The 69,353-nt window shown below is 52.6% G+C and overlaps 3 protein-coding genes and 1 non-coding gene across 5 annotated transcripts in view; 1 reads left to right on the forward strand and 3 right to left on the reverse strand.

Annotated features, from left to right (window-relative positions):
• Positions 1–3,342, reverse strand: part of Rrp7a (ribosomal RNA processing 7 homolog A) — a 7,470-nt gene extending 4,128 nt beyond the window's left edge. For both annotated transcript variants that reach the window (XM_042697951.1, XM_042697952.1), the window contains exons 1-2: positions 3,256–3,342; positions 562–704 (exon numbers count right to left, since the gene is read on the reverse strand). In XM_042697951.1, coding sequence (XP_042553885.1) covers positions 562–704; positions 3,256–3,325 — 213 coding nt within the window. In that variant the 5' untranslated portion in view covers positions 3,326–3,342. The remainder of the gene's footprint in view (positions 1–561; positions 705–3,255) is intronic.
• A 5,415-nt stretch (positions 3,343–8,757) lies between these two features.
• Positions 8,758–37,298, reverse strand: Poldip3 (DNA polymerase delta interacting protein 3). The gene is made up of 9 exons (XM_042697982.1): positions 37,151–37,298; positions 28,276–28,669; positions 27,299–27,385; positions 21,325–21,420; positions 18,537–18,713; positions 18,022–18,099; positions 15,674–15,803; positions 11,590–11,656; positions 8,758–10,481 (listed from the first exon to the last, which is right to left on the reverse strand). Exons 1-9 carry the CDS (start codon positions 37,207–37,209, stop codon positions 10,304–10,306), a joined length of 1,266 nt encoding a protein of 421 aa, XP_042553916.1. The 5' UTR covers positions 37,210–37,298; the 3' UTR covers positions 8,758–10,303.
• Positions 37,299–37,592: 294 nt separating this feature from the next.
• LOC122123671 lies at positions 37,593–37,742 on the forward strand. Its single transcript, XR_006150426.1, has one exon. It is a non-coding gene; the product is annotated as a U12 minor spliceosomal RNA (small nuclear RNA).
• A 5,598-nt stretch (positions 37,743–43,340) lies between these two features.
• Positions 43,341–61,892, reverse strand: LOC122123623 (NADH-cytochrome b5 reductase 3). The gene is made up of 9 exons (XM_042698013.1): positions 61,747–61,892; positions 54,607–54,738; positions 51,458–51,530; positions 51,116–51,222; positions 48,971–49,100; positions 48,543–48,626; positions 48,337–48,422; positions 47,016–47,115; positions 43,341–44,111 (listed from the first exon to the last, which is right to left on the reverse strand). The coding sequence occupies exons 1-9, from the start codon at positions 61,765–61,767 to the stop codon at positions 43,939–43,941; spliced, it is 906 nt and encodes a 301-aa protein (XP_042553947.1). The 5' UTR covers positions 61,768–61,892; the 3' UTR covers positions 43,341–43,938.
• Between the last annotated feature and the right edge of the window lie 7,461 nt (positions 61,893–69,353).

Genomic DNA, 69,353 nt, shown 5'->3' on the forward strand with positions numbered 1-69,353 from the left:
AACTCAGGGCCTGGGCGCTGTCTCTGAGCTTCTTATTTATTTATAATTTTTTTTTTTGGGGGGGGGGGGGTGGTCCGGTCGTGGGGCCTGAACTCTGGGCCTGGGCAATGTCCCTCAGCTCTTCAGCTCAAGGCTAGCACTCTACCACTTGGGCCACAGTGCCACTTCTGGCTTTTTTCTTTCTTATGTGGTGCTGAGGAATCAAACCCAGGGCCTCATGCATGCAAGGCAAGCGCTCTACCACTGAGCCACCTTCCCAGCCCTCTGAGCTTCTTTGGCTCAAAGTTAGCACTCTACCATTTGAGCCACAGAGCCACTTCCAGCCTTTTCTGTTTATATGTGGAATCGAACCCAGGGCTTCATGCATGCTAGGCAAGCACTCTACCACTAAGCCACATCCTCAGCCCCTTAAAAACTCGTAAATATCAATTTTCTGACAACAGAGGCGACCTGAGATACCATCCAGTGGGGCATTTCCATCTCACCACCCAAGGTGTGACAGGGCCATAAGAGCTCCCCTTCCAGAAAGTGTAGGTCTCACACCAGATGCTAGCAGCTTACCTCTGTGCAGTATGGAGGCACATTGAGGACAAAAAGGGTACACTTCTCAGGCCAGGCTGACTGCGTGCCTTCTCGAACTCTGTGTTCTTTCACATAGAGGTAATGAGAAGCCTGCTGCTTTTCTGAGAATTTGATGGGAATGGCTAGAAGAGAAATGATGACAGGGGAAATCAAGTTCGGGCTACCCAGGCTGAGGCCTGCAGAGCACTCACGCCACTTCCCTGCAGTATGTCCCTTTCTGCCCATCCATCCATCCATCATCCTTCACCAGGACCTCTGCTAGGCCATGTCCTGTGCAGACTCTGAGAGTAAACTTGCTTGAACCTTCACATTAGGTCCGTACCAAGTGGAATTCTTTAATCACTGGCATCCCACAAAGGCCAGTCTCCATAAATCCAGAGACTTGGATCATCTCACAGTGGGGATGCCACGGCCGCTCCTTATGTGGGAAGCTCAGGTCTCAATGAAGGGTGAGGGACGGACTCCCGCCTTGTTCCCCCAGGTACATCAAACAAAGCACCAGCTTGTGACCTTGGCTTAGCTGAAAACCCCCCCACCCAGGCAGAGCATTCTCTGGGTCTGGTCAAAGACTGCCCTTGGCCCCAGGAGATCACAGCCCCATTTTTTAATTTTCTGCTTCCTTGTTAAGACCTATATAAACCCGGCCCCAAAATCCAGTCCTTCGAACAACCTCCACACCAGCGTGAAGGTCTGTATGCCTCGCCAGCAACACAGTCCTTAGCCTGTTGACAATCCAGTCCCGTCTATTCCCTTTCTGGTTTCCTCCATTTTCCTAACAAACAGCAAGTAAACGGGTAAAAAGCCTGCATAACCAAGAGAAGCTGGGGGCAGTGGCTCCTGCCTGTAATACTAGCTGCTTGGGAGGTAGAAACAAGAGTCCTAGGAATTTCGGTTATAGGCCAGCCCAGGCAAAAAGGAGTTTGTGACCCTAGCCATAAAAGAAATGCAAATCAAAGCCAGGCACCAGTGGCTCACGCCTGTAATCCTAGCTACTGAGGAGGCTGAGATCTGAGGATCACGTTTCAAAGCCAGCCCGGGCGGAAAAGTCCGTGAGACACTTATCTCCAATAAACCACTAGAAAACCGGAAGTGACACTGTGGCTCAAGCGGTAGAGCACTCGCTTTGAGCTGAAGAGCACAGGGACAGGCACCCAAGCTCAGAGTTCAAACCCCATGACTAACAAAAACAAAACAAAAGAAATGCAAACCAAAACAACATTGAGATACCACCTCACCCCAGTTAGAATGGCTGTAATCAAGAACTCTAATGCAGGAGGGGATGTGGACAGAAGGGAACCTTACTGCACTGTTGGTGGGAGTGTAAACTTGTTTAGCCACTTTGGAAAGTGGTATGGAGGTTCCTCAAAAGACTCCACATAGAGCTCCCCTATGACCCAGCAATCCCACTTTTGGGCATTTACCCAAATGATCATAAACAAGCCCATACTAAAGCTACCAGCATAACTATGGTTATTGCAGCATTATTTACCATAGCTAAGATATGGAACCAACTCAGATGCCCCTCAGTAGATGAATGGATCAAGAAAATGTGGTATATATACACAATGGAACTCTATGCCTCCACCAGAAAGAATGACATTGTCCCATTTGTTAGGAAATGGAAAGACTTGGAAAAAATATTAAGTGAAGTAAGCCAGGCCCAAAGAAACATAGGTCCCAAGGTTTCCCTTATTTGCAATAACTAGTATATGTCTGAGACAAGCAGAAAAGGTCAGATAAGTTGATGTTAGGTGAAATGAACCCCAAGATAAATATTCAAATGGTTTCTTTCTTGCGATTGTTTCTAACATATTTATAAGATGATTTTTTTTTGTTGCTTTGTATGTCCCTCCCCCACCATATAACCCCTGCTTTCACTGTATTTGATGTTGGTATAATTTATGGAGGGGAAGGGAAAAAAACAAATCGCTTAAACAGGGATACCGGTGGACCCATTGCAACAATGAGATGCACAAGTCGTTATGTCGAAAAACGAACTTTACAACTTTGGGGGTTGGGGGAGGGGGGAGATGGGAAGGGATGGGAAGGGGAAACAAAGGAGACAACAATGCTTGATAAGAAATGTACTCATTATCTTGCCCATGTAATTGTAACCCCTCTGTACGGTATTTTCACAATAGAAATAAAGTAATTTTTTTAAAAATATAAGGGGAAAAAAAAAAGGAGCTTGTGAGACTCCATCTCAAGCAGGCGCTAGGTGTGTGGTGCATGCCTGCTGTGCCAGCTTCTGAGGGAGCAACACGGCTGCACAAGTGGCCTGGGCCTGTCATCCCTTGCACAAATAAGACGATGGCAGCCCAGGCCACCAGGGCATCCGTCGAGACCCTGCCTCGAAAATCAGAGGCTGGGGGAGTGCATCGAGTGGGGGGGCGGCTGCCCGGCCGGCAGAGGCTCCGAGTCCAAACCCCAAGAAGCACACGCACGGCAACGGGCTGGCGCGGTCTGGTTCCAGAGGCCGGCGGGGAGAACGCCGTCGCCGAGATGGGCTCGCCCGGGACCTGTGCGGACAGCGGGGTCCGGGGCGCCGCGTGGGCCTCGCGACCGGCCAGGCCCGCGGCTGGCGCCGACCACACGGCCTGGCCACCTCGACTCCCAACCCCGCTCCCCACGGAGTCTGTCTGTCCCCTGGCCTCACGTCCCGGAGCCGCTCACCTGTGTACCCTGGCGGACTGGGGGTATCCACCGCGTCCCGCGCCGCGCCTTTCTTGCTGCGCGCCACCATCTTGCCGCCGACCGGAAGCGCGGGGGCCGCTGGGAGTTGTAGTTCCGCGTTGGGAGCGTCCGCGTTTCCATCTCCACAGCATCGCGTGTGACCCCGCCCTCTGGGCACAGGCCCCGCCCCTCGCCGAAGGCGTCCCAAGGAGGGAAAGAGCTCGCCCTGCCTTCCTCCCTTCCGGTTCCCTCCTCTCCCTCCCACAAGCATGGATTGTGCCACAAGGTCCATCTCCAGCCTACCTGGAGTTTAACAAGACCAGAAACACACAAAGAAGCGAAATAGAAGGAGAAAAGGAAGAGAGAAAGGAGTGTAGCAGCTTTAAATATTGTCAATAAATGGAACTATCCTGCCAAGACCAATGCCCCCCCCCCCTTTAGTGGGGCCACCATTTTTTCCCCACATAAAGGAAATGAGGAAGGGCAGTATTGTGGTGTTTGGGAAGAAGAGTCTTGTGGGCTGAGGGAATAGCAAGTTCCAAGGCCCTGAGGTAGAAGCTAGCCAAGTGCAAGAGAAATAGGAACTATGGTAACTGTAGCTGAAAAAAGGATGAGCGGAAATGAAAAAAGGATGAGCTATGGGAAGCTCCTAAACTTACTCTGGGATGGGGCCGCTATGAGATTCCGAGTAGAGGGAAGAGTGAAGTGTACATAGTATCATTTTGGCAACTACACTTTGAGAAGGCAAGGGAAACCAAACTAGACTCACCCCAAAACTAAACTGTGAGCTATAATAAACCTTTTTGCTTTTTTTTTTTTTTTTCTTGGTCATGGGGCTTGAACTCTAGGTCTGGGTGCTGTCCCTCAGCTCATCAGTTTAAGGCAAGTGCTCTACCTCTTGAGCCACAGCACCACTTCTAGCTTTTTCTACTTATGTGGTGCTGAGGAATTGAACCCAGAGTCTCATGCAATGTAGGCAAGCACTCTACCACTGAGCCACCTTTGGGCTGGCTCTGAACTGTGATCCTCAGATCTCAGCCTCCTGAGTAGCTACGATTCCAAGCGTGAGCCACTGGCACCCGACCCCTTTTTGCTTCTTTTTTTTTTTTTTTTTGTTGGTCGTGGGGCTTGAACTCTGGGCCTGGGCGCTGTCCCTCAGCTCTTCAGCTCAAGGCGAGCGCTCTACCACTTGAGCTACAGCGCCACTTCCGATTTTCTGGTGGTTTATTGGAGATAGGAGTCTCAGTCTCTCCTGCCCGGGCTGGCTTTGAACAGCGATCCTCAGATCTCAGCCTCCTGAGTAGCTAGGATTACAGGCGTGAGCCACCAGCGCCCGGCTCCTTTTTGCTTCTTAAATGGATTATCTCATGGTTTTGTTAGAGCAATGGCAAGTTTTAGCCTCCAAATTTGTTTTTTTTTTTTTTTTTGCCTCCAAATTTGTATGTTAAGGGTATTTGGAAGTAGGCCTTTGGGACATTTTTAGGATTAAATGGGATTAGTAGGGTGGAGATACCACGTGGTTTTATACAAAGAGACCTTCCTGCGGGTGCTGGTGGCTCACACCTGGATTCCTAGCTACTCAGGAGGCTGAGATCTGAGGATCACGGATCAGCCAGCCTGGGCAGAAAAGTCCCTGACTCTTATCTCTAATTAACCACTCAAAAACCACAAGTAATGCTGTGGCTCAAGTGGTAGAGTTCTAGCCTTGGGCAGAAAGAGGCTCAGGGACAGCGCCCAGGCCCTGAGTTGAAGCCCCACGCCAACCAAAAGAAAGATGATAAAAAAGAGACCTTCCTCATCCTCCCAATCTGCATGTTGCTCTTTGTGAACACTGGGTAAGTGCCGCCGCATGGCAACAACAGGAAGGCAGGTCCTCACCAGGCCACACACTGGTACCTGGACATTTGCCTTCCCAGCTTTTAGGACTGAAATCCCTGTTGTCTGTAGACTGTCAGGTCTGTTGCTATTCAGTCCCAACCTCACCTCCAACATGATCTAAGAAAACCATGGTCCTAGCCATCGCCGCACAGCTCTGCCGACCCTTGGAGCCTGGCTGCCTCTTTGGCAGTCACCGCCACCAAATCTCTGTGGCTCAGCATCCCTCCCACCATGTCCGCCGCTCCTGATCATTTCAATCCTGGCGTCTGAGCACAGCCTGGCTGAGCTTCCTCACCGGGCACTGGATGATACATTCATCATGCTAGAGTAAAGGCGGCCTCCGGTGGGAACATACTCGCTGGCTTCTCTGCCTTCCATAATCCCACTGTGCAGCACATCCACCTGCCTGAGTTCTGGCACCTTCTCAGTATCTGACCAAGATCACTTTATTACAGCTTCTCATGCAGTAAGTAGGGCCATTGTCTCCCACGCTTCAAAGGAGCTATCCCGTGGGATATCAGGGCTGGCTCCCAGTGTCCTTGCCAAAAATGTCACATTGATACAGAATTGTCCTCTGATGTTCCTCCCAGTGGGCAGAGGCTGTTCATTCAGCCCTTTTGGCTCTACAGCCAGCAGAGATGGCTAGACTTGCAGCCTTCTAGCAGGAAACATCCATTCGGTGGTGTAGCTCCGCTGCCAGAGCCCCCGTGTCTGCCTACAGATTTTTTTAACCCTGGGCTGTACTCTGGCCACTCCTATAAAAATGAGGTGCAGGGAAACCAGAGACCTGCTCAGCCACTGTACCCCACCCCCACTAAAATTATGAAGAACTCTGAAGGATGGAGGCGGGACTTCCTAATCTCTACATAGTTCTGGGATTTGTGAGACAGTTCACATTTCTCAGTCTGGTCTCCTGCGCCAGCAATGCTTCCTTCCACCGCAGGACGCTCTCGGGGGCCAAGCCCTAACTAATCTACCAGTTTTAGCCTTTTTTTTTGGCTAGTCCTAGGGCTTGAACTCAGGACTGGGCACTGTCCCTGAGCTTCTTTTGCTCAAGGCTAGCACTCTACCACTTCAGCCACAGTGCCACTTCTGGCTTTTTTGTTTATGTGATACTGAGGAATCGAACCCAGGGCTTCATGCATGTGAGGCAAGCACTCTCCCACTAAGCCACATTCCCAGCCTTAACCTTTTAATTAAATCTACCCTTTCAAGCCAGGCGCTGGTGGCTCACGCCTGTAATCCTAGCTACTCAGAAGGCTGAGATCTTAGGATCGCGGTTCAAAGCCAGCCCCGGCAGGAGAGACCGTGAGACTCCTATCTCCAATAAACCACCAGAAAACCGGAAGTGGCGCTGTAGCTCAAGTGGTAGAGCGCTCGCCTTGAGCTTCTGAAGAGCTGAGGGACAGCGCCCAGGCCCAGAGTTCAAGCCCCACGACTGACAAAAAAAAAAAAAAAAATCTACCCTTTCAACACCCCAAGTCAGGGGGAGCTGTTTGGGTCTACATCTCCTGGATATGTCACTTTTTCCACAAAGGAGTGGCTGGCTCTGCAGGGTCTAGCTGTCAGCTGGCTTGCTTTGAGCCACAGAAGTGATTCACTGGGATTTTCAGGCCCAAGACTTAAGAAGCTTACAGCTTCTGTTCTCTTGGATTGCACATAAAGCTTGTTGACCCAGACTTCCAAGTGACAAGGGAGGCTGCAGGTGGCAGCTGCATGACTTAAGCTGTGATTGCTGTTCTAGCCCCAGGTGAACTGACAGAATGTAGTTGACCCTGACTGCCACCGTGGACGGGGAGAAACCTCCTGTGGGGGCTTAATCTCCAAGAAGCCCCAGCGAAATCACACTACAGGAAGAAAACAAACTTTAGGTCTTTCTAGCAAAATGTATGGGTACAAAATAAAAGTGACATTCTGTTGAGGGTTCTCTTGACTTTCGTCCTTATCACTAAGCTTGGAAGATCATAAAAGCATACTTGTAGGTTTAAATTGGAGGTTTGTGGGTCCATGAATGACAGGAAAGTGTTAGTCGGAAGACTACTTCATCTTTCAAAGCCGTTGCTAGAGCTAGGGGTGTGGCTCAAATAGTAGAATGCCAGTTTAGCAAGCAGGAGGCCAAGCTCAAACTCCAGTACCGGCAAAACAAAAACACATCTGTTTCTTTCTCAATGTAGATTAGGATACAAGAGGCACTTCCTGAGATCACTGAGAGACCAGCCAGTGCTATGGCTAACATGAAAAATTAAACAAAGATTTAAACCAAGGAAAGTGTATATTTACTACTAGATAAAACGAAATGTACAATACTCAAAATAACTTTGAACTGGTTTAACCCATGCGCTGTTATTAGAGGAAAGTTAAAAAGAGTGAATACCTAGGCACTCGTGGCTCACGCCTGTAATCTAGCTATATGGCAGCTGCAGGTAGGAAGACTGTATTAAAAGATATAGGGACTGGGCGCCGGTGGCTCACGCCTGTAATCCTAGCTGCTCAAAGCCAGCCCAGGTAGGAAACTCTGTGAGGCTCTTATCTCTAATAAATCACTCGAAAACCCGAAGTAGCACTGTGGCTCAAGCAATAGAGCGCTGGCCGTGAGCTGGAGAGCGCAGGGACAGCACCCAGGTCCTGAGTTCAAACCCCACGACCCACCAAAAAATAAAAAGGTATAGGGACAAGCACTTTCAATCCCTGCTTTATTTTTTGAGGTAAGCTCAGACTTGAGATACTCTGCCTCCAGATTGTTTTTTTGGGGGGTGGAGGGAGGTGAGAGGAGGGATGGGGAAACTCAGGGCCTGCGCTCTGTTGGCCTGAACTTCTCTGTGCTCGACTAGTATTTGAGTTACAGCATCACTTCTGACTTTTTCTGAGTAGTTTATTGCTGTTCTACCACTTGAGTCACAGCATCACTTGCAGCTTTTTCTGCTTATGTGGTGCTGAGGAATGGAACCCAGGGCCTCATGATTGTGGGGCGCTGTCCCTGAGCTCTTCAGCTCAAGGCGAGTGCTTTACCACTTGAGCTACAGTGCCACTTCGTTTTCTGGTGGTTTATTGGAGATAAAGAGCCTCACAGACTTTCCTGCCTGGACTGGCTTTGAACCAGTCTTCAGATCTCAGCCTCCTGAGTAGCTAGATTATAGGTGTGAGCCACCAGCACCCAGCTTCTACTTTATTTTTTGGGTCTGATCGTGGGGCCTGAACTCTGGGCCTGGGCGCTGTCCCTCAGCTCTTCAGCTCAAGGCTAGCGCTCTACCACTTGAGCCACAGCGCCACTTCCGGCTTTTTAAATTTTTGCTTATGTGGTGCTGAGGAATCGAACCCAGGGCCTCATGCATGCAAGGCAAGCACTCTACCACTGAGCCACCTTCCCAGCCTCAATAACTGATTTTTCTAATGTCATATTTCATGTAAGGGATACATTACACTCATGAGTACAGTTTCTTCAGACCAAGGCCCTAAGCTGTGTTGGAGAAGAGTGCTTTGCACTGTGAGGCACAAGAGCCTGGGCAGGTGCTGGAGGCCAGGCCAGCACTTCCCGCCCAGATGTGCTCACAGCCTCTCAGGATCAAATGGCTGCTTTCTGGTGCCAGGTCCCACTAAAGCCATGAGCACAATCTTCAAAGGAAGTAGGAATAACAAACGTTTATTCAGAAATGGAAAGTGATACAGACAAGTCCGTATCTTAATGCCTTTTCCTCTCCTCAACATGAGACACAGTGGGGGAGTGGGGGAGGAGGGCACAGCGCTGCCCACTACCCTCTGCTGTTCCCCAAGAAGACAGTTTATGGAGCAGGGGAAACCAAGTCCCTACAGGGCCAGGGGCTGCAGAGCGCACACCTGGCTTGGGAAAGGAGGGGAGGGAGGGAAGAGCCATGTGGGCAGGTCCCCTGACGCCTCTACTCTCAACTGGGTCCAACAAGTGAGGTCCTAGTGCTTTCTGGGGGGGCCTCCTGGCCCAGAAGGGGCCAGTATAGAAAGAAGGAATGTCTTTCAGCTGCTAGAAAGGAACGTTTGAACCAGAGGGGGAGAGAAGCGCAGCACCTCAGAGCTGTGAAACTATAGCTGGGCTCAAGCTCCTGATCTTTCCTGCTTGGTCTATCAACTAACTCGCCTCAGGGAAGTGGAGGCACCTCAGCCCACTTTGCTTCCTGGGCTGCAGAAGTGATGGTAGTGTCCCTCCAGCCCTGCCCCCAGCCTGCGTGGCTCTGGCCGTGCACTGTGCACACCCCACAATGCAGCAGGGCTCTGCGAAAGGGCACCAGGAACAATTCCTCCTGCCATTTGGAGAGCATGCCTGTGTCCTATAGCTCTGCCCCAGCTGCCTGGGAGGAAGCCGTAGGGAAACACTCATTTGCCTGTCAGAGCTATGCTCTGCAAGACACTCCTTTATCCATCCCCTTGGCCAAGGCAGAAAAACACATGCTTCTGGCATCCCTGGCGGGTGTTTGTAGATGACCAAGACCAGAAAGAGCCTGCACCAAAGCTAGCCTGTGATGACCTCCATGCTGGGCCAAGAGGGCCCAGCAGTGATCCTCACAAGGCGCAGGAGACCAGACTGGGCATTCGGCACAGCTCGAGGAACACGGAAAATATGGCTCTGGGATTTCACGCTGGGATGCCTGAGCTGGTGGTGCACAGCTGTGTGCAGAGCCACAGCCCATCCTGCCCTTGCCAAAGGCCCTCTGCAGACCAATGAGAGGCCTGGAAACTGATCCCTGCCCAGGCTGCTCCTCCACTGGCTAGGTGGATGGGCTTTCAAGGTGAGACCGTGCCCACCAGCACTGCAGGACCCCTCTGCAGTGTTTGAAGAACTTAGAAGGGAAGGCAACCTCCCCAAACAGTGTCGCCCTGCACGGAAGGAAGCTTCCCATCAGGCCACAGGAATGCCACCCAGAGAATTCAGCGCACCATTTCTAGAGGAAAAATCAGCTTGGGCAGAGGGGAGGGGAGGCTCCCACTGACACACACAGGCCTACGTTGGTGAAGAGGTGGAGGGGAGAAGAAATGAACTACAAGAAACGTTAATGTACAGAAGCGCACAGGGTAGAAGAACACAGAAAGGCAGGCCCCGTCCAGTGAGGAAGCCCTCTCCATGTTCAGGGCTTCAGTCCAAGGGCCCATTGGTCACGAGCTTTGCCTTGGCAGACAGAGCCACCCTTGTGTTTCTGCCCTCTCAAAGTTTGATTTTGAATTCTGTGGGCTGCGTGGTCACCGAGGCCCCCGAGGACTTGAAGAGCGCCTTCAGGATAGTGTCAGGGTCCACCTCAGCAGCGGGGGCGGAGGAGGAGGCCGGAGCCATCCTCCGGGGCAGCTCGCTCTCCTTTTTCACTGCGGGGCTGTCGCTCAGCCGCCTGTGGGGAACAAAGACAAGTTCCAGTTGGCTGGTGTCAGGGAGTCGCCCTGACATGCGGAGAGGACCCTATTTTCCCTGGGTATAGCACTGTGCATGCTTCCCACAGCTCTCACATCAACTACTGAGAAGACAGGAAAGGCCTGCTGCAGGCAAACCCTGCATGCCTTTCTGGTTATTAGCTCACATCAGGACACTAGCATGGCCTAAAGTAATGGTTGATTTAAGTCTCTGTAGCCCAGTGACTCCCTAAACTTAACCAGGTTACAAAGCAGAATGCGAAAGCCAGGTGCCAGTGACTCATGCCTGTAATCCTAGCTATTTGAGGATCACAGTTCAAAGCCAGCCCGGGCAGGAAAGTCCATGAAACTTTTTTTTTTTTTCTGGTCGGTCATGGGGCTTGAACTTTGGGCCTGGGCACTGTCCCTCAGCTCTTTAGCTCAAGGCTAGCACTCTACCATTTGAGCCACAGCACCACTTCCAGCTTTTTCTGCAAATGTGGTGCTGAGGAATCAAACCCAGGGCCTCATGAGTGCAAGGCAAGCACTCTACCACTGAGCCACCTTCCCAGCCCTAGGCCATGAAACCCCCTTTTTTTTTTTTTTTTTTTGTCGGTCGTGGGGCTTGAACTCTGGGACTGGGCGCTGTCCCTCAGCTCTTCAGCTCAAGGCGAGTGCTCTACCACTTGAGCTACAGCACCACTTCTGGTTTTCTGGTGGTTTATTGGAGATAGGAGTCTCACGGTCTCTCCTGCCCAGGCTGGCTTTGAACTGCGATCCTCAGATCTCAGCCTTCTGAGTAGCTAGGATTACAGGTGTGAGCCACCAGCGCCCCGCTTGGCCATGAAACCACCAGAAAACCGGAAGTGGTGCTGTGGCGCAAGTGGTAGAGAGCTAGCCTTGAGTTGAAGAACCGAGGGACAGCACCCAGGCCCAGAGTTCAAGCCATGGCCATGACCACCCCCCCAAAAAACAAACAAACCCCAAAACATTTACAACATATCTTACATAGTGGTGCAGATAATTCATCCCTAAGAATAAAGAGACCAGGAAAAGCGAACTCCCCCCCCCCCTCCGACCCCTGCCGCAGGACCCCTGTGTTGGACTTACAGCAGGATGGGCTGCTCAGAGGTGATGACATTGCCGTTCATGTGAAGGTTGCACTTCATTGGTTGCCCTGAAAACAGAGGGGAGAAAAGGCTCTATGGGAACTCCATTCCTCACACAAGGACAGAGCCACCACCTTCACAACCGAGGGTCAAAGCCTGCCACTTCAGCTGAGCCTGGTGGTACCTGTCTGTGAACCAAGGACTTCGGTGGCTGAGGCAGGGGACTGAGTGCAAGGCCAGCTTGCCTGCCGTGGGCAGGTCTGCTCCTCCCAGTTTCAGGAGCTACCTGCTCTGCTATAGACAATGCTCTGGGTCTGGGCCACCATGGAAACAAGTGTGCCTCAATTGTTTTTCAGGAACTTGGAGGAATCTCAAGCCAGGTGAAACACAAGCCTTCTCCTGAGCCTGAAAGTGTCTGAAGGATGACTCTGTGACGTCACCAGGCCCAAGCTTCCCCTCAGAGCATGTGTCCTATGGAGAGGCCTGATGCTTTATCGCCCAGACCAGACACCAGCTATTTCACTTTGCCCCAGGTCTCAGCCATGAGAGGCCAATGCTCTACCACTGAGTTACACTCCCCCCCTCCCCCCCATTCCTTTGTGCATTAATGCTCCTAAACCCTATCTCTCAGGAGGGCAGCTCTTAGACTAGCTCTCCCATCTCCATGAGTGGCTCATCCCCTTTGCAAAAGGTGTCACCTTAGTGAGTAGTGTATTATGAGATGAGCAGAGCTGGTTCAATAACTAGTCCTCACCTAGCCAAAGTGATGCCAGTGCCACAGCCCTGAACCCCCATAAACCTCTTTTCTTTACAAAATACCCAGCTCCTAGGATTTCATTATAGCAGCAGAAAATGAATAATGCAAGTAACTAAGCAAACAGAATCCCAGGGTGGTAGGATGTGCAGGAACCGCAGTAGCAAACACCTGGAAGAAAGGCAAGGAGCTTTGCTTCATAGAAAGACTTGATGAGGAAATGAGAAAGGAACAATTCAGTGAGAAACCATCCCAAATTATTTGTGAAGCAGGTAGGAAAAGAAAATGTTTACACTATGAAACTATGTGAAATAAGGATTCAAAAGCATATGGTCACATTTCTCCTTGTCCATGAAGGAATAAATACCAATGCATATAAAATATGAGGTACTGGTGGCAAACGCTTATTAATTCTGGCTGCTTAGGAGGCGGAGACATGAGGTCCATAGTTTGAGGCCAGTTTTGGCAAAAAAAAGCTAGCTGCAGTCCACTTCAAAAATAATCATCAAAAGGTGAAGCTAGAGACATGCTCAAGTGGTAGCCAGCTAGCAGAGCAAGAAATCAGAGTGAATGCAAAGCTTGGAGTTCAAACCACAGCACTGCCAAGAAGAGAGGAGGGGGGGAGGGGAGGAGAAGGAAGAAGGAAGGCAGGAGGAGGAAGGAGAGAGGGAGGAGGGAGGAAGAGGAGTCTTTATCCTGCCTGTGCTCTAAGTGAAATAACAATGCTGGATGACAGCATATGGTTCTATCATGGTTTTGAATATTTTAGACTCTCTATTGGGACCTAAGTACCAGAGAAAAGAAAATTCTTGGTGGGGGGGGGGGTGGGGGGAGGATGGGAAGGGGAAACAAAGGAGGAGGCTACAATGCTTGATAAGAAATGTACTCATTATCTTGTCCATGTAATAATTGTAACCCCTCTGTACAGTATTTTCACACACACACAAAAAAAAATCTCAAAAAAAAGAAAAGAAAATTCTTACAAAATATTACTGCTCATTAACAATGCTACTTGGCTGGAGATATACAATGAGACCCTCTTATGCCTTCTAATTCAACAGGCCTTCTGCAGAATCAAGAGGTCATTCTGACTTCCAATTCTTTTTTGTAAGACTATTGCTACACCTTAACAGTGACTCTTCTGATGGAACTGGCCAACTGAAATGGGAAAGCTGGCAAGAGCTCATCGTTCTAGATGCCATTAAGAACATTCGTTTTTTGGCTGGGGGTGTGTGCAGTTCAGCAACAGAGTACCCAGCATGCTCATAGCCTTGGGGCTCCACCCACCCCCTGTGCCCCTAGTTGTACTCATGTCAGCAAAAGTTTGGAGGACATAACTGCACATGAGAACTAGAATTAGGAGATGGCTGATTGCTGCAATCACATACCAGGATTTCGATGGCTCCTCGTGGAGCCTGCTCCTGGAGATGGTGTGATGAATACTGTGGAGGTGCCCTCTGGAGACTGCAAGCACTTCCTTGGTAACACAGAGGACTGGCTCAAGTGACTGAGACCTGGGTCTTGTTCATTGCTCAGCAAGCACATTTCCTATCCCTCAGCCTGTCAATTTTTGTTTATTGTTTGAGACACTGTCTTGCTATATAGCCTGGGTTGGCCTGCAATTGGCACTCTTCCTTCAACTTCCTGAGGGCTGGGATTATAGGTAAGAACCACTATGCCTGGCCTCTGATGCCAATTTTGAAACATTTGCTGTGGTACATGTTATCATTCAGCACAGCACATTCCAGGGCAATTATTCATGAAAGGTAGAGGCCATCAGTGTGGGGGACTGGCCATAGCTGACCTCAACCACCAGCTCCCCATCAGTCAGCAGCCAAGCCTGAGGCAAGCCCTTCGCCAGCAAAAGAGGATGACTTGCTTCAGACTCAGAAATCAGATGGCTGGTATTTTTCAGTAACAAAAGTGTTTCTAAGTGAACATATATTTGTCGACCTTCTCAGCCCAAAATACACTTATTTTCAAAGATACAAGAAAAAGGGTTGGAAATAAAAGAACAGACAGAGGCTGGGAAGGTGGCTCAGTGGTAGAACGTTTGCCTTAAGCTGAAGAGCTGAGGGACAGCGCCCAGGCCCAGAGTTCAGGCCCCACGACTGGACCCTCCCCCCCCCCCCCAAAAAAAAAAAAAAAAAAAAACCAGACAGAGACATAGCAGTAAACAGCAACACTGAGAACAAACGGCAAGCCGGAAAGGGAGTGTAGCAGGTAAGAGCTCCTTACTACAGGCCATCTGGATGAACAAAGGGAGGCAGCATCAGAGCAGAGCTCAACATTTAACAAGGCTGCAGGCCTCTGAAGAACCTGTGCCCTGGAGGTGAGCTGGACATCTGGAGCTGCTAGCCATGGCTCTTGGCTTCCCAGGCAAAATTCTTTAGTGAATCGTCTATAAAGAAATGGTGTCCCACTTTTCCTTTCCTGCTGGCCCTAGGACTTATCAGAACCTAGGCATTGTTCCTTAGCTTTTTATTTTTTTTCAGTAAGGGTCTTGAACTCAGGGCATGGGCACTGTCCCTGAGATTTTCTGCTCAAGGCTAGTGCTCTATTGCAGTTTTCTAGTGGCTAACTGGAGATAAGATTCTAATAGACTTGTGGCTAGAAAGGTGGCTCAGTGGTAGAGCGCTTGCCTTGTATGCATGAGGCCCTGGGTTCGATTCCTCAGCACCACATAAGCAAAAAGAAAAAAGCCAGATGTGGTGCTTTGGCTCAAGTGGTAGAGTGTTAGCCTTGAGCTGAAGAGCTGAGGGACAGCGCCCAGGCCCGGAGCTCAGGCCCCACAACTGGACACCCCCCCCCCCCCCAAAAAAAAAAAAAAAAAAAAGATTCTCATAGACTTTCATGCCCAGCTTGACTTTGTTTTTTGTTTTGCTGGTCATGGGGCCTGAACTCTGGGCCTTAGCTCTTCAGCACTCTAACACATGAACCACAACATCACTTCTGGCTTTTTCTGCTTATGTGGTGCTGAGGAATCGAACCCATGGCTTCATGCATGCTAGGCAAGCACTCTACCACTGAGCCACCTTCCCAGCCCCGCAGTTTGACTTTGAACCGTGATCCTCACATCTCAGACTACTGAGTAGTGGCATGACAGTATCTCATTTCTTTATAGACTTGCAGCTCTGTTTAGCAAGAAGCTACAGCTGCATACTGTAAGAATGCACATCTCTGACTGACCCTGGTGTCCAGGAGCCCCCAAAGGGACTGTTCAGGATGCCTTTCCATTTATCTCACAGGAAAGCCTGCTCCAGAAGCCCTGCTTGCCTCAACAAGCAGAAGGTGAGCCAGGAGTACAGTGATTGCTTTCTTCCCAACTTACCATCCAGACACCGGTTGTTGTATTTTTTATATGCTGTAATGGCATCATCCTTCTTCACAAAAACCACCTCTGCCACCCCAGGATGGACCAGTCTAGCTCGCTTAAGTGCTCCGCACACACAGAAAAGCTCCTGTGAAGAACAAGAGGGGGTTGGAGTTGGAGAGAATTCTGGACTTTCTATATGTACATACACTCAGAATATCACAGTAGCTGTACCACAGGTATGCTGTGATCAAGGTTTCTTTTTGGTGTGTGCACGCACACACACGTGCGTGCGCATACATACCAATGCATCCTTGAACTCAGGGTCTGGGAGCTGTCCTTGAGCTTTTTTTCTCAAGGCTAGGGCTCTATCACCATTTGAGCTCCACTTCTGGCCTTTTACTAATTAGAGATTAGGAGTCTCATGGACTTTCCTGCCTAGGTTGGAAATCAAGATCTTCAGATTTCAGCCTCCTGAGCAGCTAGGATACAGGTGTGAGCTACCAGTGCCTGGAAAGGCTCGTCTGGGATCAGAGAAGACAAGCTAACAGTAACGAGGAGGACTGGGCTTACACACCTTCCTGTATCTGTGACCTTCCACAAATTTACTAGAAAGTTCTCAGTGACCACCTTGACAAGCCATTTTAGACTTCCTCTGAGAGCTGTTGTGAGGAGGAGTGTAGGCTCACCAAAGAGTTGCTCAACTGTCACTTGGAAATCTGTTGCCAATAGTTCTGGGTGGGCGGCTAGAGGAGCTCCCCAGGACCGTGCTAACCTAGTGCCCAGCTCAGCAGAGGCAGGTAGCCAGTCGCCAAGTCAAAGACAAGCCCAGGCTAGGTCACTGGGACTTGGCATTTATCAGCCAGGAAGATATGCTTTGTACACGTGTCATCAACTCCATCCTCCTCCTCGTTCCACTGGCAAGAGGCCTGAGGCCAGAGAAGAAACAGCAGGTAGGGACCAGACAGAGGCCATCAGCACTGCCATTTCTCCATCTGTACCTGCCTTAAACTCATTGTGAGGGCAAAGAGAAGGCTTATGAAAAGGTCTGTAGGGTTAGTTTATGTTCTTTTAATTTTTGCTTGGTGCTGATGGCTCACATCCACAATCCTAGCTACTCAGGGGGCTGAAATCTAAAGACTGTGGTTCAAAGCCTGTTGGGGAAGAAAAGCTGTGAGACATTTAGTAATGATTACTAATGCCAGAAGTGGAGCTATGGCCCAAGTGGCAGAGTGCCAGCCTTGAGCAAAAAAGCTCAGGGGACAGCTCCCAGGTTCTGAGTTTAAGCTCCAGTACCAGGATCATAAATAAATAAATGAATAAATACATAAAGTTATACAGGGCTAGGAACTAAACCCAGGGCTGTGATTTACTAGATAAACATCATTCCACTTCAGCCACGCTTAATATCCTAGTGATGTTTTTGTGGTTAATTTTTTATTTTATTGTGAAGATGCTATACAGAGGGGTTACAGTTACATGAATAAGGTAATGAGTACATTTCTTGTCGAGTATTGTTACTCCCTCCTTTGTTGTTCTCCCACTATCCCTTTCTACCCCCACCCCCATATTGATGGTTAATGCTGACTATGAACTTGACTGGGTGAGAGACAGCTAGAACAGTGCGGCACAGTTGTGCCTGTCTCTCATGTACCGCGGGAGGCTCTGCCTCACCGTAGGCCCACAGCCATGGACCAAAAGACCATGGACTGAAATCTCTGAACCATAAGCTAAAGTAAGACTTTCCTCCCTTCAGTTGTTTATGGCAGGCACTGTGTGTCACCATGATGAAAGGGTGACACAATGATAAAACACAGAATCAACATGGAAATTCCAGAGGACTCGCAGAAAAATCCCCAACAGTGGATGTGACACTGTGGTACAGGACGGACTTAGGCGTCACTAGGACACAGCCCAGGCCCCAGAGGCAGGCCAGGCAAGTGGCTTGAGGGCAGAGCTTGGGCAGATGGCAGCCTTCATAGACCACCTCCCCCTGACCCGCATGAACCAGCCAAGCCTGCCCAGGATTTCTGGAGGACTCTGCTGCCCTAATGGACACAGTAGCCAAACAAAATGGCTTCTGCTAAATTCTTGCTGAAGGTTGGACCATGCCAGGCAGACAATGCCTAAGTGACTAATTCCTAGGCCTCCCTGGTCCTCCATCACAAGCTGTGTGACGCAGATAGGAGGGCTGTACAAGTTTGCACTTGGTTTCCCCTAGACTGTACCCCAAGCACTCGTTTCCCTTGGCAATTAGCTGAACCGTGATGATACAGTCCTATGAGTTCCAGCAAAGAAGTGAGCTGGGGAGTCTGGGCCACAGAAGTAGTTTGAGAAGGAAAACTCTGGTAAGTCCTAGTACTTACAACAATGTCCTCTTCAGTGACTCGGGGGTGCAGATTATTCACAGTCATCTTGGTACCTTCCAAAGGGCTGAGAACAGTCTACCACACAGACAAGAGTGTTACCAGGAGTCCAAGACAGGTGTGCAATCACCACACAGCAGCACTCACTCACTCTACATATGCAACCAGGACAGCCCCAAGGAAACCCATACAGAGGCAACACAACGGGGCCCTTAGGGTCCTAGAGCCCATTCGTACCTCATGACCATGTGTTTAAAGGAGCAGGCTCTCATTTCCCAAATATGCCTGGAATGCTCCTACATCTAGACTCCACCAGCTCAGAGTGCTCCCAGATTCCCACAGGCTTGAGCTGCTCTTTCCTCCTGGCTCCCAGAAGCTCTCCTCTGGGAAGCCTCTGCTCATTACACATGGTCATTTCTCTGCAGGGCTGGCTCCGCCTACCTATATTACCCACGGGGGTGGGGTGGGGTGGTAATATAACATTCTGCTTACCCAACACATGCTGATCACCTTACCTCAGCAGATGGCAGCTCTTTGGGGGCCTCCTCCTTGTTTACCAGTGTCCGGGACATGTTGGTCAAGGCCTTTGTTCGAATAGAGGGGAGAGCAGGAGCAGTGTACGCATCATTCTGAACCACTTTGGTGAGAGGGAGGGCCTTGGACATGGAGAGCTTGGAACTGCTCAGCCCAGCCTACAGAAAAGGACAAAAGAAAAGGCTGAGAGCTGGTGACCATTAAGCTCAAGCACACAGATACCACTGTGCACAGTATTGAAAGCTCATCAGGAAGCTTCTATGCAGCCTTCTGCAACTCAACAAGGCCACACCATTCCAACATTTGCACCTGGTCAGAAGGTCAAAAGCGGGAGGTCAGCCAGGCACTGGTGGCTCACACCTGTAATACTAGCTATTCAGGAGGCTGAGATGTGAGGATCATGGTTTAAAGCCAGCCTGGATAAGAAAGTCTGTGAGACTCTTATCTCCAATTAACTATCAGAAAACTAGAAGTGGCGCTGTGGCTCAAAGCAGTAGGTAGAGCACTAATCTTCAGCAAAAGAGTTCAGGGACAGTGTCCAGGCCTGGAGTTCAGGCTCTACAACTGACAATAAGTAAAAAATAAAGAACAGGAGGTCAAGCTTAGTCCTAACCAAGCTTCTCTGACAGTGCAGTGGTCACCAGCTTCCTGCGGCCCAGCAGAGGCACATGTGTAACCCCAGCCTCCTCAGCTGCCCGACTGTTAGGTGGTAGGTACTCTTGCTGCTTTGGGACAGTTTGTAACTAAGCACTGATCCTGCAAGGAAGAAGGAATGAGGCAGCCAGAGAAGCCGGGCCGGGGGCCGGGGGTTGGGGGCCGGGGCAGGTCACCAGGGTGGGGGAAGCATTCTCCATGTTGGAGATCAAGCCACTCCATGTCTCCAGAGCCAGTACAATATAGTAGTTACACATGTGGCCCTGGAAGCGCAACAACGAGATCTACTAGTTAGAAGCAGAGTTATTTTACTTCTCTACCTGTTTCCTTATCCATGGAACAGCGTTTTTTTCAATGAAACTTAACTACATAACTGACAGTTCCCTTGGTGGCAGATTCAATAGGTCTACTTACGAGACCAATTCAGTCCTATTGTGAAGAAACAAAGTGGGCCAGGCACCAGTGGCTGTCACCCGTAATCCTAGCTACTCAGGAGGCTGAGATCTGAGGATCATGGTTCAAAGGCAGCCCCAGGAAGCAAAGTCCGTGAGATTCTTATCTCCAATTAACCACCAGAAGTGCTGCTGTGGCTCAAGTGGTAGAGGGTTAGCCTTGAGCTGAAGAGCTCAGGGACAGCGCCCAGGCCCAGAGTTCAAGACCCACAACTGACAAAAAAAAAAAAAAAAGAAACAAAGTGGTCTGCTTCATCTATCACTTAAAAGAGTTGCGAGAGTGGCCTGCATACTCAGGTGGTGACCCGAGCGGAGTCTCTGGGCTCTTAAGGAGGTGCTCACCAGCGGGAGCTGGCAAGCAGTCCACAGCCTCCCTGTGTCACATGCCTGTGCCCACTCCTCCTGCAGCACATCTGACAACACCTGGCCCCAAGCTCTCCTGGACACAGCCCCCATGTGTTGGGGCCCGTGGGTTTTGCTAGCAACCCAGGGAATCCAGCAGCCCAGAGACCAGAGCAAATTGTTTTGTCATAGGAAAAAAAACAGGGACTGGAGGTGTGGCTCAAATGCTAGAATATCAACTGAGTAAGCAGGTTTGGGATAGCAACAAAGGAAAAATACCTGGAATTCCTCCTGAGGGATAATTCACTGCTAGGTTTTTAACTTCAAAACTCATGTTAAAACTTAATTTCCGTAATAATATATTAAGATGGAGGACCGTTATAAACATTTGCTTGGCAGGTCGCTCCCTCCATAAATGGACTAAGATCACTCTCACAGGATTGGGTTGCCGCAGTAGTGGTCCCCTGAAGGACCGATGCCTCCCATCCTGTGCACGCTCATGCTGGCTTGTCCTTTTACCATGAAGGCTCATGGACAAAGCCCTTGTGCCAGAAGCAGCCCTCTGACTTCCCAGCCTCCAGTACCATGAGCTGAGGAACTTCCATTGCTTAAAACTTACTCAGTCTTCACCGCTCTGCTACAACAAAAAATGTGCTAGGACACTCACACATTTCCCCCAAGTGCCTCAAGCACAGCACTGGGAACTTTGGCTCTGAACTTCACTTCTTATGGGATCTTTGCTAATCCCTGGACACCCAAGTCTCAACATTTACAAAACCAAGGGGCTGGCTATTGCCTTGGTGTTTCCTCAATCAGCAAAGGTGGCGAAGACAAGCCTATTTAGACACACATGTGAAGGAAGAAGAGCCAGAGGGGTTAAGACAGCTGGTGCCCCCTGTGAGGAACACAAAGACCTTATGTTTTGGTCAGTTGTAGGGCTCGAACTCTGGGCCACAGCGCTGCCCTGAGCTCTTCAATTCAAGGCTAGTGCTCTAACACTTGGAGCCACAGCACCACTTCTGGTTTTCTGGTGGTTAACTGGAGATGAGAGTCTCAAGGACTTTCCTGCCTGGGCTGGCTTGAAATGTGATCCTGAGATCTCAGCCTTCTGAGTAGCTAGGATTACAGGCATGCACCACCAGTGCCTGGCTTCTCTAGCTGCTATTTTGTTCACATTTTAGTCTAAATAGGCAACAGTTGGCTGATTCCAGCTCTGAAGATCTCAGAGCCTGAATCACTAACACAGGTCTTATTCTGCACAACCCTTCCATCCAGCTCTTGAGACACACCCAGTGAGGTAAGAGAAGGGAAAACACCATACCGTCTGGTGAAGAAAGCCTCCTGAGGCTGAAAACTTCATCTGTTTAGCAGGAATAGGTGCTAAAACATCATCCTCTTCATCTAGGTCATATAAATTCTGCAATAAACAAACAGAAGCTGGGATGGCGTTGACTTAGTGGTACAGTGTTCATGTAGCACTGTGAGATGCTGGTTTGATCTCCAGTGACACACACAAGCTAGCCAGCTTGCAGGCCCTTGGCCCTCAAAATTGAGACCCAGCCCAATAGGAAAATGGCTGCAGGTGTGAGCTAGGTTCTGGGGTAGAGGTGCCTCCGGGGACTGGCCTTAGAGAATGGGGCGTTAGTCCTGACAGGGACTCCCCATTTCCTGCTCCTCCCCTGGATTAGGCTCTCACTCTGTAGTTCTGGCTAATGTAAAACTCTTTTATATATATATATATATATATAAAACGTATTTTTCATTGTAAAGATACTATATAGAGGAGTCACAGTTACATGAGTAGGGTAATGAGTACATTTCCGATCGAGTATTGTTACCCCTCCTTTATTTTTCCTAATATAAAGCTCTTTATCTACCTCCCTCAGCCTCCTGAATACATAGGCAGAGCCAGAAGCACCCTTCTGTGAGTAGGTGGGATCTATGAAATCTCTAAAATGTTTATTATTATATTCATATGTGACTCAATGACAATGGTGTGAACCTAGGTGGTACAGCCCACTACACACCCAGACTGTGTGGTGTACACTGTTGTACAAAGTACATGACTAAGCCGGGAGCCAATGGCTCACGCCTGTAATCCTAGCTACTCAGGAGGCTGAGATCTGAGGATCGCGGTTCAAAGCCAGCCCGGGCAGGAAATTCCGAGAAACTCTTATCCCCAATAAACCACGAGAAAACAGGAAGTGGCGCTGTAGCTCCAGTGGTAGAGCGCTTGCCTTGAGCTGAAGAGCTGAGGGACAGTGCTCAGGCCCAGAGTTCAAGTCCCACAACCAAAAAAAAAAAAGTACACGACTATATTCTTTGGTTTGGAAAGGCTAGGCCAACCAAGTATGTGGCCTACAGAAATTAAGTCCAAACCTTAGTTTTAGCCTTAGCTATGTTCACAGCAGGATTTCTTTTTCTTTCTTTTTTGTCAGTCGCAGGGCTTGAACTCTGGGCCTGGGCGCTGTCCCTAAGCTCTTCAGCTCAAGGCTAGCACTCTACCACTTGAGCCACAGTGCCACTTCTAGTTTTCTGAGTGGTTTGTTGGAGATAAAGAGTTTCACAAACTTTTCCTGCCTGGGCTGGCTTTGAACCGTGATCCTCTGATCTCAGCCTCCTGAGTAGCTAGGATTACAGGCGTGGGCCACCGGTGCCTAGCAGTAGGAGGATTTCTAACAGTTAAAAATGATAGACAAGAGGTTTAATAGATTATAAAGGCAGCAACTTATCTACTTGTCAACTGTTTACAACAGTGCTTTGCTTCAGCAGCACATAAACTAAAATTGGAATGACATGGAGAAGAATTAGTACAAGGATGACCTACAAATTTGTGTATGTGTACATATATATGTGTGTGTGTGTGTGTGTGTATACATACATACATACATACATATATATATATATATATATATATATATATATGTATACATATTTTGTTGTTGTTTTGGCCAGTCGTGGGGCCCGAACCCTGGGCCTGGGCACTCTCCCTCAGCTCTTCAGCTCAAGGCTCACTCTACCACTTGAGCCACAGGGCCACTTCTGGCTTTTTCTGCTTATGTGGTGCTGAAGAATTGAACCCAGGGCCTCATGCGTGCAAGGCAAGCACTCTACCACTCAGCCACCTTCCTAGCCAGCATTCTATATTTTTATAAAATAGACTTCACATTAAAATCAGTAAGAAGAGACAAAGAAGATCACTACATATTAATAAAGAGAATGATCCACAAAGAAGAAATTACAATGGTCAAAGAAATTACAGTGGTCAAATAGCACCAAATAATGAAGCACTAAATACATTAAGTAAATTATCTTATACTTACAACAAAAACTGATAGACTCCCCCCCAACACAATAGTGGGAAACTTTAACACCCCACTCCCACAAAAGGACAGGTCACCCAAACAAAAGGTCAGCACACAAGCCTCTGAATTAAATGCCATGATAACCCAAATGGACTTAATAGACATCTACAGAGTATTTCACCCAACACCACACAATACATATTCTTCTCAGCAGGCCAGGAACATTCTGCAGAACAGATCATATCCTAGGACACACAACAGAGCAAATACAAAAGAACTGAGATAACCTTGTATCCTATCTGATCACAATGGAATTAAACTAGAACTCAATGGCAAAGAAAATACTCAAAACACATGGAGACTGAATAATAGGTGGGTCACTGAAGAAATAAAGGAAGAAGCCAGGAAATTTCTATAATCAAATGAAAATGAAAACAAGTCATATCAGAACCTCTGGGATACAGCAAAAGCAGTGCCGAGAGGAAAGTTCAGGGAAGTTCATAGCTCTAGAGTAAAAAAACCAAATTGCTCAAGTAAATAATGCAACTAGGTTGGGAATGTGGCTTAGTGGTAGAGCGCTTGTCTAACATGCATGAAGCCCCGAGTTCAAGTGCCACACAATAAACAGAAAAAGCCAGAAATGGCACTGTGGCTCAAGTGGTAGAGTGCTAGCCTTGAGCTAGTGCCCAGGCTCTGAGTTCAAGCCCCAGGACTGGCAAGGGGGGTGGAAAGGGGGAGCTCAAATCAAAAAAATTAGAAATAAAGGAAAAATTGGGCACTGGTGACTCACACCTGTAATCCTAGCTACTCAGGAGGCTGCGATCTGAGAACTGTGGTTCCAAACCAACCCAAGCAGGAAAGTTGATGAGACGAAAAGCCAGAAATGAAGTTGTGGCCCTAAGTGGTAGAGTGCTAGCCTTGAGTACGAAAACAAAACAAAACAAAACAAAACAAAACACATCAGGGCTAGCACGCAAGCCCTGAAATCAAGCCCCTCAACTGACACCTTCCCCCCAAAAAAAGTATCGTAACGATCTAGCGGAGCACCGGTGGCTCATGCCTGTAATCCTAGCTACTCAGGAGGCTGAGATCTGAGGATCATGGTTCAAAGCCAGCCTGGGCAGGAAAATCCCTGAAACTCTTATCTCCAATAAAAATCACCAGAAAAACTGGAAGTGGCGCTGTAGCTCAAGTGGTAGAGTGCTTGTCTTGACCTTAAGAGCTGAGGGACAGCATTCAAGCCCAGAGTTCAAGCCCCATGACCGACAAAAAAAAAAAAAAGAGAGAGAGAGAGATCTTCCCTTCCAAGGAGGAAAAGTCCAGGTCCTAATGTATTCATGGTGAATTCTATAAGCCCTTTAAAGGCAAACTAACACCAATAATTCTGTGAATCCAGCATTATACACATCCTGAACTAGGTAGGGACCCAATAAAAAAAGAGAACTACAGACTAGTCTCTTTGATGAACATAGATACAAGACTCCTTAATAAAATACTTGCCAAAAAAATTCAACAATAAAAAAAATTATATGCTAGGGCTGGGAAGTTGGCTCAGTGGTAGAGCGCTTGCCTTGCATGCCTGAGGCCCTAGGTTCAATTCCTCAGCCCCACATAAGCAAAAAAGAAAAAACCTGGAAGTGGCGCTGTGACTCAAGTGGTAGAGTGCTAGCCTTGAGCTAAAGAGGCGAGGGACAGCGTCCAAGCCCAGAGTTCAGGCCCCACGACCGGACCCAAAAAAAAAAAAAAATTATATGCTATGTGTTGTCTTGTCCATTTATTTGTCTGGGGGTGGGGGTGGAGGCATAGAAATGGAAGTGCAAATGGTGGACAAATGCAGCCGTGGTACTTAGTAGACACTGCTGAAAATGAACTACAAAACTTTTGGGCAGGGATGGGGGGAAAAACTAGGAGATGGCTAGGGAAAGGATAACTTTGTCCAAAAAGAAATGGACTCTTTACCTGGCTTGTAAAGCAGTAAGCCCTGTGTATATCACCTTTATAATCACAACAAAAATATACATACATATAAGAAAAAATAAAATTATACACTATAATCAAGCGGGCTTTATAAACATAAATCAATGAACATAACAGACCACACTAACAGAGCCAAAGACAAAAATCACATTATCTCAATAGATGCAGAAAAAGCCTTTGACAAAATCTAACTTTTGCACATGTTAAAAGCTCTGAAAAAGCTAGGAATAGAAAGAACATACCTCAACATATTAAAGGCTATATATGACAAACCAACAGCTAACATCATACTAGATGGTGAAAAACTAAAACCATTTCCTCTACAATCAGGAACAAGGCAAAGGATGTCCACTCTTTCTTCACTCCTTTTCAATATGATACTGGAATTCCTAGCCAGAGCTATAAAGTAAGAGAAAGATATAAAAGGGATTTACATAGGGAAAGAAGTCGATCTATCCCTATTTGCAGATGTTATGATCCTGTGTCTAAAAGGACTCTTGAGACTTTACCCTCAAGCTCCTAGAGCTGATCAATAACTGGCAAAATACAAAATCAACCCACAAAAACCAGGAGCTCAGAGGCTGGGAAGGTGGCTCAGTGGTAGAGTGCTTGCCTCCCATTATGAGGACCTGGGTTCAATTCTTCAGCACCACATAAACAGAAAAACCTGGAAGTGGCACTGTGGATTAAGAGGTAGAGTGCTAGCCTTGAGCTGAAGAGCTCAGGGACAGCACCCAATCCCAGAGTTCAAGACCCAGGACTGACCAAAAAAAAAAAGACTTGCCCATCCACGTTCGTTGTTGCACTATTAATAACAGCTAAGTTATGTAAAGAGCCCAGGTGTCCTACAATAGATGAGTGGATTAAAAAAATGGGGCATATACACAATTGAATTTTACTCATCCATTAGGAAAAAAATTATGTCATTTGCAGGGAAACAGATTGGACCTACAACAAATCATGTTAAGTGAGGTAAGCCAAGCTCAGAGACACACAGTGAATGTTTTCTCTCATAGGTGGAAATTAGAATACAACTGGACACGATTACTTATATAAAGCTCTATGCACTTACACACAAACAAACTGACTATAAAGGAGGATACACTTAGGGGAGGACACTCTGAATGTCTAAAATACTAATTATCAAAACCAGCTTCAGAAAATGGAAATATGTTTTTGTCAGTGGTGGTGCGTTGTTAGTTGTTTTTTTTTTTTTTTTTGGGGGGGGGGGAGCAAAAAGGGACCACAGGAATGGAGGAAGGGTGAACTAATAATGCAGTTATTGTATTCAATATACACTATCTAAAAAATAACCTATGCAATTTGTGGGCAGGACTGAAGAGAGAAAACTGGGAAAACGAAGGAAGAGATGACATTGTCCAAGAAATATTGTACTCATTACCTGACTTATGAAATTCTAACCCCTTTGTATAACTGCTTAATAAAAAAAAAAATTTTATAGTAAATGTGGAATATCAGAAAAATACTTGACTTACAAGAAAAAAAAAGAATGGGACAAAACCAGGTAACATAACCTTATAATCCACAACTGCAACTCCACACAAATAAAAAGTAACAACAGCTGGGCACTGGTGCGCACACCTGTAATCCTAGCTACTCAGGAGGCTGAGATCTGAGGACCACGGTTCAAAGCCAGCCTGGGCAGAAATGTCCATGCCTCTTATCTCCAATCAACCACCAGAAAACCGGAGTGGCGCTGTGGCTCAAGTGGTAGAGCATTCACCTTGAGCTGAAGAGCTGAGGGACAGTGCCCAGACCCAGAGTTCAAGCCCCAGGAAAAAACACACACACACCACATCCCTGACACACACACGCACACACCCCTGAAGGCCGGCTAGGGGTGTGCAGCTAAATGGTAGAGGGCTTGGCTAAGTCCTAGTAAATCAGCAGCAAGTGAGACACCTTGTCTTAACATTCCTCTCAGCAAAAAAACAAAAATAAAACCCACAAAACACCCACATGCATGCATACATGTGTGCTCATTAATTCTACCTGTTTGGCCTGGTGGTTATTGACAACGTTGATCCTCATTCCAGCAGGATGGGTATGAAGTGGTACCATGGGCTTCTGCTGTGGAACCTAGAAATACTCAGTGGTCACAATGCATGCACTCTACAAGCTGGGGTTCACTGCACTTGAAATAGTGGGCATGCAGTTTGAGTTTTTGGTAAAAGGAGCTATAGTGCCTTGGCTCCAAGCACCAAAGCAACATCACTGCCAAAACCATGTGGTATGAACACGTAAAGCCTGAGCTTGGCTAAAGTTTGCTGCTACTCTGTCCCTACTACCAATGCTACTGCAGAGATATGGTTTCCTTTCCCACTGGGTAGCAGCTGTGGAGAGCAGATGGGGCATTGGACTATTAAGTGTGTCTAGGCTTCTAGCCTAGTCCTCATACTCATGTATTTTATTATTTTTGGGTCTGGTTGTGGGGCCTGAACTCTGGGCCTGGGCGCTGTCCCTCAGCTCTTCAGCTCAAGGCTAGCGCTCTACCACTTGAGCCACAGCGCCACTTCCGGCTTTTTTCTTTTTGCTTATGTGGTGCTGAGGAATCGAACCCAGGGCCTCAGGCGTGCAAGGCAAGCGCTCTACCACTGAGCCACCTTCCCAGCCCCATGGCTATGTATTTTATATCTCTCTCTGAAACTTTTTTTTTTTTTTAAACAAAACTGGTGTAATAACCCTGAGGCTGGAGTGGAGGCAGCCCATGCTGAACAGGCTGCATCCTTTTCTTTCTCTTCCCTCACTATTTCACTCTGGAAAGTCATTTCAGTTTTGTGGATGTCCCCCTTTTACATAAAAGAGGTACTACCTTTCCTTTCTCCTATGGTTTACTTAGTATAACGTACGTGAAAAGCCTTCAGAAGCAGCAAGCTGCTGAACAGAGCCTGGGAGAAGTGCGTTTTACCCCACCCTGTGTCCACTCAGATCTCCTGTCTAACTCTACCGTAACAGAGGTCACAGCCTACCTGGATGGTTTTGGTGAGCTTCAGAGCAGGGGTCACTGTCCCAATGGGAGGGCTTGTGAAGGCAGCAGGGGACCTTCTCTTCAAGCTGATAGTCTCCCGGGCATCTGCCACCTGGCGGGGCTTCTGTGGCACTGTACTCTGCTGCTTGCGAGAGTTAAGCATCTCTCTGGCATCCTGCACTTTCCCTTTGATCCGAAACCGAGCATCTTTCTGCAAAAGCTTTTCCCGAGCATCTTTGACTCCCAGCTTGAGGCGGGCATCTGAGAGGCCAATCTTCTGCCGGGCATCAAATCTCTGCTGGAAAGTGGCTGTGCGTGCTGACTGGCTAAGCAGACTACTCTGCTGGATCCCAATGCGGGATCGGACGCCTCCAACTCCTGGTCTGGTGCTGAGCCTGTGAATACCACACATTGCAATGGTAAGTGGGCCTGGATATCAACAGCAGCCCAGGGAGGAGAACTATGGAATACCTGGAATACAGCTGGTTCTGGAAGCCAAAAAGCTACTCCCTCACACTCACTCACCTGGACCCCCCCAGGCTTGCTGCTCTAAAAAGGCATGGCCAACAGCAGACCTACCCAAAACCTGTCAATCCACAAGGGACCTGTGGTAGGAAAGAAGGCCATAGCCTCATGCATTATCTTCCTACTGGCTTTAAAAAAGCTTCCCACTGCGGGCACTGGTGCTCACACCTACAATCCTAGCTACTCAGGAAGCTGAGATCTGAGGATCACAGTTCAAAGCCAGCCTGGGCAGGAAAGTCTGTGGAACTCTTATCTTCAATGAACCACCTGAAAACTGGAAGTGGCCCTATGGCACAAGTGGCAGAGCGCTCATCCTGAGCTGAAGAGCTCAGGGACAGTGTCCAGGCTCAGAGTTCAAGCCCCACGACGGACAAAACAAACAAAAAAGAGCAAAAGGACTGGAGGTGCCTGCCTAGCTAGTGCACGGCCCTCTGTTCCAACTCTAGGACAACCAGGTTATAGGTTCAGAACAGGGCTGTCACTCAAGTCTTGGTCACAAAAATGAGAAAAAGCATCCTCTAGACAGAAATGCTCACTAATGAGTTCCCTCCAAAGCCACTGGCTTGGGGCCAGGCAATCAAATTGCCAAAAGGAACATGGTGAGGTATGGGCCTCTGGATGCTCCAAATTGAGGAGCTGCATATAGATTCCCAAGCAATTACCACACTCAAACTCGAAGAGGAAAGTACACAATCTGTGAGCATAGAACAAGCTGCCAGGGCCTGCAGTGTCTGGAAAGAACAGCTTATCCAAGGGCATTGGAGAAAGGTAGAATGTCGAAATGCCCACCTTAGCCCATTCCTTGTGACTTCTTTGTGTGTCCAACTCAAGTAGGGAGCTGAGGTGTCCAGTCTTCTCCATTCCCCAAAATCAAAAGCACTCATTCCTCCCCTCTCACACCAGCAAAACCTCTCTGCTACCCTGATCCCCAGACACTGGCTTTCTCCTGGGAGATTCAAAGCTCACCACACAAAGCCTCCACTAAGGTACCTGTCATACTGCATCACAATGATCTGTTTATCAGCCTGTAGCTCTCACAGAACCTTGAGCTACCCCGGCCTACCCTGCACCTCCTCAACTATTTCAACCCTGCATCAAGGAGTCAGGGCTCAAAGTGCTATTTGGAGTTAAATGCTTGCTGAGTGTCAGGGACCTTGTAAGGCTCTAGCATAGACTTTCCTTTTAGGGTCATACTCTGAAGTTAGTTGCCACCATTTCCTTTTTTTTTGGCCAGTCCTGGGGCTTGAACTCAGGGCCTGGGCACTGTCTCTGAGCTTCTTTTGCTCAAGGCTAGCACTCTGCCACTTGAGCCACACTACCACTTGGTACTGAGGAATCAAACTCAGGCTTCATGCATGCTAGGCAAGCATTCTACCACTAAGACACATTCCCAGCCCATTGACTTTGGTTTTTTTGTTTTTGGTAGGTGGTGGAGCTTGGGTAGATCTGGGCCTGGGCACTGTCCCTCAGCTCTTCAGCTCAAGGCCAGCATTCTACCACTTGAGCCACAGTTGCCACTTCCAGTTTCCAGGTGGATAATTGGAGATAAGAGTCTCATGGACTTTCCTGCCTGGGTTGGTTTTGAACTGTGATCCTCAGTTCTCAGCCTCCTGAGTAGCTAGGATTATAGGCATGAGCCACCGGTGCCTGGCTCAATTTTGCTTTTAAAAGTTTAGTTTTCCAATTTCATCAACCATTCAAGCAATCAACAGTAACTGTCAAGGAAAAAGGAGAGAAGTCCTGGGGCACGGCAGAACATCGGCTCAGCAAGCGTAGCCCCTGGCTCAAGCCCGAACACAGCAAAAGAAAAAGAAGTTAACCACCTAGATGCAATAATGAACTTCTTAAAACAAAGTTCACATTCATGAACAGAGAACGGAGAAAGGGGCAGATTCAAAATTTCTGGCTCACTTCAACTTTGTATGAAGAAACCCTTTAGAAGGAGGGTGGAGGTGCTGGTTACAACTTCTACACCTTTATAGTTGTTAGCGAAATGAGCTCCCTTCCCATAGCTTAGTACTCTCCTTCCCCTCTCCACAGCTTGGCATGCTCCCTTCCTAGGCAACACTAGGCCCATTTAGTAAAGACAGTAAATAATCAGCCTCTACCACCCTTTACCTTGGGATGGCACTTCTCCGGGGCAGCTACTACCATATAAGGCAGCAAGAGCCCCTTAAAGTGACCTTCAGGTCTGGGCAGCTGCAGGGCTCCTTATCTACTCGGGCAGCAGCCATAGATCCTAGTCCGCCATCATGAAGCCCTCACGTCCACACCAGGGTCCCCACCTCCTAGCCCTTCCTCAACTTCCTAGGTTATATAGGTCACCTCAGAAAATAGCTGGTGCTGCTTCTCAGTTTTCCCTTGTGAGAAGGGGTCTGGCCAGTCCCTTTCTCGGCAATAAACCTTCCTTTGTTCTCTGTACCCGGATGTCTGCGTGGTTTTCTGACAAAGTCCAAATAATCTAACAATAGTATTTATGTAGTTTATTATATATATTATATATATTATATAGTGTTTATGTATATATATATATATATATATACAGTTCTCTTCTCTGATCATTAGCAATGGCTGTTCAAAGTGTGAGGATTCGGTCATTTTCAGACTCTGTGGGAGTCTATGGTTGATAGACAATGCCTGCTACAGCTATGTAAGAGGCAAGCAGAGCTACGGAAAGCTTTACAAAGAAGGTAAAGCCCCTGTAATCTTTGCTACTCAGGATTTTTTTTTTTTTTTTGGCCAGTCATGGGGCCTGAACTCTGGGTCTGGGTGCTGTTCCTCAGCTCTTCAGCTCAAGGCTAGCGCTCTACCACTTGAGCCACCGCGCCACTTCTGGCTTTTTCTGCTTATGTGGTGCTGAGGAATCGAACCCAGGGCCTCATGCATGCAAGGCAAGCACTCTACCACTAAGCCACCTTCCCAGCCCCTCAGGATTTATTTAAATAAATAAAAAGGTAAAGCCGGGTGTCAGTGGCTCATGCCTGTAATCCCAGCTACTCAGGAGGCTGAGATCTGAGGATTGAAGTTCAAAGCCAGCCGAGGCAGGAAGTCTGTGTGACTCTTATCTCCAATTAACAAGCAAAAAGTCAGAAGTAGAGGTGTGGTTCAAGCGGTAGTCTGCCAGCCTTGAGTTCAAGCCCCAGGATGGGGGGGAGGGGAGGAAGAGGAGGAGGAGAAGGAGAAGGAGATGATAGAGGACAGGTAGCTTGCTTCTGTAATTCTAGCTACTCAGGAAGCTGAATTTGAGGATAGAAGTTCAAAGCCAGACCCAGGGCAGAAAAGTTCTTGACACCTCATCTCCAAGTAACTACCAAAACACAGGACTGGAGGGGTAAAGAAGCCAAGTGAGTGGAAGGCCCTGAGTTTTAAGCCGTGGTACAAACAGGTACACAGGCACACACAAAAACTAAAAATTAGAATTTGAAGAATCAAAATTATCCTATTATGTCTAGTTTAGTTTTGATATACTGTGATGTCATCCCTTCCCCCAAAAAGCCTAAGGAAGAGGGTACTGTCCCTCAGTGGAGGGATCCTGGGACAACAGCCGTGCCTAGGAAGAGCCCGTCCTCTAGTGACAAGCACGGATGCAGTGTGCTCACTTGGGGGCATGCCATCGTTCCTGTCTGGCAGGAAGGACCACCAAGATGGAGGCTGGCATTTTCATCTATAGTCATGCCTGCTTAGCAACAGAGGTATATTCGGGGAAATAGGTGGAAGTCAGCTCAGCATCAGAAGTGAGATTAAGCCTCCGTGATTGAATTCCTGTACACCACCTGTCAGTCCTTTCCCAGCACAACCAGAGGGGCAGCTGCAGGAGGGGGCGGGTTGTTGGCAGTTCTCGATGGCGGAGCTGCTCCTGGGGAGAGTGAGGAGCTACTTCTCAATTTGATGCATTCACTCCAGGTGACACCAGTTCTTTCCATTCCTTTCATGATCAGCTTTAGGGGCTTTAGTATTGGGGCTTTTTATAACCATAGCTCCTTTTTCCTGCATGAAAAGACAGCTATTCATCCCAGCAGGCAGCGGTACTGGTTGGAAGGCAGGCATTAGTCATCAGGAATTTTTCAAATAAACACTCCTGCTAGGGGTAGGTCTCTAAAACAGAGTCAATTATGTGAGCCTCCTGCAGAACTGCGGAGGCTCCCTCACAAAGCCCGGCCCCTCTGGGGAGCCTCCAGTCCTGCCCCAACTTCTGTCTGCAGCCTCACCTCCCACAGTGGGGACTACTGATGTTCCCAAGCACATTTCTGCACTCTTGTCCCCAGCCAATGTTTAGGAAGGGGGAGGGAGGTTTTCAGCGAGTCCCTTCCTGCACCACCTCAACCAACAAGGTCAATGGCTCCCGAGTCCTCCCCAGCAGCTGCCCACGGAAAAGTGCTGCCGGCCAGGGAGAGGACATTCCCCCCCCTCCACCGGACGGGAGGGAGGAGCGCACTCCCTCATTCCAGACAGAAGCTGATGCACCTATGAGAATGCCGCCTCCAGTTCCGTGCGGACTCCGGCAGCTTCCACAGCTGCCTCGCGACAGGTGCCTTGTCCAAAGATTCATGTCTGGGGTGGGGTGGGGAGGGGAGGGGGTGCTCAGGAATACAGAAAGTGGATTTTCATCCACGAGGGAAAAAGAAAAAAAAAACAGTTTAGTTCAAACTATTTCTAAGAGTCAATTATAAACCACTGCTTTGGAGACACCAACAAAACAAGACACTAAAAAGACACTAAAGACACTGTCCCTTTGCTGAAGACACCCGCCAATACTCTTCATTTTGTGTAGTGCTAGGGACTGAACTGTGTTCCTGTATTTACTAGTTTCTAGGGAGGCACTCTACCACTTTAGCCAAGGCCCTATCCCTTTTTGTTTTCCCATGCCAGTACTAGAGCCTGAACTCAGGCTCTCCCTCTCTTGCTCAGCTCACTGCTAGTGCTCTACTGCCTGAATCACACCTCTCCGCTACGGCTTTGTGCTGATTAACTGGAGATAAAACAGTTTCAAGGAGGATTTGTCTGCCTGGGCTAGCTCCAAACCACGATTCTTAGATCTCAGGCTCAGGTGTAGCTAGGACTACAGGTGAGAGTCACCAGCCCTAAACAGTTCTTGGGTTTGGAACTCAAGGGCCTGTGCAGGTTGGGCACACCTGGACTATAATATGCTTATTTTAGGTTTCTTACAGTTGCTGGGATGACAGGCGTGCACAAGCATGCTCAGCTCCCTTTGTGGAGATGGAGTCACTAGAGAAGTGCCGGAGGCTATTTCTCCCCAAAGCCAGACAACGGTCACTCAAACCACCTGCAACTGGCTCTGGAATTGGTCAAGGACCCTTGACGATTACTTGGAGGCCCAGGCATAAGGAACACAACGAAGAGCTGCTCTGAAGCAGCAGCATTCCACAAATGCTGATCCCTAGGAGGGTAGAACAAGGGACCAGATGGACAGCAAAGAGGCTTCACAGTGTCACACGCTCCCTCTTTTTGCTATCTGCTCAGGAAGAGGCAAAGCAACATTCCTAAATTACTGAGCACCAAGTTCTTCCTGGGATATCCATGCAACATTAACACCAAACTTCCCAGAATGGTGACTTCTTCTAGAAAGCATGTAAAATAGGAAAGTGACATTTGTTCATGTAAATTTGTCAAGGAGCCCCAGATCTAATCTTTCTTTTACAGCTGTGCAAGTGAAAAAGAATTTCCAGAAGACAGGCTCATTTGTGTACTGCGGTTTGAACTCAAGGCCTCATGCTTGGTAGGCAGGTACTCTACATTTGAAGCCAAGCCCTCAAAGCCTTCTGCTCTAGTTATTTTTGGATAGGATCTCCTGCCTACACCTTCTGCATAACAGGATTATAGGTATGAACCACCATAACAGGCTTATTGGCAGAGGTGGTCTAACTTTTTGTCAGTCTGGCCTTAAAACTTAGACACTGGGGCTGGGAATGTGGCTTAGTGGGAGAGTGCTTGCCTAGCATGCCTGAAGCCCTGGGTTTGATTCCTCAGTCCCACATACAAAAAGCCAGCACTGTGGCTCAAGTTGTACAGTGCCTTGAGCAAAAGCAGCTCAGGGGCAGTGCCCAGGCCAAGTTCAAGCCCCAGGACTGGCAAAAACAAAAACAACAAGAAAAAACTTTGACACTAAACATATCTGCTCTTGAGCAGCTGGGATTACAGGCATGAGCTACCATGCCCCAGCCTGAGTTTCCAGAAAATTTAACTCAAACACAGGATGTTCTACAGTTTCTTCCAGCCAGTACTTTGGTTCCAATCCAATAATCACATCACAGCAAATTCTCACACTAAAAACTGGAGATCATGATACTTCGCTACTTAAAAGTCACAGCGGAGGAACAGTTGATTACAATCGAGGGGCATATATAAGAGAGCATGTTAACACGAACCCCCTTACAACTGATCGTAAAAAGAGCAAAGGCTGGGCACCAGAAAAAGAGCAAAGGCTGGGCACCAGTGGGCTCCTGCCTATAACCCTAGCAACTCAGGAGGCTGAGATCTGAGGATCATGCCTTGAAGCTAACTTGGGAAACTCCTTAAGACTTTTATCTCGAATAAACTATCAAAAAGCTGGAAATGGGAGTTGTGGGTCAAGTGGTAGAACTCTAGCCTTGAACAAAAAAGAAAGCTCACGGACAGTGCCTAGGCACTGAGGTCAAGTTCTAGGATTGGCATAAAAAAAAGGGGGGGGGGGGAGGGAGGCGCCTGGGAATGTGACTTAGCAGTAGAGTGCTTGCCTAGTATGTATGAAGCCCTGGATTCCATTCCTCAACACCACAGAAACACAAAGCCAGAAGTAGTGCTGTGGCTTAAGTTGTAGAGTGCTAGATTTGAGCAAAAGCTCAGAGACAGTGCCCAGGCCCTGAGTTCTAAGCCCCAGGACTGGCAAAAAGAAAAGAGGGAGGAGGGAGGGAACCGGGAGGAGAGAGGAAAAGAGGGGGAGGAGGGAGGGAGGTAGAGAGACCTTTAACTGACAACACTCATCAGATATCACCTTCACATAAGGAAGGCAAGGGGGCAGTCTGGCAACCCACACAGGACGATTTGGAAATGCAGTGTGGAACCCTACCTTGGCCAAGTGCTGCAGAACCCACGGTCTCACCTAGCCAGTCCCCAAGGGGCTCCTGCGTCTACTCCTTTAGGAAAAGGTCCCATAACGCCCACCATTTGGCACAAATAAACTTTGTCTTTTTGGGGGGCAGGGTCTAGCCATGCAGTCTTGATCTTGTCATTCTCCTGCCAGATGTTGGGATTACAGGCTCAAACATGGCACAATCTTTAAAACATGTTATGGTGTGGCTGTGTGGTGTCCAGAGAGCCCCACTGGGCAGGGATCCACAGGGCTCACTTGGGAGACGAGGCTGGAGGAAGCAGGTCACTGGGGCATCCCTGACCACTGGCCCTTCTTACTGCCATGACATTCTGCCCTCGGCCCAAGGCAACAGAGCCAGCCAACCACGGACTGAAAGCGGAGGCAAAAGGTGCCCCTCTCAGTTTGCTTTTCTCAGGCAACTTGTCACAGCCATGGGAAGGCGAGCGGCACCCCTCCGTTCTCACATGGACGCCTCTCCATGACCTGTCGGAGCAGCACTGCCCGGCTGAAAAGTGGCCAAGCCTGAGGGGCTGCCCCTCGGCCCTGCTCTTCCTGAGGGTCCTGGACACCCCGACTCCCTGCAGCCCCGCCCACTGCCCAGCCCAGGACCGGAAGGGCTCAGCTGGAAGGGGCTGTGCGGCCTGCCTGGCCTCGACCAGGGGCTCAGGCTGCGCCTCAGCGCGCAGGGAGCTGCGAGGCTCGCGGCGGCGGCCCAGGGCCCAGACACTCCGAACCGGAGACCGCGGCCGGGCGCCGGCGGCTCACGCCTGTCATCCGGCGGGGGGCCGAGATCTGAGGATCGCGGTTCAAAGCCAGCCCGGGCGGGAAAGTCCGTGAGACTCTGATCTCCGAGGAACCACCAGAAAACCAGAAGTGGCGCTGCGGCTCAAGCGGGAGAGCGCCAGCCGTGAGCACGGACGCTCGGGGGCGGCTCCCAGGCCCCGCGCTCGAGCCCCGGGGCCGCCAGGAGCGCGAGCGGCCTCAGCGCGGCGCGGGCGCGGGCACTGGGGCTGGGGGGCTGAGGCAGGAGCCGGTCAGCGGCCCGAACTCCGACGCGGTCCCGCCGCTGCGCCCGCAGACGCTGGCGGAGGAACGGACGGACCGACGGACGGCGGGCCCCGCCGCGGCGGCCAATGAGGAACGAGGCTGGGCAGGGGGCGGCGCAAACGGCCCGCGCGCGGCGCGGCGGCGGGGCGCCCTCCTCCCCCCGAGCCCCAGTGGGTCCCGGACCCCCGTCCTGGGGGGTGAGAAGGTCCCTCACCGGCCCTTCGTCGCCGCTCCGCGCTTCCGGATGAGCTCGTCCAGGGAGATGTCCGCCATCTTGCGCCGCCGAGCGAGTCGAGAGCAGCTCCGACGCCCTCAGCCCTCCAGCCCGCCCCTCCGGCCGCTACCCAGCGAAGAGCAGCTTCCGGCGTCCGGCCAACCGACTCTCGCGATAGTTTATAAAGCGACAAGAACCGGAAAGGGTGGGGCACTCCCCATGAGCCTTCGCGATGCCAGCTTATTTGCATACAGGGAGGGTCGGGGGTACTACAGGGCCTCTTGTTCCCGAACAAATAAAATGAAAAGCGAACGAAAAAGTTAACAGCCAATGAAACAAACGAAACGGGATGAACGTGTTTGTTCCGTGAGCAACGTGACACTCACCATAACTAAAATGAAAATGACACTCATCACCCGCAAGGAAAGCGCCACGCCGCTTTATGCCTTAAACTTATGAGTAAGGAAAATAACGATTCGGGGTGACGCCCGGATCCTCACTGCTAATGTGAGACGAATTTTTGAGCGGGTAAAGGTTGCCCCTAAGGTGACCCGCCTACTTTGCGGGATGCCTGGGTGCTGCGATCTGCCCGTACCCCCTTATTCCTAAAAACAAGAAAAGCTGGCTTGGTAGGTGCTGGAGGGGGGCTGTATGGATCCCTCTTCCCGTTAGCGGGGCTCGCTAGTGTCCGGTACAACAGGTGACGCCGTTAAGGGTTTGCGGAGGCACCTGGAGGGAGCTGTAGTCACGACGGTGGCTGAGGCCCTGGGGGAAGTCCGGGGGCCGCGGGAAGTGCGCGGGCCTAGCCGGGGCCTTCGGCCCTCGGCGTGGTCTCTCTGTTTCTCCACCCTGAGCCCCGGCTCTCAGATCCGGGGGCCGCAGGAAGCGCGCGGGCCTAGCCGGGACCTCCGGCCCTCGGCTTGGTCTCTCTGTTTCTCCACCCTGAGCCCCGGCTCTCAGATCGGCGATACAATCTCCGTGTGTCTGGTAGGACATGAACACCTTAGGAAACCCGGGCGCCCTGCTGGAGTCAAAGCTTGGGAATCTTGGCTCCAAGGGTGCTGGGCCTGGACTGGCCGCGTGTCCCCATCCCCGACGCAGGTGCGGGATGGCGTCAGGGAGGACCCGTGTGAGGGTCCCTCCCTTAACACGATGGGGTGGGGGTGCATGACTTCCTCCAGCTGCGCCGTCCCGCGGTGTGCGGGCCTGGCTCCCCGGGTAAGGGGTTCTCCAACAGGGCGATCGCCTCTGGCCAGCGCCATCCCGTCCTCACAGCTGATAGGCTACTGGACCTGCCAGTCCGGGCGCTTCCTGGGGCCCTGGCCAGGCCCTGACCAGCCCTGCCGCGGTACCCCGTGCCGTCCCGTGTCTCCGTGTTCGGGTCCCGTCCCCGGCTCCTCCATCGCAGTGGCGTCCCGGGTCCGCTCTCCACTGGAGCTGAACTGGTTTGTTGGTCTTGGTTTTGTGCTTTCCTCCGGCCTTCATGGCTGTTTGCTAATAGTGTGTTTGCTGCGGCTGGCCTTCGAGGCGAGGCCACCGCGTGGTGGCTCAGTGGTAGAGCCCTGGCCTCGCATGCATGAGGCCCTGGGTTCGAATCCTCAGCACCACATAAGAAAAAAGCCAGAAGTGTCGCTGTGGCTCAAGTGGCAGAGTGCTCGCCTTGAGCTGAAGAGCTGAGGGACAGCGCCCAGGCCCAGAGTTCAGGCCCCACGACTGCCCAAAACAAAATGTGGCTTCTGTTTTCTCACCTTCAGCAGTACAGCACTGCCCCATGCTCCTGATTTACTTTTTATACCTGCATGGAGGTTGTCACTTTGTTTTTCTGGTGGTGCTGGGGTTTGAACTTAGGTGGCAAGATTTTATTGCCTTATATATTACTTTTATCGGCCGGTCTCATGCCGATTTTCACAAAGGTGTAGGTATTCTGCTTTGGCATCTGCACAGAAAACGGTGCAAACATGGACTCTTTTTATTTGTCAGTCCTGGGGCTTGAACTCTGGGCCTGGGCGCTGTCCCTCAGCTCTTCAGCTCAAAGCTAGCACTCTACCACTTGAGCCATGGCACGACTTCCGGTTTTCTGAGTGGTTTATTGGAGATGAGTCTCACACAGACTTTCCTGCCCCTGCCTGGGCTGGCTTTGAACAACCACAATCCTCAGCTCTCAGCCTCCTGAGTGTTAGGATTAGTGCTAAAATTCTCATCACATCTAACGAATTTTGTCATTGCAGAATATTTGTTGATCAATTCTTAATAAGAACCAGGTAAACCCTACTTATTCTATTTGATCTCCTTGTTGCTTTAATTGGAAATAACAAAGGGTTTTTGTGGCAAAGATTTCAGTTCAAAGCCAGCCTGGGCTGAAAAATCCCTAAGACTCCATCTCCCAACTAACCTGGCAAAGAGCCAGGCTGGAAGCATGGCTCAGGACTCTTATCTCTAACCAGCCAAACACTGGAAGTGGTACTGTAACTCAAACTGGTAGAGCACTAGCCTTGAGCAGAATTATTCAGGGACAGTGCCCAGGCCTTGAGTTCAAACCTCCATGAATACCAACTGGGACAAGCCATCCCAGCAATGAGCACCTAGACTCAGCCAATCTGGAGAACAAGGGACCATGGAGAGGAGTAAGAGGAGATGATGTCACATCAGCCACTTTGTGGCTGCCCTTTCAAAACTAGCCAGGGCCAGGTCAATAGACGTGAGAAGCCTTGCCCTCTAATGTCCAACCTGTCTACCTTTAACAGGACAGCATTCTTGCCTTTGTTACCTGACATTCTCTACCTAGTCACCAGATGGGACATTTCCACCAACTCCTGGACAGTCTGGAAGGCAGGAGATAATTTTCTGCCCCACACCCTTCCTCTGGCTATTTGTTTGCTCTCCAGTATTTTTTTTTTTTTTGCTCAGCCCCTCTCTGCCTCATGTGATCCTCCAGACTTCATCCAAGAGACCTGCCTCCTCCAGACTTCATCTACGGACTCATGCCCACCAAGTGACAGCTGCTGCCTGCTGCCTTCCCCCAGAGGGGACCACATCTCAGCCTTTTCCCCCTGCTGTCGCCCCCTCCTTGCCAGCATGAAGTAGCCAGAAAGAATCTTCACTCTTTTTCATAATTATCAAAAGGCTGGAATGCAAGGTCTGCACAGGGACACCTCCCTCCCTCTTGGCTACGTTTCCACCCAACATCTGTTACCTAGGTAACTGGCAGACCTGCAAGCAGTCACCTTCCCCCTTCTTCTAGGTCACATCATGGGCCACCTCTGGTCACATGCCTTCCATCTGAAATCATGAGGGTCCCAGACCCTGAGGTCACACGATCCAGTGTGGCCACACCTCTTCCTGTCCTCGGCCTAGATAAGTCCTAGCCCAGGGGTGGGTCTCCCCTTTTCCTCTTCAGCCATCCCTCTCCCCCATACCTGCTGGGAGCAGCAGTTAGGTAAACTTTTCCTGCCTGAATAGCGTGTGGTGTTCTCATCAGCTAACTAATGAAACCTATTTCATATGCCTTACACTGAGCAAGAAGGATTACAGGTGTGAGCCACCGGTGCCTGGCCATGGCCATGGCCTCGTTTAAGGTGGTTTGTGAGCGAATCTGTCCCAGTGGAGATAGCACAGGAGAAGATTTATAAGAATGTTTATTAGTGGGGCTAGAGGGGGGAGTTCTCTGCATGCACAGGCAGGTCTGGGCGGAGAGCGGTAGTGGCCAGCTATCCTGGCAGGAGCTCAGGTCTGGGTGGGTTGGGGGCTACAAGCCGCCCCAGAAATGTAGCGGGAGTGGCTAGGGACCTGAGGTGGGGGGCCTAGTCTGAAAGCTGCTGTTGTGTACAGTTGGGAGGAACTTGGAAGGAGGTCCATCTGTCCAGAATGCCTGGAATGACCCCTGTTCCAGGGCCTTTGTGAACTCATTGGGCATTTGGCTGTAGGGTGGGGGCTGGGTGGAACGTTCAGCCCCAGCCCGCCTCCCTCATCAGTACCACACAAAGAAAGCAGGAAGCCGGGCGCTGGTGGCTCACGCCTGTAATCCTAGCTACTCAGGAGGCTGAGATCTGAGGATCGCGGTTCAAAGCCAGCCCGGGCAGGAGAGACCGTGAGACTCCTATCTCCAATAAACCACCAGAAAAAAAACCGGAAGTGGCACTGTAGCTCAAGTGGTAGAGCGCTCGCCTTGAGCTGAAGAGCTGAGGGACAGCGCCCAGGCCGAGTTCAAGCCCCACGACCGACAAAAAAAAAAAAAAAAAAAAGCAGGAAGTGGCGCTGTGGCTCTAGTGATGAGTATTAGCCTTGAGCAAAAGCAGCCTGTCAGTGGACAGTGCCCAGGCCCTGAGTTCAAGTCCCAGGACTGGCAAAAAAAAATTGCCCAAGAGTTGTGGCAGTCTCAGATAATGGCACCCGATGGCAGAGCCCAGGAGCCCAGCTGTGTTTGGGCATCTGGACAAATGCATGTCCCCACTCCTCCCACTGGTCATCTTCTGGGGACATAGGCTCAAGGGAGGCATGCATGTTTTTATTTTGATGGGGGGGCCATCATGGGGCTTGAACTTGGGGCCTAGGCTCTCTGCCAGGTGCCAGTGGCTCATACCTGTAATCCTAGCTACTCAGGAGGCTGAGTGCTGAGGACCATGGTTCAAAGCCAGTCTGGGCAGGAAAGTTTGTGAGACTCTTATCTCCAATGAACCACCAGAAAACCAGAAATGGCGCTGTGGCTCAAGTGGTAGAACGCTAGCCTAGAACGCTAGCCTTGAGCTGAAGAGCTGAGGGACAGCGCCCAGGCCGAGTTCAAGCCCCATGACCGACAAAACAAAAAGCTAGCTAGCACTCTACCACTTGAGCCACAGCTCCACCTCCAGCTTTTTTGGTAATTTGGTGGAGGTAAGACTATCATGGACTTTCCTGTCCTAGCTGACTTTGAACCTCAATCTTCAGATCTCAGCCTCCTCAGTAACTAGGATTACAGGTGTGAGCCACCAGCGCCTGACATGAATTCTTTCTCTTCTTGCCATCCTAATGTAGGTAGGACTCCCCCCCTCCCATCCTGTCCCGCTTCAGTGGCTCAATGGTGCTCTCCATTTGAGCCAGTTCTAACTCAACTTTCTGCTGGATAACTGAAGAATCCCGCAGGGACTCCAAGGCCCAGGCTGGTCTTAAACCTTGATCCATGGGGTTACCGCTCGGATTACAGGCATGAAGCACTGGTGTTGGCGGGTGGTGAGGACGTGCGCACCTGCTTCCTCCCTTGCCGTGAAGGGCGGCTGCAGACAGCGCTCCAGGTGAGCGCCCCCTGGTGGGAGGGTGGGGCGGTATACACGAGTTCACCTGCCCGCTTCACACGCAGCAAACAGACTAGAGGAGAGGGCCAGGGCCTCTTCCCCTTCCCAGCTTGATCTAGGGGGCTCTGTCTCTCTTTTTTTTTTTTTGTCATTTGTGGGGCTTGAACTCTGGGCCTGGGCGTGGTCCCTCAGCTCTTCAGCTCAAGGTGAGTGCTCTACCACTTGAGCCACAAAGCCACTTCCGGTTTTCTGGTGGTTTATTGGAGATGAGTTTCACAGACTTTGCTGCCCAAGCTGGCTTTGAACTTTGATCCTTAGATCTCAGCTTCCTGAGTAGCTAGGATTACAGGCATGAGCCACCAGTGCCCAGCTTAAGTGGCCATCTTAAAAAAGACCTGTGTCGCCGGATGGGTGGTGGTGGCTCACGCCTGTCATGCTAGCAACTCAGGAGGCTGAGGACTGAGGATCCTGGCTTGAAGCCAGCCCAGGCAGGAAAGTCTGTGAGACTCTTACCTTCAGTTAACCCCAGAAAATTAGAAGTGGCACTGTGGTTCAAAGTGGTAGAACACTAGTCTTGAGCAAAAGAACTGAGGGACAGCGCCCGGGCCCTGAGTCCAAGCCCCCACAATGGACAAAAAGAAAAAAAGATGTCAATGTTGACTCTTTCCCAGTAGAAGCTGAGCGCCAGGGAGCAGGGCGGGCAGGGCCCCGTGGCCGGTCCCCAGCACCTGGACACTAACGAGAAAGGGAGCCACAGGCCTGTCTCCAACCAGGAGGCCTCCTGGCCTCGGTCTGCCAGCAGGAGGTGGGAGAGGACCCCTCGGCTCCAGGCTGTCACCCCAGGGTCGCAGGGGGCCTGACAGGCCTGAGGACACATCTTGATGACTCTGCCCCAGCCGGTGCACACACAAAGGCACAGTGGGTGACTGTTGGCAACGTTTTACTTCAACTCCTGCTCATCATGAGAGGAGAGCGCTGGGCGGGCGGGAGGCTGGCCAGTGTCAGCTAAGGCAACGTGGGGTGTCTGCTCACACCCCTTCCCGGGCCGGGACCGAACCGAGGCTCTGCTTCTGCCACCAGGGCAGCTGGCCCTGGGCTGAGCCAGGACCCTCAAGTCCACCACCCTGTGCTGGGTCTCCAGCTTGCGACTCTCAAGCAGCCTAAGAGTCTTGGGGTGCTGGGGTCCACAGGGCCTCAGGCCTTTGGTCCGGGCCTCTTCCCCTGCAGCCACCCCTCCGAGGGGACCGGTAGTGTTGTGTGGGGCAGGGATCAGGGGAGGCCGGCCTGGCCTGGGGCAGGTGGGAAGGGGCCCCCCTCCCCATTCCCTTCTATCACTGCCGTGGCGGGAGGGGGTACACAGGTGGACGGCGGGGGGGGGGGGGGTCACAGGATGGGTGGGAACAGGCAGGAACTACCCCGCAGACGGCTGGTGGCAGAGGAGCTGACACAGCCCTGCTCCCGGGGTGCCCCTCGCGGCCTGGCGTGGGGTGGGCAAGCGCAGGGTGGCGTGGGGCGGGGCCATCAGAAGGCAAAGCAGCGCTCCTTGGCGTGGCCGGCGCGCTCCAGGTTGGGCAGGCAGGCCAGCTGGATCATGGGCGGGGGGCCGCACAGCAGAATCAGAGGCTCGTCGCCAGGGGGCGGGAGGTGGTTCCGGATCATCTCCTCGTTCACGAAGCCCTGGCTGTAGTCCCAGGCTGTGGGCAGACCAGGCGCAGAGATGGGGCCACAGTAGCACAGACCCCCCAACACCCCAGACGCTTAGGCCGCCTCTCCCCGCCCCCCATGGTGACTCCAGTGCTGTCCCTCCTAGGAGGAGGACCGCCCCTGCGCGTGCCTCAGGCTCTGCCCTGCGGTCGCTAGTCACGCACTGAGCACAGGTCCTTCAGGCCTCCTGGCAGGATGTCTGTCTTTTCAGTGCTAGGATGGCGCTGGGGCCTCAAGCATGCTAAGCCCCAGCCCAGGGCAGAGACTCATCGTCAGACGCCTCCGCACCAGGAAGTTGGCCCACCAGGGGTGGGCTTATCCAGTGTGTTCTGGAACCAAGCGAGCGCCTGCCACAAAGTAGTCGGCTCAGTCAATAAAGACTAGAGGGCGTGGGGGAGGGGGCACCCTCTCATGATGCCCAAGTGGGCTAGGAATGGTTTTGCTCTAACATCGACCCTCCAGAAGCAGACCTGCCAACGGGGGCTGCTCAGAGGGGCACCCAACTCCTGGTCCTGCGGTGGGCACCTGACCCTGGGCTCTGCCTGGTGGGCTCGCGGCCGCCCAGGTACGTGCTCAGGCGTGGCTTCAGAGGGTTCAGGGAGGCCTGGGATAGGCTTGTAGGGCCCAACAGCCTCGGGGCGCCCCCCCCTAGGATGGGCTACGGCTGGTGGAGCTTCCTGCCCCGACTCCCCCAGTCTGGACACCCAGGAGCAGCTCTGGCTTGTCCCTGTCTTGAGAATGTTTCCAAGTCCTCACGGCGGGCCCAGCAAGGGTGCGGATCACAAAGGCTAACACAGCCGCCTGTCTAGATGGACGACTCTCACTGCACCACACCCCACATCTGCGAGGTCCTGGGGGCACCAGGGGCCAGCTGGCCTTGGGACTAGAGTCATCTGTGCTGAACAATAAGGCCCTCTTTTTGTCATAAATACCATGAGCGGAGGACTGTCCAGAGTTCCTTTTCACCTTGGCCGCTGGGAACCTCTGAACAAGACGCCCGGCCTGCGGAAGGCTCGCGCACATCGCCGCCTGTCCATGTCTGTGTATCTGCCATTGCCCGCTCCACTCCAAGGCCTGTCCTTGTTTTAACTCCACTCCCAGTTTCCTTCCTCCTCAAACTCACCATGTGAGTCTCTGAGCTACCTTAAATCCTTCTAGAACAAGGCACAGACAGCCAAGAATTTTTTTTTTTTTTTTGCTGGTTGTGGGGCTTGAACTCAGGGCCTGGGCTCTGTCCCTGAGCTTTTGTGCTCAAGGCCAGTCTCTACCACGTGAGCCACAGCGCCACTTTCAGCTTTTTTGATGTTCAAGTGGAGATAAGATCTCACAGGGGCTTTTCTGCCAGGGCTGGCTTTGAACTGCGATCCTCAGATCTCAGCCTCCTGAGTAGCTAGGATGATGTGGGCTGCCGGACAGACGTGGAAAGACTGGGTGGGAGTGAGCGGCACGTGCCCTGTCTGTTGTGCACAGGTGGGACGCGGGGCTGTTCACGCCTGTGTTCTGGACAGTGCATTTTTCTTCCTGCGTGAACTGGATGTGGCTCTGGGGACCTGTCAGTCAGTCTGAGTGCTGGGAGAGAGCGGGACACACCCAGGTGGGAAGTGCAGAGAGGCTGTGCCCGTCCTGGGTGCCCACCAGTGTGGGGAAATCCCGCCCACGACTGCGCTTCCACAGACGGCCACCAGGGGCAGCACCAGCCTCCCCCGCTGGGCCCTCAGGCTAAGCCTGAGCTAGGAAGCCCCATCAGAGGAGCAGGGCTAGGGGCTGGGAAAGTGGCTCAGTGGTAGAGCGCTTGCCTTACATGCCTGAGGCCCTGGGTTTGATTCCTCAGCACCACAGAAGAAGAAAAGCCGGAAGTGGCACTGTGGTTCAAGTGGTAGAGCTCTAGCCTTGAGCTGAAAAGCTGAGGGACAGTGCCCAGGCCCAGAGTTCAGGCCTCATGACCGGACCCCCCCAAAAAAAAGAGCAGGGCTGGGGTGCCTTGTCTTCTGTTCCCCACTTTCCAGCCACAGTGCAAGGCAAATGTTCCTTTCTTTGCTACCAGGTCCAGTGCCCGATGGCCAGCTCAGCCTGAGGCCTTGGGACACAGAAGCCTCTGCGTGACCTGAGCTCAGCTCAGCCTGGGGGGGACCAGCTCCTACCCCAGGCCAGGGCTGAGAGGAGGCCTTACGGGCAAAACCAGGGTGTGGTGGTTCATGCTACTCAGCTACTGCTGAGGTAGTGATCAGGGGGACCACAGTTCAAGGTCAGCGGGACCGAGAAAGTTTGCAAGATCCCTATCTCAGTCAAACAGCCCAGTGGTGTCTGTGATGCCTGGAGTTCCAGTTATACAAGAGGTGTAAACAAGAGGATCATCATCCCGGCAGTGGTAGGACACCTGATCCCAAAAATAACTAAGGCAAAAAGGGGTTGGAAGCAAGGTTTAAGTGGTATAGTACCTGCCTAACAAACGAGACCCTGAGTTCAAATCCCAGTACCGCCAAAACAAGCTCTTTTTACCCCAATCCCCACCATTTCCCCACGGAGAGCCACACCCTAGGGCATCAGCACTGCTGCTTTTCTTACAGCAAAGAAGAATGAAGGTACTCCACCCCGCCCCTGCCCCACCTTTTTGTGCCAATATTAGGGCTTGACTCGGGCCTGGGGGCTATCCCCCCTTTTTCTTTGGTCAGTAGTAAGTCTTGACCTCTACCTGGGCTGGCAGGACGAGGGGAACCAGAGCTTCCGCCAAGCCCCATCTCAGGGCTGGTGAGAAGAGGGAAGGCAGAAAGCCAAAGCAGCCGCCTGTGCACAGCACACCTCCGAGGGGCGGGGCCCAGCGGAAAGCCCCAGGCCGGCCCTGCCGCCCTCTGGGATCCCCCCATGCCCACCAGCCTGCTGCTTCCCCCACTCACCTTCGGGGGCTTTGTCAACCGTGTACCAGAGCTTGAAGCGAGCTGAGTGCTCATTCCTCAGTTCCTCCAGCTCCGGCCGCAGCAGGATGTCCTTCTCGGTCTGCAGGGGAGGGGACAGGCCATGCGATCAGCAAACAGACTCGAGCCCAGCGGTGGTCACCACACTGCCATGGGCCACAATCGGTCGCAGGAGATGGCGGCCACGGCTGGCCAGCCCTGTTGACACTGCCTATGACACGCTTCAAAGCTGGGGCCTGAGAACTTCCTGACTGGGGAGAGCACACAGCACAGCGAGGAGAGGACAGGCAGAAAAACTGGAAGATGCAGGCACTCGCCAGGGCTGGGCGAGGCCTGGCGTCGAAGTCCAGGGAGTGCAGCCCACCCTCCCCCCAGCTCTCCACTGCCCACGGGTCACAGGCCAGGTCACCCCTTCCTGGACACTTGCTCTGTAGTCCAGGCTGGCCTGGGACTCCTGATCCTCCTTGCTTCACCATCCTGAGAACCGGGATTACAGGTATGCATGACCATACCTGGCTCACCTGGTACTAATAAATCTTTGATCTATTTAAACATTATTTTAAGCTGGGCACTCGCTACTGGCACATACCTATAATCCTAGCCATCCTGGGCAGAAAAAAGTCTATCAGACACTTATTTCCTATTAACTAGCAAAAAGATAGAAGTGGATGTGTGGCTCAGGAGGGAGAGCGCCAGCCTTGAGCACAAAGCCAAGTGACGGTGGCCGGGCCCTGAGCTTGAGCCAGTACTGACACAAAGGTTATCATAAGGGCAGGGTGGAGGCATCCTGCCCAGGTAAGGGCGTCTGAGGGTCTCCGGACTTGAACTCAGCCTCCAGGACTAACTGTCCACTCCCCCGCCCCCCTCCAGCCAGCTTCTACCCTTTCCCCCAAGCCGTGCGTTCCTCCTGGTGGAGGAAGGGAGCCTGCCTCTGTGCTGAGGACCAGGGACCTCCCCGGGGGCTTAGCACCTGTCAGATGGCTGAACCATGTCTGACCAGGGCCTGAGCCCTATTGGGCAAAGTGGCGGAGGGGGAGGGGCGGGCGGGCAGCAGCTTCCCCAATGAGACTTCATTATCAAACTCACATAGTCACAAAATCCTGAACCCGAAAAAGCCCTGTGACACCCAGCCACCGGCTTGTTCAGAGGAGGGGTGTCGCCCGCGGGGGACAGCTCCGCCTTTCACGCAGCAGGCTGGCACAGAGTCCTGGGCTTGGAGTGCAGAGAAAGCTCAGCACACCAGCCACGCCTCAGTCCTGCCACCTGGCATCGCCACTGAGCTGTCAAGGCCCTGTCCACTCACCTGGTTGGCAAAGAGCAGGTGACACACGGTGTGGTCATCCGGGTCCTTCATGATGGCACGGATCACCTGCAGCATTGGCGTGATGCCTGCAGAAGGGGACCGGGCATCCCGTGAGCACTTGCGACCAGCCCCCTCACAGGCCGGTGCTAGGATACAGGGCCCTGGGCCTGCTACAGCCTGACCAGACCTCACGGGCTCGGCCTTACCTGTGCCCCCTGCGATCATGCCCACAGACTTCACCGTCGTGATGACGGGGTTGGACTTCTTGTCTGGACGGATGGCAAACTTCCCTGAAGGATGAAGAGGGGTGAGACGGCACCCAGACACACTTTGCTGGGGCCTGGAGGTCCCAGGAAGGTGGGGGACCTGGGACCCCACAAGGAGCCACTGGGGCGAGGGGGTAGTGAGCGACGGCTCCCCTCAGGCCTTCTGCCTGTATCAGGCACTGTGCTGCTGGGTGAGGGCTCTGTGGGGTGCGTGAGGGGCTCCCAAGAGTGGCTGGTCAGCAACCCTGGGGTGGGTGAGCCCCAGAGGGCAGAAGGGGAGACCGAGGCTTGAGAGGACAGAGCAGGTTCGGGCGGGTGGACACCTGGGGTGCTAGCTCTCCAGTCTTGGGGACCCCCACCCGGGTCACCTTTGCCCTGGTAGACCAGCAGCCCGTTGGGGCCCCGGAACTCAATGGTGTCGCCCAGCTTCATGTTCTCTAGGTACTGTGACATCTTCCCTCCGGCCGGGAACTTGGGGTGCGTGTCCTTGAAATAAACCTGCGAGGAGACACACGTTCCGGCCTCATCTCCGGCGCAGGTCTGAGGCAAGCCCTGACCACAGTGGCAGGCCGCGTGTGGCCTTGTCCATGGCACCCCACAGTCCACGTCCTGCCCCCCACAACTTGGCACTCACAACGCCTCTCAAACAGAACCCTGGCTGGAGCAACAAGAAGCCAGCCAGAGGGCTCAGTGGGCACAGATGCCCCAGACTCAGCTCAGGGACCCACAAGGGAGTTAGCGCAGCAGAGGCCCTGGCAGGGCCCAGCCATACCCCCAGGTTGCTCAGGGCTTTGCATTTTGTGTGGCTGTCAAATCCCCCTCTAGCCAGGCACCGGTGGCTCACGCCTGTAATCATAGCTACTCAGAAGGCTGAGATCTGAGGATCCTGCCCTGGCAGGAAAGTCTGTGAAACTCTTATCTCCAACTAACCACCAGAAAACTGGAAGTGGTGCTGTGGTTCAAGTGGTAGAGCACCTGCCTTGAGCTGAAGAGCTGAGCAACAGTGCCCAGGCTCAGGGTTCAAACCCCAAGACCAACAAAAAATAAAATCTCGGGGCTGGGAAGGTGGCTCAGTGGTAGAGTGCTTGCCTTGCATGCATATGGCCCTGGGTTCGATTCCTCAGCACCACATGAGCAGAAAAAGTGGAAGTGGTGCTGTAGTTCAAGTGGGAGAGCGCTAGCCTTGAGCTGAAGAGCTGAGGGACAGCACCCAGGCCCAGAGTTCAGGCCCCACGACCGACAAAAAAAATAAATAAAATAAAAAAATAAAATCTCCCTTCTTGGAACAGCTCCCTTCCCGTCCCTGGGGGTGCCGCCCTGGGAAGGGAGTGGGGCTCTGACCCCACCGCCCGCGGAGATGGGGAGACAGGGCAGCTGCGCCCTGCCCAGGGCTGGGCTGGCTTCTCTGGAGGGGGACGGGGACAGAGGCTGGCCGGGAGGGGCAGTGCCGACCCTCGGGTCGGGGGTCCCTGGCCACAGCACAGGGAGGGGTATGGCCATGCGTTCCCCCGTGTCCCCCCCACCCCGTTCCCTCTGGGTGGCTTTGACACCCACAGGTGCTCTGTCCCTCACCATCTCCTCTTTGCTTCTGGACAAGGTGCCAGACCAGGCCGTGGCTGCCAAGGTCCAGATGGCCTTGCTGACTGCTCCTTCCTCCTGTCCACCCCTCTAGGTGCCCTCTGGGCCTTCACGCCTCTTCCCTTCACCTGCTGATGCCCGCTGGGGCCTCACCTTGCTTCCTGGGCATGCCTCATATACCCCACCCCCACCCGCCTCCCCGCCCCAGCCCTGGGGACTCACTGTTAGCCCGGTGAGCTCCCTTCCCGTGCTTAGCACGCTCCTTCCCCGCTCCACAGCTTGGCACGCTCCTTTCTTAGGCAACACTAGACCCATGTAGTAAAGGCAGTAAATACTCAGCCTCCAGCCCCCTTTGCCTTGGGATGGCACTCCTCTGGGCAGCTGCCACCCTATAAGGCAGCAAGAGCCCCTGAGAGTGACCTTCAGCTCTGGGCACCTTCAGGACCCTTATCTACTACTCGGGCAGCAGCCATAGATCCTAGTCTACCATGATGAAGCCCCTGGCCCTCACCTCCACACTGGGGTCTGCACTCCTAGCCCCTCCTAGCTTCAGCAGGGTATACAGGTCACCTCAGACAATAGCCGGGGCTGGGCTGGGAAGGTGGCTCAGTGGTAGAGCGCTTGCCTTGCATGCCTGAGGCCCTGGGTTCAATTCCTCAGCACCACATAAGCAAAAAGAAAAAAAAAGCCGGAAATGGCGCTGTGGCTCAAGTGGTAGAGCGCTAGCCTTGAGCTGAAGAGCTGAGGGACAGCGCCCAGGCCCAGAGTTCAGGCCCCAAGACCAGACCCCCAAAAAACAAAAAAAGCCAGGGCTGCTTCTCACTCCTCTCTTGTGGGAAAGGGTCTTGCCGGCTCCCTCACCAGCAATCAACCTTTTCTTTGTTCGCTGTACCTGGATGTCTGCGTGGCAAAGTCGAATACGCTCTAACCCTCACCTTGACCACCAGGTCCACGAAGCCCTTGTCATCATCACTGGAGACCGGGGTGTAGGGCCGGATGACCAGGTTCCCGTCAATGCGAGTAGAGAGATAGATGTGCTGGCCTGTGGGGTGCAGCAGGGTCACTGCAGGTTCTGCTCCCCAACCACCTCCCACGGGGGGGGGGGATCCCCACATGTCCCAGAACTTGACTTCGGATGTGCAGGTGCCACCAGCGGGGACCTCGGGCCTTCCCCTCCTAGCGGAGGCCACCGTTCAAGGCCTCCTCCTCCCCCACTCTGCCCACCTCTCTGGCCTGGCTGGCGGGGGGGGGGGGCAGAAGGGGGGAACAGGACTCACCGATGGGGAGGCCCAGGATGTGCTGGGGGGAGGGCAGCGCGAAGCGGAAGCGCCGAGTGTCGTGGCTGAGGATCTGCGGGGAGGAGGCCAGAGCTGTTGAGGGCTCACGGGGCGGGGGCCACCCACCCCATGCCCGCCCCCCGTGTTCCACGGGAAATGAGGCTGCTGGCACGCAGGGGCGCACGCCCCCACGTATCTGAGGAACAGCGACCCCATCCACAGTCCCACGATGAGAAGAGTCCAGACGTCCTAGAAGGGGGGAGGGGGGCAGCTCCTCAGCATGGACAGGCGTTCAATGGGACAGAGCTGAGACAAGGCCACACCTGACTAGGCCCTGGCCAGGAGAGAAAGTTCTGGAAGCCTCTGTACTTGGAATTCCTTGACAAGTGGGCTGTGGGCTCACTGCCACCTTGGAAAGCCCGCATCTGGCCAGAGGCCAGTGCCCACGGCCTGCCCAGGCTGGCACAAGACGTGGTCAGCAGGTAGACCCTGGAGCCATGCAGACAGACTCTGTACAGTGAGCAATCAGAGCCAGGACCAGCACCAGCGCCCTGACTGCTGGTACGAGCCTGGCCAGGAGACAGGCAGGCGGCTGTAGGCCTTGCTCACACATAAGCCAAGACCCACAGACGGGCAGAACAGCACGAGCTGGAGAGTGTCCTCTGCAGCACACAGCGGCTGCCATGTAGGGTGACTGGAAGTTCCGGGGAGGCTGTGATGGAGCGGAGGTAGTGCCAGGGAGGCCCTGACTTGCAGTGGCCATTTTCCCCCAAGACCCAGGCCTCTGGCTGCCTCCCCAGAACCTTTGTGCTAGCGGCAGACAAAGCATCAAGGCCCCAGGAGCAGAGTCCAGGACTATTGATCGGTCCTGTGGATCAAGGTCGGACCCTCGCTATCAGACATTTTCGGAAGACCAGAAAGGAGGGACGGTGTTGCAAGCCAGAGGCCCTGGCAGGCGCCCCGGGGAGCCCGGCTGCTGGCCTGGACCAGCCAGCACCAGGCCTCTGTGGGGACAGTGGCAGGCTTCAGGTGTGCACACCCCTGCCCCTGTGCGCATGTGCGACGCAGAAGCAGACCTGGCGCGGCTGGGCTCCCTCCACGGGCCTCTGAGCGCGGCAGTGGTGGGATGGGGGAGGGGCCACTCACATTACACAAATGAATTTTTTTTGGCCAGACCTGGGGCTTGAACTCAGGGCCAGGGCACTGTCTCTAAGTTTCTTCTTCTTCTTTTTTGGTTGGTCATGGGGCTTGAACTCTGGGCTTGGGCACTGTCCCTGTGCTCTTCAGCTCAAGGTGAGCGCTCTACCGCTTGAGCCACAGCACCACTTCAGTTTTCTGGTGGATTATTGGAGATAAAAGTCTCACGGACTTTCCTGCCCGGGCTGGTTTTGAACCGAGATTTTCAGCTCTCAGCCTCCTGAGTAGCTAGGATTACAGGCATGAGCCACTGGTGCCCGGCTTCTAAGCTTCTTTTGTTCAAGGCTAGCGCTCTACCACTGGAGCCACAGCTTCACTTCTGGCTTTTTTGGTTTATGTGGTACTGCAGAATGGAACTCAGGGCTTCATACATGCTAGGCAACCACTCTACCACAAAGCCACATTTCCAGCTCTCACAGTGAATATTTATAGTGAGCACCACAATCACCCCTTAGTTCTACAATTAAAAACTAGTAACAAAGGAAAGAACATTGAAAAAAGGTTACAAAGCAGGGCAGGAGAGAGAGAGAAGATGAGGGAGATGAAGGTACACTGTATGTATGGCTACAACTATATGAAACCCCTTATATAGCTATTTGAGGCTAATAAAAGCGCAGACTCAAAAAAACAAAAACAAAACAACAAAAAACCAGGCTGCGGGCCGCTGCGGCTCATACCTGTAATCCTAGAGACCTGTAATCCTGAGATCTGAGGATTGATGTTTGAAGCCAGCCTGGGCAGTAAAGTCTGTAAGATTATCTCCACTGAAAATGCCAGAAGTGGAACTGTAGCTCAAGGGGTGGAGCACTAGCTTTGAGCCAAAAGGCTCAGGGACAGTGCTCAGGCCCTGAGTTCAAGCCCCAACACCAGCATGGAAAAAAAAAAAAGGTGGAAATGAGCCAGGAGCTTTGGGGGTTCACGCCTGTAATCCTAGCTACTCAGGAGCTAAGATCTGAGGATCGCAGTCAAAGTCAGACAAGGATGGAAAATCCCTGAGACTCTCATTTCCAGTGAACCACCAAAAAGCCAGAAATGGAGCTGTTGCTCAAAGCACTAGAGCACTAGCCTTAGGAGAAAAAAGCTCAGGGATAGATAGCCCTCAGGCCCTGAGTTCAAGTCCCAGGACTAGCGAGTGCGTGCGCACACACTCACTCACTCACTCACACACACACACACACACACTCACACACACACAAAAGTGGGAAGTGGAGCTGTGGAGTCCTAGCTTTAAAGGAGAGCATGGGGGCCTGAGTTCAAGCCCCAGAACCTACACAGAAAAACAAACCAGGCTTAAACACACTATGCCACAGTGTGGACAGTAAGGTTAGGGCAGGCGTGGTCTCCAGGGGAGGGACTCCCTTTGTTTGGAACTTTCCCCCATTTCTAGGAGTCCCTGGGACTCCGGCCGGCCCTCCCGGGGAGGTCTGCGCAGTGCCTTGCAGGGATGTGGGCTGGACTTGCTGGGCACAGGGCAGGGTAGAGGCCTGGCTGGCTGAGAGCCGATGGCTTTCTTTGCTGTGACTCAGTTTTTCCTGCCACGCCCCCTGCAGGCAACTGGAGTGGCCAGAAATAGTCTAGGGGGAGGCAGCCTTGGAGGGGAGTTAAGGAAGGAAGCAGCCTGGCGGGGGCAGCGGCAGGAGAGGAGGTGGTCTGAGACGCCATCATAGGGCTGGGCCGGAAGAGCGCCACCTAGGGGTGAGGGGGGGCACCCAAGGCCACAGAGGCTGACACAGGTCCAGGCCTAACCAGGATCACTCAGCAGCCTTTCCTGCTAAGTGGGGAGAGGGCCCCAAAGTCCTGAGGGGCCGCCACTCATGTGGGCTTCCAGTGGGACGCGAGCGCATCAGAGACTGCGTCTGAGCCCGTCACCCCCACGTGGTGTCAGCTAACACGGGGAACAGCGCGGGTGTGGGAGGAGGCGCTGGCCCGGGCACCGCGGTGCCAGTCCTCACCTCCTTGTCGATGAGCCGCAGCGGGTACTTGATGTCGGGGCTCTCCAGGGTGATGGCGGGCGAGGAGCGCTGGAACAGCTTCATGAACAAGCTGTAGAGGAACCAGACGGGCGAGAGCACCACGGACCCCAACTGAAATGACAGGGGGCCTCCAGGTGAGCCGGGGAGGAAGGAGCCCGCCTCAGATGCCAGTTCACCCATCCGGACACCTCCAGGCTCTGCTGAGAACACCCGCTCCCTGTCCCCGTTCTCCTATCTCTGTGTGAATCACTGGCTTTGAGAAGCTACCGAGATGAGGCTGTGACCCCACTCACCCGCCACTGTGTTGGATACCGTGAGAAAAATGGTCCTGAAAAAGCTCCGTTTATCTCAGATCAAGGACTTTTAAAAGTTATGCATCTGAACACATATCTCTTTTCTCTTCGGCTGACAGGAAGCTCAGAGTAAATTAATCTTGACACTGTGACTCTGCTCCTTTTTTTTTTTCTGCTTTCCTTTAGTCAGTTCTTGCTTTATTTAGATAAACAAACAGGTGATAACTCCAACTCAGAACCCACCGAGCATCACATTCCAGCCACTAACACTGTCTCCCGGCTTTCTCAGGGTGGCTAAGTGACCAGCCAAGGTCACACAGCACACAGGAGTGGAGGCTCCCCGGCTGCTGCCTTGACCTTGGATGTCTGGCGTGGCACCTGGGAGAAAGTTCCCTTCTGCTGTCTCAAGCTGCCAGTTTGTAGTGGTTTATGGCATAAGCCTCAAGGCCAGGGGCAGAATGACTGAAGGTCTCCACCTGCGCTTCCACAGATAGCAGACCAGACCCAAACAGTTGTAAAGGTGTGGCTGACACTGGGCGTGTGAACAAGACCTCAATGTTATGTCCATGATGCTTTCCTGACCCATCATTCACTCAGGGGTGTGCAAAAGGGGGTCTCTCCCTGAGGAGGTAAACACTGGGGCATTCAGGGCAAAGTGAAGTGTCCCCCCCCCACACACACACACGCGCGCACACATTACAGAGAGACATGAGGAAACTGTTGACATTCCCGCATCTTTACAGTAACTGAAATTTCAAAATAACAAGCGACTTGGGCACTGGTAGCTCACGCCTGCAATCCTAGTTACTCAGGAGGCTGAGATCTGAGAATCATGGTTCAAAGTCAGCCCAAGCAGGAAAGTCTGTGAGACTCTTATCTCCAATGAACCACCAGAAAACTGGAAGTGGTGCTGTGGCTCAAGTGGTAAGGTGCTTGCTTGCCTTGAGCTGAAGAGCTGAGGGACAGCGCCCAGGCCCAGAGTTCAAGCCCCACACCGACAAAAGCAAAAACAAAAAAACAAGCAAGCCAGGAGGAGTGACCACGAAACTAAGCTAATGTAGCTCTCACGCACCCGCTACCTCTCTCTGACTTTCCTGTCTTTTTTTGGGGGGGAGGGGGGTCCCGTCATGGGGCCTGAACTCGGTCTGGGCGCTGTCCCTCAGCTCTTCAGTTCAAGGCCAGCACTCTACCACTTGAGCCACAGCGCCATTTCCGGCTTTTTTCTTTGCTTATGTGGTTCTGAGGAATCGAACCCAGGCCCTCATGCATGCAAGGCAAGCGCTCTACCACTGAGCCACTTCCCAGCCCTCTGACTTTCCTCTCTGCCAGTGACCCCCATGTGTTCTTATCCAGATCTCCAGCTCTTTTCTCCTCCGCTGACAGGAAGCTCAAGTTCCTGGCTCAGGAGTCTGCTCCATGGTGGGCTCTGCTGTGTGATAGATTCTCCAGGCCCGGCCTCTGCGGGGGCCCAGCCCCACCCCAGCCCCCACAGTTCAGTCTGAGGGGATGAGAAGGGCCCGGGTCAGGGAGGCATTTGCAACCTGAGAGGCGCAGGTGCGCGCAGTGTCTCCCCAGCGATGCTCGGAGGCCAGCCAGGCCCGGCCCTGCCCCAGACGGGCCCAGCGGCTCCAACTCCCGGGCCAAGTCCCTGGGCCTTTGTTAGGTTCAGAACAAAGCTTCTCTGGCAGTCTAAGCAGGGTGTGAACCAGGCCACACCCCATGGGGCCTCTGGTATGTGGCCCGAGGGTCTGACGTGACGGAGGACCGGCCGGGCACTCCCCCCACCCACACCCCGCCCACTTGGTGCTGGGTGACCACAGCTCATCACAGTAGTCTGGGCAATCGGGACCTCGGGGTTGGACTTCTGGACTGGCCGCCTCGGGCTAGGGAGGAAGGGCAGGAATGGACAAAGACCATGGCCCCAGCCGGCACCCATCTACAAAGACACCCATCTACCAAGTCGTCCACATCAGCCCCGGGGTGTGGAGCTCACGGAGTTACAGAAGAGAAACTGGGGCAGAGGGAAGTCACCTGCCCTTGCTCCGGGTCACCCTGCGGCCTCAGAGATTGAATGTGCTGGAGTGGGACCAGGATGTGGCTCCGGTCCAATCCAGTCCCGCTCTTTCCATGCCAGCTGCAGACACAAGGGCCCGGTGCCCCAGTCCCAAACCCGATATCCTGCCCCCTGCAGCGAGGCCTGAGCCTGGCCTCTGCCAATACACAGGTAGCCTCACCCCTCCCCGCCCCACAAGGCCTCCAGCCACCCTCCAGCCCTGGTTCTGCAGCTCCACCCAGAGCCCTCAAGCTCCCGCAGGTCAAGCCTGCTTGGCATTGAGCCTCCACCCCTCCCCCGAGTGCGCAGACCCCCATTCTACCTTCAAAGCCCAGCTGGGGGCCCGCTTGCCCACAGAGCCCCTCCCCCATAATTATCTGGGCTCCGGGACTTTGTGCAGCCAGCCCCTCACTGAGCCCCTGGGGGGTTACCCCACAGAAGGCTCTCTGCACAGGAGGTCACACCCCAGGGGCCACAGCTTGGGGACAAGGGTGAAGGAAGGCCCAGCACAGCTGGGCAAGGGCAGGCCAGTTCCACAGCATAGCCCCCCACCCCACCCCGGCCGGACCCAAGTGGGGACACAGACACCACCTACAGCCTCAGTGCACAAATGAGAGGACAAATGAGGCTCAGGGAAGGCTAGGACTTTACAGCCCACTTTTCTATCAGCCCCAAGCCTACAAACGCCAGCCTGTGGTAAGTGCAGGCCAGGCAGAGCCACGGGTGTCAGGGGCTCTGCGGGTGGTGGGGTCCCGCACGTGAATCTTGTCACCAGCAGCAGCTGGGCGGTGAGTTCCTTGTAGGAAGCACTGGCAGATATTTGTGGAATGAGTTAGGGATAACAGTCCCTACCCCTTGTCCCTCTGTTGGTTATTTTGTCTGGAAGTTTCCAGAACGAAGGCAAGAGCCCACATGGCTCCCGAGTGAGGGTGGAGCTCTGCCCATCCTGTTTGTCTGACACACCCTAGCCCCTGGATGGTTCTCAGAGGCAGCCTGGCCCCCTGAGACCCAGGGACACAGGCGTCCACTGAGGACACAGGCTTTCATGGGAACACAGGCATCCACTGAGGACACAGGCATTTATGGGAACATAGGCATCCACTGAGGACACAGGCATCTGCTGGGGACACAGGCTGGGGACACAGGCATTCTTGGCACAGAGCAAAAGCGGGCACTCTGCCCGATGCCTCCCTTAGCCCTCAGGCTGAGATGGAGAGATGCTACTGTTGTTACATCTCAGATGGAGAAACCAAGGCTCTGGAGACAGGTGTGAACCTGACCACTGAAATGGAGGAGGTGGACTTTCTCTGTATAAAAACTCCTATCTGAGCCGGGCGCCAGTGGCTCACACCTATAATCCTAGCTACAGGAGGCTGAGATCTGAGGATCGGGGTTCAAAGCCAGTCCAGGCAGGAACCTCTGTGAGACTCTTATCTCCAATAAACCACTAGAAAACCGGAAATGGCGCTGTGGCTCAAGCTGAAGGGTGCAGGGACAGCACCCAAGCCCAGAGTTCAAGCCCCACACCGACCAAAAAACAAACAAACAAACAAAAATTCCTATCTGGTGAGGCCGCTGTGGCCAGACTTTGCTGTGTCACCCAGTCTACACACCCCAATGGGCACTTCAATGTGCTTGATGCAGGGGGCCCATGGGGTAAGCAGCCCAACATGGGAAAGCAGGGGTGGGGGGTGTGGAGAGCACAGCTGGTGGAGGGCGGGACCCAGCATGACCGGGAGCAAGGAAGGCTGATGGCTTGGTCTCCAAAAGTTGAAGCCAGACCAGACATGCGGGAGTGGGGTATGTGGGAAGCACAGGCTCAGGCCCCATCCCCATCCCCAGCTCCACCCCTGCCCCGCCAGCTATGGGCAAGTAAACAGAAGGCAGGTGCAGAGGCCAAGGCAGTGCCCAGCTCCTCCTCAGCTGGGCGATCACCCCAGCCACCAGGGGGCACTGAGGCAGCTGCTCCCAGCTGCCCCAACTGTCGCCCTGCAGGCCCTGCTCTGCCCAGCCAGGCAGCCACCCTGCCTTCCTCCTTCTGCCAACACGGAGCTGAAGGAGATGGGTGCCAGGGTCCCCGGGCATTGCAGGGAGTCCCCAGCTCACTCAGAGGCCAGGGCCACAGAGCCCGTTCCCCACCCACAGGGCACCCTGCCCAGCCTTGGCATTCCTCTCCAGTGCCAGCTCTCTGACCCGGGGGCCTGCAAAGCCCAGGCAATGCCTCACTTACCTTCCTACTGCCTGCTGTCCGGCCAAGATCTGCGCACCCACCTTCCTGCGTTCCCAGTCCCAAGTGGAGGAAGTGGGAGGGGATGAAGGAAGTCCTGCGGTAAGCAGGCTTCCAGGCTAGGCTAGGAGCTAGGGGGAAGGAAACCCAGGACTAGACACAGGTGGATGGCTGAGCAGCCTTCCTCAGGGCCCAAGGAGACACAGCTATTTCCCTGGGTCCAGGGAGTCTGCCACCAACCAGGCATGGAGCTGCCAAGGGCTGCTGGAAACGGCTGTTACACTCTACCTGTGTGTGGTTCTGTCAGGGCCTGGCACTCTTGGCTGATGATGCAGGATGGCAGGCCAAGCCCCCAGTGTTCTCCCCAGATGGCTGACAGAGTCGAGTACCAAGTCCTGGGGACCTCCCCGAGGCCTGCAACGCCTAGATAAGATGTCTGATGGAGAAGCCCAGGGGCTACCCACAGGGCACAGGGGCCGCCAGACCCACAGGGCACACGGAGCCGCCAGACCCACAGGGCACACGGAGCCGCCGGATCCCTCTCTGCTTGAGTGGGCTGTGGGCACTTGGGGCCAAGCAGGGCCACAGGCAGGGGCAATCCTAGGCTCCCGATGGGCAGAGGGAAGCCAGGGTTGGTGGTCTCCTGACCCTAGACCAAGGACTGGTCAACATTCACGGAACAGCCAAGTGCCGGAGGCAGTGACACAGCGACCAGCTCCAGCCAGGTGAGTCACCCCAAAAAGCAGGGTTGGGAGGGGCCTCAAACTGACAGCATTTATATTAGGAAAGTTTACAGGGCTGTCTCTGGCAGCCAAGTTGTTAACTCTGGGGTTGGGTGATGCCTCAGGTGTGCCCTGGGCTAGGTCCCTGGGACTGAATGGCCCCAAGGGAAGGGGACGGGGCATCTGGGCTAGCCACATTCTTAGCCAGGCCTGTCAAGAAACCTCTAGAGGCAGTAGAAGGAGAGGCCCTGGAGGGAGGGAGAGAGGGAGGAGCAGGGCCTCCCAAGGCAGTGCTAGCCTAATCCTTCCCAGGCGGCCTTCCCACTCCAGCAAGCAGAACACCCAGGAGCCAGGGTGTGTGTCACCCCGACCCAGCTGCCTTAGAGAAATTGGGACAGAAGGTAGCGCGGCACGCCCCCCCCCCCCCCCCCCAGAGCCAGAAAGTCAGGGCCTGGCTTCCTCAGTGCTGCAGGCTGGAGACCAAGTCAGGAGAGTTCTAGGGGGCTGTTGGCCCAGCCTCACGCGGCTTCTGTGAGCTGCAGGGTAGCCAGAGCTCCTCCTTGCAGGGCAGTGACAGCGGGGCTACAGCACGTCCTGCCACCAGCATTCTCCTTGTGACAAGATGTGGCCAGGGGCTGGGAAGTTGGCTCAGTGGTAGAGCGCTTGCCTTGCATGCCTGAGGCCCTGGGTTCGATTCCTCAGCACCACATAAGCAAAAAGAAAAAAGCTGGAAGTGGCGCTGTGGCTCAAGTGGTAGAGCGCTAGCCTTGAGCTGAAGAGCTGAGGGATAGCGCTCAGGCCCAGAGTTCAGGACCCACGACCGGACCCAAAAAAAAAAAAAAAACAAGATGTGGCCAATCTCCTGGTCCAGCAACACCACCCCCACATGACACACCTTCCCACTTCTATGTCCTCAACACTCATTGTGTGTGTGCGTGCCAGTACAGGGGCTTAAACTCAATGCTGGTGCTCTACCGCTTGAGCCACACTTCCATTTTTAACTTTTTTTTGCTAGTCCTGAGGCTTGAACTCAGGGCCTGGGCACTGTCCTGAGCTTCTTTTGCCAAGGCTAGCACTCTACCACTGGAGCCACAGTGCCACTTCTGGCTTTCTCTATACTGAGGAATAGAACCCAGGGCTTCATGCGTGCCAGGCCAGCACTCTACCACTGAGCCACCTCCCCAGCCCACTTCTAGCTTTCTGATGGTTCACTGGAGATAAGAGTCTCACCGACTTTCCTGCCCAGGCTGGCTTTGAACCATGATCCTCAGGTCACAGCCCCCATGCCCGGCCACACACTCATCGTCGTGGACGCTCGCAGTCACACCCGCACGCTTCCGCACAGGTCCTCACACCATGCACACACAGTCGCGCGTGTCTGCGTGCACGCGGGTTTCTGCTCGCATGCGGGCCACACAGGCACGCGCTTGGCCACACGCACTTCCTCACTCTCCCGTCGCGCTTGCACGCCCGGGCACACCTGTGGCTCCCCCTCGGCCGTGCGCCCGCGCACACCCATCGGCGGCCCCGAGCCCCGCCCCGGCCCGGCCCCGCCGGGGGCCCCGTGAGTCACCGCCCGCGGGGCGCCGCCCGCGCCGGGCAGGGCCGGGGCGGGGCGGGCGCGGGGAGGAGACGCCCCGCAGACGCCGGGCCCGCGGCGTGCGTGGCGGGCGAGGAGGTGCGGGGTCCCGGGAGTGGGGGAGGGCGCCCCGAGCTCCACGGGCCCGCGCAGGACCCGCCCCCTCGCGGCCCCCCGGCCCCCGGCGCCGGCGCCCAGTGTCTCCGGGTCTCTGCGCCGCCCGCCTCCGCGCCGCTCCCGCTTACCGTGCTCAGCTGGGCCCCCATGGTGACGGCGGAGGCGGCGATGGTGGAGGCGGCGATGGTGGAGGCGGCGATGGTGGAGGCGGCGACGGTGGAGGCGGCGACGGTGGTGGCGCAGCCCGGGTTCGCTCCTTCACCACCGAGTCCGTCAGCCGCCGCCCCACTGCCGCCCCGGACACGCCCCTCGCGTCGCCTCGGGGGCGGAGCCAGACCGCGACCAGCCAGTAGCGTGCGGGATGGGGGCGGGCCCGGAGACGCCCCGCCCACTTCCGCCCGGGCCAGAGCGGCGGAGGTGCTCGCGCCGCCGCCAGGCGTCAGGACCCGGCCCGCCTCGCACCCGCTGGTCTCAGGCTGCAGTGTGGCCTCGGGCGGGACACTGGCCTGCTCTGGGCCGCGTGTGCTCCCTGGAAAGGATCAAGATGGCGTCCCTCTGGATAAGCCCCGAAATAAAAGCCTAGCGGTCCGACCTTTGAACCTCAGGGCCTGACCTCTGTTCGCGCCCCTCCCGGGCCTGTTGACTGCAGAGCTGGGCCTCTGCGGGTGCTGCGCCGGCCAGGCGAGGCCGCCGGGCCTTTGAACGCGCCGGTGTTGTATGCGGGCCAGCCGCTGTGCACGGTGCATTGGTTAACTCAGGTGTCGGTCAGGTCCACAGGCCCCGACCCATGACCCGCAAGCACTCTCTGCCCACCCCACCCCCGTGGGACCCCCGTGGGCTGCGGGCTCCCCAAGGGCAGCAGCCTGTCTGCTTTGAGGTCCTCAACATTCCCGCAGCCAGCACAGAGCCCAGACATAGCCGGTGCTCAGTAACCACCACGAGTGACAGCTCCTGGTGCTCAGAGAGGCAGGCGGCAGGGGTGAGCGCTGGGTTTCTGCAGTGTGACGCCGGCCAGGCAGAGAGGGGAAGTTGGAAACCTATAGGCCTTGGAGGTGGGGACCAACGGGACAGACACAGGGCCTCAAGTTCTGGGCATAGTGGTGTGAAGTCAGAGGAAGTCAGGGTGGGGCCCAGGTTGTCAGGGAGCCTGGGAAGCCTACACAGGTTAGGCCAGAAAAGATAGGAAGGCCTCGGTCTAGGAGGCATCTGACCTTAGGTCAGTTCAATTTTATTTATTTGTTTGTTTATTTAGTTGGTCATGGGGCCTGAACTCTGGGCCTGGGCGCTGTCCCTCAGCCCTTCAGCTCAAGGCTAGTGCTCTACCACTTGAGCCACAGCGCCACTTCCGGTTTTCTGAGGTGCATTGGAGATAAGAGTCTCAGGGATTTTCCTGCCCAGATGGCTTTGAACCATGATCCTCAGATCTCAGCCTCCTGAGTAGCTAGGATTACAGGTGTGAGCTACCAGTACTAAGCTAGATCACTTCAATATTATTTCACTTTTAATGCCTATACTTATTTGTGTGTGTATATACATTTTTTTATGTGTGTGTGTATGCAAGCACACATACAGCCATACTAGGGCTACACTTTACTACATATTGTACTACTTTACCACCATTTTAGACCAAGGGCTGGGAATGTGGCTTAGGGTAGAGTGCTTGTCTAGCAGGCATGAAGTCCAGGGTTCAATTCCTCAGTACCACATAAACAAAGGCCAGAAGAGGTGCTGCGGCTCAAGTGGTAGAGTGCTAGCCTTGAGCAAAAGAAGCCCAGGGACAGTGCCCAGGCCCTGAGTTCAAGTCCCAGGACTGGCAAAAAACAAAAACAAAAAATACTAAAAAAAACATTTTAGGCCAAATTTTAACTAATGTATAACACTCTCTTCCTCTCTACTTCTTCTATTTTATTGGCAGTGTGTATTTCAGTCTGGGGCTTGAACTCAGTCTCACATTCTCGCTTAGCTTTCTCATCCAAAACTGGTGCTCTGCCACCTGCACCACATTTCCACTTCTGGCTATTTGCCAGAAGTAGAAATTGGAACTAAAAGTATCTCAAATTTATCTGCCTGGGTTGGCTTTGAACAGGGATCCTCAAATTTCAACCTGCTGACTATAGATGTGAACCACTTCTGTAATTCTGACAGTGGTTTCATTTTTTTATTTTTTTAAATTTTTTTTCCTGGTCTTGGGGCCTGGTCATTTTCCCTGGCCATTTTTGCTTAGGGACTGGGTGTTTTCCCTGACCACTCTCCCCCCTCCCCTTCCCTCTCATCATGGTACTTGAACTCTGGGCCTAGGCTCTGTCACTCAACACTTTTGCTCAAGGCTAGTCTCTACTACTTTAAGTCACAGTGCCGGTTCACCACTCTAAGTCACAGTACCATTTCCAGTTTTCTGGTGAGTAATCGGAGATAAGCGTCTCACAGACTTTTCCTGCCTGAGCTGGCTTTGAGCCATGATCTTCAGATCTCAGCCTCTTGAGTAATTAGGATCACAGGTCTGAGGCACCGGCACTCGGCTTCATTTTTGTTCAAGACTAGAGCTCTTCCCCTTGAGCCCCAACTCCACTTCTAACTTTTTATGTAGTAGTATATGGGAACTAGGAAGGCTTTCAAACCTGCGATCCTCAGATCTCAGCCTTTTCAGTAGCTAGGATTACAGGCATGAGCCATTGGCACCTGGCCTGTATATTTAATCTTACAAAGACAGTAACCACCCTGCAAAGCTTGGCTTTAGCTGTAGGAGCAGTAACCTCCCCGGGCTAGGCTTCCTAGGCCGCCCACTAAGCACAGGTCTTGTCCTTGGGTACCCTCCCTGGAGCCCAGGGCCCTTGGGGGGGGGGGTCTTCCTGAGCCTCTCCATATCCCCTAGACCTTCAGGTCTCCATTTGCATGTCATCCTTATCATTATTATTATTTATTTTTATTTTTTGCCAATCTTGGGGCTTGAACTCAGGGCCTAGGCACTGTCCCTGAGCCTCTTTGTGCACAAGGCTAGCACTCTACCACCTGAGTCACAGCACCACTTCTGGCCTTTTCTATGTGGTACTGAGGAATCGAACCCAGGGTTTCATGCATGCTAGGCAAGCACTCTACCACTAAGCCACATTCCCAGCCCCGTATGATTATTTTAGTGCTGCTCCCCTGGCTGGCTGTGAACAGGTGACATTTGGAGATGATTCACTTAACTTTCTCTTTTTTTTTTTTCCTTTTCTTTCTTTCTTTCTTTTTTTTTAAGCTGTGGGGCTTAAACTCTGTCCCTGAGTTCTTTTGCTCAAAGAACACTCTACCACTTGAGCCACAGCTTCGCTCAACTTTCTCCTTTTGCCCATTTTTACAAGCTATGACAGGTTCCTACAAATGATAAGGTGCATTGCCTAATAGTAATAAAAAAAATAACCATTTAGATTAGTTAGTGCAGTAAACAATAACGTGAAGTTTGGGCTGGGTTTTGTAAAGGAAAAACAAAGGGCTTGTTAATGGGGGGGGGAGGGTAGAGGCTTTAGCCAGAGAGAATTTGACACATGGGGGTGGAGAGAGATTGGGGAGATGAAGGGGCTTCCCTAGGGAGCCCTTAGTGGCAGACACAGGGGAGAGGCTGTAAGCATGGAGGACTCACCTGGGTCTCATGACCCCAGGTGCATGAGGAAGCTCCTGATGCTGGGTAAAATGTTCATTCCGGAGGTTCCACGTCCCAGGTAAGACATCCTAGGACTAGCCACGGGTCCCCACCTACCCCTGACTTGCTATCAATAAGCCACCTGCCCCTTGTGACGTAACCTGCTCCGTTGCGCCAGGTACTACTCCTGACCTGACCCAACATAACCTTAGCTCCTGCTCACCTCCTCGCACGACCTCTGCTCCTGTGGGAAGCTTGCTCTCCCCTCGCTGCTGCAAGGAGAGAACCGTCCAAACCTGTTGAAGATCAAGTCTGGACGTTTCCTTCCTCCTCCATTTTCCTAACGCCAGTACCTCTTCACTCTAATGCTGGCTCCTCAGGAGGCTAAGCTCTGAGGTTCATGGTTTGAAGGCTGCCTGGGGCAGGAAAGCCAGAGAGACTTTTTTTTTTCTCCAATTAACTACCTAAAAACCACAAGGGGACCTGTAGCTCAAAGTGGTAGAGTGCTAGCCCTGAGCAAAAAAGAAAAAAAGCAGCCTGGTGCCAATTACACCTGTAATCCTGGCTACTCAGGAGGTTCAGATCTGAGGATCACAGTTCAAAGCCAGCCTGGGTACGGAATGTCTGTGAGACTCTTATCTCCAATTAACCACCAGAACACAGGAAGTGACGCTGTGGCTCAAGTGGTAAAGCATCAGCCTTGAGTGAAAAAACTAAGAGACAGCACCCAGGTTCTGAGTTCAAGTCCCAGTACTGGCACCAAAAAAAAAGAAAGAAAAAGAAAAAGAATGTGAGAGTGGAAACAAAGTCACAAACTAGGCCTCATTGAGGATGGGGCTTAAAGGTACTTGTGGGATACAGACCCAGAGTGGTTGAATGTGGAGTGTGGTGGTACACGCCTGTAATCCCCTCACTGAAAAGGCAGGGATTTAAGTCAATTTGGGCTACATAGGAAGATCCAAAGAAGGAAGGAAGGAGGGAGGGAGGGAAGGAGGGAGGGAGGGAGGGAGGGAGGTAGTGTGAAACAGGGAAAGTTGGTTGAAGTGAGCAGAGTTCAGTGCAAGTGTAATCAATCTTCAAATCTCTTCCTCAGACTCGAGTTCAGAAATCTGAGGGTGAAATCTTTGACTTTCTGATATCAAAAAGTAAAGGATTTCAACCAAAATGAGCTTCAAATGAAATGAACTGATATATACCTGTAAATCCAGGAGGATTGTGGAACTTGAGGCCAGCCTTGGCTCCATAGCAACCCCCTTGTATTAAAAAAGAAAAAGAAAGTGACCTTCAAGTTCAGGAAGAGTAATCTAGACAGCTGGTGTCCTCATGACCCACATATCAGAGGCTTATCTCTAACAATGCTAGACCAATAATTTATTGCTCAGCTGTGTGACCTCTAAATTTAGTAGGTTTCTCTAAATTTGTTTTTTGTTTTGCTCGACTAAAAGCAAGTGGTGCTGGCAGTTTACTCAGGTTTTCTCTTGGTTTCACTCTTTTTTGGGGGGTGGAGTCGGGTGGGGAGTGGTGGTCCTGGGGCTTGAACTCAGGGCCTGAGCACTGTCCCCAACTTTTTGTGCTCTGCCACTTGACCCAGAGATCCCCTTCTACCTTTTTGGTGGTTAATTAGAAACAAGATCCTCACAAACTTTCCTGCCCTGTTCGACTTCCATCCTCAATCTTCAAATCTCAGTCTCCTGATTAGCTAGACTTACAGCCGTGAGCCATCTAGGTTGGTTCATTTCTGCCTGCCTTACAATCATCTGTATGAACTGTCTGTCTCCTTCCTTGTTTCTGGCCTAGCTTTTTCATAATTATTCCTGTAAATAAAATTAGCATCATTCACCATGAACATTTTTTGTCTCACCTTAACAAATCCTGTTTGCATTTAGACTTCTACCCACGGACGACACTTTGAGATGCAAAGAACAAAAGGAGATTTCATTCTTCGATACACCTGGTAGTTCCCAGATGTCCACTGTGAACGCAGAGGCAGAGCTGATGCACACATAGATGATGCTAAGCTGGCTTTGAGCCCAGGGCAGATTTGTCTGTGTGGGACAGCATGTGGTCAGGAGAGTTACTGTGACCCTGGGGCTGTGAAGTCTCAGAGTCACCGGAGATCTCATACCACCCACACCCTCCAACTGGCTTCCTTCCCCAGCTCTGGTGAAAGATGAGCCCAAGGATTATTATTTTGGGGGGGGGGGTGGGCTCTGATTATTTTTCCAGGCCTCAACTCCTAACAAATGCCCTTCCTGAGGCTCAGATCTCCTTGCAATGGCTGAGGGAAGCCCCTGGACTTGTGGCTTCCCAGGGGACAGGGTATAATTCCTGCTCCCGTTCCTTTGAGCCCACCTCCTCTCCCCGCTGGTCCAATACTGACTGCAGCTTGGTAGGTGGGGTATGGCCCCAGGAATGATGAGCAGAGCTGGTGGAGGGTCCGGTTTCTTTGGAGAGGGTTGAACAGACTTTTCCCTGAGACACCATGGGACTGTTTACCTCCTGGAGCAGCTTAGAGGATAAGGAGAGAAAATAGATGACACCAGAGGCTCCCTCTCTCCTTCTTTGAGCTCAAACCTGGTAAATCTGATTAGACACAGGAGCGAAGCATTGTTAGAACACTATAAAATAGTTAAATCACTGTTCATGTCACTAATAATCCAAGAGCCGGGTGCCAGTGACTCATACCTGTAATCCTAGCTGCTCAGGAGGCTAAGACCTGCGAAGTGCAGTTCAAAGCCAGCCCAGGCACAAAAGTCCAGGAGAATTTTTTTTTTTTGGGGGGGGGGGGGGACGGTCGTGAGGTTGAACTCTAGGCTTGAGCTCTCCTACTCAAGGAGAGCACTCTACCACTTGAGCCACAGCACCACTTCTGGTTTTTCTGGCGGTTAATTGGAGATAAGAGTCTCAAGGACTTTCCTTGCCAAGGCTGGCTTTGAACTGTGATCCTCAGATCTCAGCCTCCTGAGTAGCTAGGATTACAGACATGAGCCCCCAGCACCAAGCTACAGGAGAATCTTATCTCCAATTAATTCCCAAAAAGCCAAAAGGGTAACTAGGCTCAAATGAGTCAGGAGGCTGGGAAAGTGGCTCAGTGGTAGAGCGCTTGCCTTGCATGCATGAGACTCTGGGTTCAATTCCTCAGCACCACATAAGCAGAAAAAGCCGGAAATGGTGCTGTGGCTCAAGTGGTAGAGTGCTAGCCTTGAGCTGAAGAGCTGAGACAGCGCCCAGGCCCAGAGTTCAGGCCCCATGTGTGACAAAAAAAAAAAAAGACAGCTTTGATGGAAAAAACAAAGGGAGGGGCTGGGAAGGTGGCTCAGTGATAGAGTGCTTGCATGTATGCTTGTATGCCTTGCATGCCTGAGGCCCTGGGTTCGATTCTTCAGTACCACATAAGCAAAAAGAAAAAAGCCGGAAGTGGCGCTGTGGCTCAAGTGGTAGAGCGCTAGCCTTGAGCTGAAGAGCTGAGGGATAGTGCCCAGGCCCAGAGTTCAGGCCCCACGACCGGACCCAAAAAGAAAAAAGAAAAAACCCAGAAGCAGCGCTGTGACTTAAGAGGTAGAGCGCTAGCCTTGAGCTGAAGAGCTGAGGGACAGTGCCCAGGCCCAGAGTTCAGGCCCCACGACCGGACCCCCCCCCCAAAAAAAAACAAAACAACAACAACAACAACAAAAAGCCATGACTGTAAGTACCCTTTGATTTTTCCCTTGCATAAGCTAAAGTGCTAGGGTTTTAGCAATATGACTGCCTAATCTACTACTATTAGACCATTCGCTGGCTCCCAGCTGCCTTGTGGGAAGGCCTGTCAACTAAGCGCAGCCAGACTGTCCCCAGGCCAGCTTGGCTGCTTTGAATGTTCCATAAACACTGTGAGGAAGCTGCTGGCTGCTGGAGCCAGGACTATAACTGCACTTTTATTTTTATTTTTTACCATCACAGTCCTTTGTGAATTCACTAGGGGCAAGCATCTCTCCTGGTGACTAAGCAAAAGGCCTGTGATTGGCACAAACTCAGTTCTTCATTTGCATGAGGGGCTGTGCTGTGATTGGTGCAAACACAATCCTTCATTTGCATAAAGATCTGCTGAGAATAATACAGATTTGCTGAGCTACATTC

This window comes from Dipodomys spectabilis, unplaced genomic scaffold (genome assembly GCF_019054845.1).
Source record: "Dipodomys spectabilis isolate Male_0828 unplaced genomic scaffold, ASM1905484v1 ptg000230l, whole genome shotgun sequence".
Classification (NCBI taxonomy): Eukaryota; Metazoa; Chordata; class Mammalia; order Rodentia; family Heteromyidae; genus Dipodomys; species Dipodomys spectabilis.

Coding starts and splice junctions, on each gene's coding strand:
- Poldip3 (XM_042697982.1), bottom strand. CDS start 37,209: ATGGCGGACATCTCCCTGGACGAGCTCATCCGGAAGCGCGGAGCGGCG. Junction 27,386..28,275: donor AGCTCACCAAAACCATCCAG/GTAGGCTGTGAC, acceptor GAGTATTTCTAG/GTTCCACAGCAGAAGCCCAT. Junction 18,714..21,324: donor GAGGCTTTCTTCACCAGACG/GTATGGTGTTTT, acceptor CCTTTTCTGTAG/GCTGGGCTGAGCAGTTCCAA.
- LOC122123623 (XM_042698013.1), bottom strand. CDS start 61,767: ATGGGGGCCCAGCTGAGCACG. Junction 51,531..54,606: donor TGCGGCTCATCGACAAGGAG/GTGAGGACTGGC, acceptor TCCTCCCCGCAG/ATCCTCAGCCACGACACTCG. Junction 51,223..51,457: donor CATCCTGGGCCTCCCCATCG/GTGAGTCCTGTT, acceptor TGCACCCCACAG/GCCAGCACATCTATCTCTCT.